This window comes from Henckelia pumila, chromosome 4, assembly GCF_033568475.1.
Source record: "Henckelia pumila isolate YLH828 chromosome 4, ASM3356847v2, whole genome shotgun sequence".
Classification (NCBI taxonomy): Eukaryota; Viridiplantae; Streptophyta; class Magnoliopsida; order Lamiales; family Gesneriaceae; genus Henckelia; species Henckelia pumila.
In genome coordinates, this window is record NC_133123.1 from 174,014,897 (window position 1) to 174,086,985 (window position 72,089).

Sequence of the window (72,089 nt, forward strand, 5' to 3'; positions counted from 1 at the left end):
GTACTGACCGAGATAGCCGGCATGATATATATTCTTATATGTTGCATGAGTATGTGATATGAGTTTTACCATGTTTTACGGCTTTAGCACATGCATGTTTTTACGGTAGACTGCATCTGGTATGATGTGAGTCATGAGAGTTTCCATCGGTGAGGGGTTACTCCTTATGGATCAGTGTCGAGAGAGGGGAGACTCTTCCCCTGGTTTTGCTATCAATAAGAGCGACCATGACGGTGGTTTTTGATGCTATAGTTTATAGAAGAATATACGAGTACCCCGTGGAGTCGCTCTCTTAGCACGATATTGTATATTCATGGCGCCCTGAGTAGACTGTTTTACCCAATATTTTAAATTCATTTGCTTGCGGCATATTAGATTATATATCATTGCTTTCGTATTGAGCTTTGTCGCTCACGCCCCTATGTTTGGTATTTTGGGTACGTTGTGGCGGGGCATGTTTGAGGCTGGACGGTCTAGGTGACTCGCAGCAGGGTTGAGTTCATTTCCTGTTTCAATGAGAGTTTAGCGGTAGGTCTTGTGACCCTAAGACTTTCGATTTGGTTGTACAAGAGTATTTATACACTTTTGTTATCGTCGGTTGTATTCTACCGATTGGATTCGTTGTATTTAAAATATTCCGCTCTTTACGCTTTAAGTATTTATTGCATGTGCTAATTAACTCTGATTCGGTAGTGGATCCGGGTAGGATCGCTACAACGATGCTCTAGAATTTTTTACTACAGTCTGTATATATTTTTGGGAATAAACATTTGGTTTGGTTTTACCGGTTGTATCATGCCGGTTTTCTTGTAATTATGGGATTTTAGTTTCCGCGCAATAAACTATGTTTAAGTTTTGAATTATTCCTGTTATTTTATATATTAAGCTAGTTGCATGCTTAAGACTGCTAGTTAGTAGGTGATCCGTGCGGGTCACTACAATGCATGTTCTATGTTTGCATGTTTTATGTGAAATTATTTAATGTGCATTGATTATGTCACGTATATTATATTGTATTCATTATCACGTTGAGCCTACACTTTGTTCTAACCATTAGAGGGGTCACTCAGACCCATTATATTTTGTAGATGGATGTCATGGTTTTGGATCCGGTTATGTCAATGGTTTATGGTATGGGAGCCTTCTCCTTATACGACGACCCAACGTGCTACATATCATGACACCTTTGACTAAGTAGTATTGTAACACCTAAAATCCAATCTACTAAATCGCATGCATAAAATTAAATAAATATTATGATTATTATTTTTAAGTTTAATTGATTTAAATTTATTTTATTTATGTGTTAATAAAATGTTAATTTTTTATTGATTTTATTGTACAACTTATTTGTTTAATGATTTTAAAGGTTTAAGCTTGCTTATTTTAATTGTCCAGCTTATTTATTTAAAATGACTTAAGTTTATCGGTTAGTTATTTAAATAATTTTAAGTGTTTAACTTAATTATTTAAATGCTTTTGATTGTCAAATTTGTTTTAAATATTTTTAGCTCTGCTTGTGTATTTATTTAAATGACTTTTAAATGTTCAAATATTTTATTTAAATTATTTTAATCACTCCGTTTATTATTTAAATGTTATGTTTACAAACGTGACATAAAAATGTTTAAGTATTGATTTTTAAAGAATTCTTGAGTTGCATTATTTCAAGGCCGACGAGGGCAGCCGAGGATGTTGAGGTATCTCTTATTTAAAAATTTCAAATCCTTAAAAGTTGAAGAAGGTAGATAAAGCTTTATTTTAAGGATTTTCGAGTTGTCCTAATTATTTTAAAAAAATTGTAAAGTTTATTTATTTACCTTCAAAATTAGTATTTTTAAACCCGGATAGAGGACATTTTCCTTTCATCTGTCAATTTTCAAATATAAGGGATTTAATTATTTTAGGGTGAGGAGTGTAGAAGTTGTAATAAACCAAGTAGCAATTCTTTTAATTTGTAATAGCAACTTCTATACTTACACCTATACACATAAATACATATTCACACACTTAATTATCCCTAAAAATAAACCCTACACAAAACAAATCACCTTCCCCTTCCATCCCATGTTGTTAGCGCTGGCCATTTCCATTGACCCACCGCAGCGCCGCCCTCCTCCTCTCCTAGCCGGACGGAACTCTTCAAGGCACTCAAGGACAAGATCCCTCTCCGTATCCTCTTCCTTTCTAGCTCGGTTTTGGGTAAATTTTCGTGACTAAGGCAAGTATACTCCTCTTTTTCTCACCAAGCAAGCCTATTATGTTGTGTATGTGTTTATCTTGTTGTGTTCGAATTTCATGGCCTAAAACATAGGGTTTAAAATTTTTATTATTAAAATCAGTTTGTGTTCTTGAGAAATCAAAAAATATATGTAATTTTGGTGTTGGTTTTGAGATATATTATGAGTCTTGAAATGATGTACACTTGATATGCTTGGTGCCCAAATTGTTAATGAGTTATGGTTGGTGTTTGGCATGTAATTCGAATTTTAAAGCAATCGTGACTAAAGGCTGCCCTAGCTAGGATTTATGTGCTTGTGTTTGTGTGTTTGATGGTGTAAGGAAGAAATTTTGAGGTGGGTTTAAGGGCTGGTCGATTGTTGCGGATCAGGTGCAAGTGGTTTGTGGTTTGGGTGCATACGTGAGGGAGTGGGCCTGAGTTGAGGGTCTGGTCGAACCATGGGCTGGTCTAGGGGCCAGGGTTGTCTTAGGTGATGGTCCATGGTGTGAGTGTAGTGTCTGGTCCAAGGTTGGTTGAGGTTAAGGGGTGCAAAGGGGTGAATTGTCCTAAGTGTGTAGTGCTGGAATTAAGTGCTCATGCGCAAGGTCTGTGGTGATTTGGTTAAGGTGGATAGTTCGGGCTGCATGGGCTGGTTGAGGGCTGGTCCTAGGCCAGTTAGGATGTGGGGATCGCGTCGATTCAAATTGAAAATAATTCGGTTAAGTTTTGATCGCGTTAGGAGAGTTATAAGTCGAGGTAGTTAGTGCATAATTCTGTTGAGCGTAGTTGCTGCCCGGAAATCCATTTTGTTCAGATTGCCTAGTTTGGAATGGGAGGTTAAGAAATGGTCCTTGGGTTAATTAAGGGTGTGTTGGATGTTTCGGGTCTAGTAGGAAGCTTTCTGATTAAGGGAGGATCAATTTATGGGTTTTACGGGTTGGACACTCGTATCGGGTCCCATTTTTGGAAGAGAAGAGTTGAGGAAGTAAATCCTTAGCCGAGGAGCATCACCTTTTTACCATTACTTTTAGTATTTAAAACTCATCCTTTAAAGTGTTCTAGTTTTGTTTTTAAGTTCTTTTGAAGTTCATGATGCATGAATTATTTAAATTGAGCTAATGTATGAATTTCACTCATGTTTCAAGATAAGAGGAAAGAAAGTTATGTTTTGAATGAAGTGGGTTGGTTGTGAATATATTAGGGCAATGTGGGGCCGGGATAAATGTCGGTTTACTTGCCAAAGTCAGGGTAGGGAGGGGCCGAGAGACATCTTGGTTTCCCTAACAATCAGCAGGGTAAGGAGTGGCTGGGAGAAATTTTGGTTTTCTTACCAATTAGCAGGGTAAGGAGGGGCCGGGAGAAATTTTGGTTTCCTTAGCAATCAGCAGTACAAGGAAGGGCCGGGAGGAATCTTGGTTTCCTTGTCATCGAGGGGTAATGTGGGACCGGGAGAAATCTTGGTTTTCTTGCCAGCATAGTATATAGATATAGATTGATCAGTCGAACCAGTAGTCACAATCAATGATCTAAATTCACAGAAAAGTTTAAGTTATATATCAGTTAAAGTTTCAAGCATGAGTTTCAGTTAAAGTTCCAAGCATGAGTTTCAGTTAAAGTTTTAAGAATGAGTTTCAGTTAAAGTTCCAAGCATGAGTTTTAGTTATAGTTTTAAGAATGAGTTTCAGTTAAAGTTTCAAGTTTTAAGTTCAAGTTGAGTGACTTTTAATGCATGTGACCTCTTTAAGTTCAAGCCTTATTTTAGTTAAAAGCATTTTCCGAGTAAAGTTTCAAAGTAGTTGATTACAATTATTTTTAAGGCATGTGCATGTATTATTTAGTATTTGCTATTAAAGATTTTTACTTGTTGAGTCTTTAGGCTCACTACGCTTTTTTGGTCCAGGTTTTCAGGTTGAGATCGAGGGGCGGGACACTTGATGGAATTGCAATGCGGCAGTGCACGACACCCTCCGACCTATGCTAGCTTTCTGCAAATGTTTTATATGCACAATTGGATGTCATATATTTTATTTAAAGTTTATGTGTTAATTTAGGAACTTGTAGAATTTGTTTATTTGATATTTATTTACAGTTTTGTTTATCTTACATGTTTTAGTATGAGGATGGTTATTCCTTATTTCTCCGCTGTTTTGATATTTTGTGTTTTAATTTAATTAGTGTTATTTTAAACTATTGTTATTTTCAAGAATAATTTTTAAGTCGGTGAATAGTAGTATGGGTTACTATTGACATGTCGAGTGCAAGGTAAGAATTTTATTTTCAACGTTTATTTATTATAAAATTTTAGATTATTCAGTAAAAGATTTAGGGGCGTTTCAGTTGGTATCAGAGCATTTCTTGGTTTGGGTTTGTGCCTACTGGCGATTGCAAGAAGCTCGAGAAGTCTCGCCTCAAAGTCTATAAGTTTTAATGAATTTTATATTTTAGTCGTATTCGAATTACTACTTTAAATGTTTTGATGTCACCCATTTAAAAATATTTTCAAAGTTAGATGTTTAAATTATTTAAATGTGTAGTTCAGTGTTTGTTTTTGTTTAAAATTTTTAAGTAGTTTAAAGTTTACTATTTAAATGTCTTTAAAAAGAGTGTTGACTTCAATTTGAGTGGAATTTGTGTATCAATATTCCTTCCTGTTAGACAGAGCGTAGAAATTATTCGAGATGCTATGTTACGTTAGTAATAGTAATGAGGAGATAGGAGGTTGTCGAAGAATATTAACTTGCGCATTATGAGATATTAATTGTGGTGTCATTGTTGTAATTTATTTTCTTACGAATGGATTTTAGTCGGATACACCTAAGTAAATAGTTTTTTTATAGATTGATAGACATGAGTTTTTCCAGCTAAGCAATGAGTCTCACTCGTGCAAAAACTTGAGACAAACTTAAGGTATGTTCGCAATTTTTGGGTGACCTTGGAATTGGGGAATGTTGTGCGTTTGAGTTTAAAGTAAATAGTTTAAAAGAAAGCTATAGCCCTAATTGATAGCTTCAAAACCAATTTAGAAATGCATGTTTCTACTTTTATATACTACATCATAAGGTCTTATTATTGGAAGTGAAGATTTGTGTGCATTGAAGAATGAAATTTTAAATGTTGTTTAATTTTTATTTTCATTTTATTTGAACTGTGTGTCGCCGATGGATTTTGTTTTGCTACTTGATCTTATTTCGATGGTTGTTGCTGATGTGTTGGGAGTATTGTAAGTTATGTTTTGGACTGTGGTGAGCGAGTTCTTTTGTCTAGGAGTTCAGTCGATGGAGGATTCAACCTTGATTGGTTGTAACTTGTGACTGTGTTCTTGCATCGTTAGGGACTGGTGGTCTAGTTGTGAGCAGTCAAGAATTAAGTGTGTTGAATTGAGACATAAGCTAGAATGTCAGAGAATAATTGATGTGAGTAGATAAGAGTCTAAAAGTCGAGTTAAGCAAGCTTTTAGATTAATCAAGCTGTAGTACCATTTTTGTTTCGTTCCCTTATTGTCAATTCATTTCTGGTTTTGGTTCTGTTTTGCTTCGGTAGTGTAGTCCAGGGCTTGTCTTAGTGTTTAAGATGCATGCTAGTGTGATAGGTATGACTTGAGAAGTGCGTTATTGCTATGGACAGTATACAAAATTGTAAATTGGTTCTGCTAGGCTGCTGTCACTAAGAAACTGTTGTTGTCCAATCCTTGGGTTGTCGTGGCTTTTTCTAGTGGCTTTCAAACGTCCAAGATTTTATTTCTTTAAGTTACTACTACATTGTAAGACCCTAAAATATTGAATTATTAATGAGATTTAATTCCGAATTTGGGAAAATATTGATTGGAGAATTTATGGAATTAGAGATTTAATTCTCGAGTCGAGAATATTTAATTTGAGAATTAACGGATATTGAGATTTAATTCCGGGATTCTTAAATTAAAATTTAAAATATTCGAATTAAATATTTATGGGATTTAAGATTTAAATTCTGAGTTCCGGGAATTAAAGAATTTAATTAGAAGCAAAGAATTTATTTTGGACTGATTTGCAGATATGAGAAGATCAAGGTAAAAGGCCCGAGATTATTTAATTTTAATTCGAGAATATTTAATTGGAGAATTTTTAGAGTTTCGAATTAAATTCTAATATTATTAAATTATTTAGGATTTAAATTGAATTAAAAGATTGGATAAGGACTGAATTGCAATTATTTAGGATTTCTCCACCTTATATCTATATATTTATCACTTGAAGAGCAGATAGGAATTCAGCCAAGAACACAAACATCACAACATACCATTTTCATGATTTGCAAATATGGAACAATTTAGGGGCTAAAGTCAATTTCCCTTGCAAGTGGGAAATCACACGTGTGATGTGATATGAATATTTGGGAATTGGATATCCGAATTGTAACAGAAGGAAACGAGAGAAGCAAGAAAGAAGAAGAAAAGCCATGGCCGTTCCGTCCAAGCTCCGATATCTTTTGATCTGGCCATCCGATTTCAATTTCGAATATAGCGTTGCGATCCTTGCAAAAAGGACTACGATTTGTAAGATTTGTTATGATTCAGCCTGTCTCGAGATGTTATATGTTGGGGAAATCAGACCAGAACTATGAATATATGTTCTTGAACTAGTTGCGTTTATATATTTGAAACCGGATCGAAGAACGAACACCGTTTTGATTTGATATAATTTTCCAGCTTGTGTTTGATATTTACACCTTTTGATTTGCTGGTTTAGTGATGATATTTTTCTGATATGTTGAAGATATATATTGGATATGATTTTTTTTTGATTTGATAGAGTTGAGTTTTGGTTACCGAGTTTGTACCGGTACGCCGCCGGTTCAATAATTTGCCAGAGTTTGATGGAGCTGGATATTATAGGAGTTTATAACTGATACTAATAGATTGTTATACTTCATTTTCAGCTTTGATAAGAGGTTATCGAGTTCGATAATTCGGAGTTCAATTCGGTGAAGATTTGATAAAGGTTTGAAGTGATTTTTAATCTCAAAGATGAATGAAGATTGACTTGTGGATTTAGCTAAGCATTTCTTGAGTTGCCAACTGATATTTATAGCTTGTGATCACTTCGATTTCAGATTGGTATTGAAGGTTGAAGACTTGAGAATTCCGCTTTGAACCGGGATTGAATAGCTCAAGATTGGAGCATCTCAAACACGACTGGAAGGTATAAGACGACATCGAATGAAAGAGATATGATATTCAAGATCAATGAATTCTTGAGTATTCCCGAAGAAAATCACATACTTGTTGTTTATATGTTCTTGTTTTCGAATTTGATTTGTTGATCTATCGCATGTAGTGGATCTTTAAATTATAACTGAAGTTATATTGTTGTCGTATCAGAGATGAACTATCGAATATGGATCCATCCAAGGTTCAGATATGAATCTTGAGGCCATGAGCGGCTTTAAACCTCTATCCAAGATTAGGTACCAGTCTTGAGGCCTGGAGAGGCTTTAAATCTCAAAACCAAGGTTGTATACGAATCTTGAGGCCTGGAGCAGCTTTAAATCTCAATAAACGATGTTTGTTTACGAGTTATGCAATTTATTTATTATATTTTGAAGATGATATATGTTTATCTTGCGTGTATATGTGTTTTATACTGGGAATTATATTCTCACCAGATGTTTTCGGCTATTGTCTTGTTTGTATGTGTGCATGACAATAGGAAGGGCTGGAACGGGTCAAAGACAACCCTGAGAGAAGATGATCATGAGAATTAGCACGTGGTGAATCGGGTTATAGCTGAGGAGTATGTTCAATAGCTATCAAATATGTTAGATCTTGAAACATAAAGTTATGTTTGGAAAACATATGTTGTATAGTTGGTTTAGTTAATCCTTTTTCTGTTTTGTTGATGAGATAAATGTAAGAATGATATGGGCTCATGCTAGACAAAGGTTATATGTATTGTGGATGTTTTAGAATTGAATTATCATGTTGGAATTGAAAAATGAGGAGAAAGAATACCTTGAATAGGTCTTGATAGCAACAGAAATCTGTAGTTTTTCGAGCAGAGTATGCTCACTCGATCGATTGTTCTTGACGGATCGAGCAAGGCCTGTTATTTTTCCAAAACAGAGAATTGGAGTTTTTTGCTCGCTCGATCGGTTGAGATTGACCGATCGAGCGAGGTGCATTTTTCAAAAAAAATAATTTGTTTTGATTACTTCTGATCCTTGGGTAATTAATCATGTTTACTTACTAAATGCCCTATGAATGAGATTAGCAGCCCGAGTACCCACAAAAGGTGGTATCAAAGCGTAAGTTTCTTGGACTAAGATAGAAGTTGAGCGGGGTAAATTGAGTCGCATGCATTTATAGTATTGCATGATTAATGCTTTACTGGCTTTGATGAATTGTATGCGAGTATGATCTACTATTGAACAAAATGCATGTCTTACTGATTTATGAATTTTTAAGTTTCTTATTGATTTTGTTATAAGATTCCCCAGGTGACGTAAGCACCCCAGATTGAATAAGAACAATGTTCTTGGGTGAAGTAAGCACCTCAGACTGAGCAGAACTGTGTTTCTTAGAGGAAGTAAGAACCTTCGATTGAACATAACAATATACCATAGAATCAGTAGATGTTATACTTATACCTCCATCTGTGGTATTACTCAAGAGATTTTAAGCATATTATCCGTCACACTTGAAGGGTGCAGAAGATGCCATTGTATGTAGAAGTTGGTTTGAATAATTTGATCAGTTGTTCGAATCCTTAGAATACGCAGATGAATGTAGAATCAAACTGATTGTTATACTTATACCTCCATCTGTGGTATTACTCAAGTGGAGTGTGACGACGAAATTCTTAGAGAGCTTAGGTATATTGATTACTTGGCAGGTGTTAGAACATAATTTCATCAGCGGTTATTTCCACAGCAGATAGAAATGATGAAAAAGTAGAATATGCCAAGAACGAAGAATATACCAAGAGAGCTTAATCTGGTTTTATGAGGCAGAAGGAAATTTTAGACATGCCACAGTATGTGAGACAATCACAACCTCAGCCACAATTTCCACCACAGAGCAAATACGAGGAAAGAGATAGAGGAATAATTCCTTTAGCTCTAGCGGACCTTCGATTGAACATAACAATAAACCATAGAATCAGTAGATGCTATACTTATACCTCCATCTGTGATATTACTCAAGAGATTTTAAGCATATTATCCGTCACACTTGAAGGGTGCAGAAGTTGCCATTGTATGTAGATGCTGGTTTGAAGAATTTGATCAGTTGTTCGAATCCTTAGAATACGCAGATGAATGTAGAATCAAACTGATTGTATACCAACTTCAAGACCTATCAAAACTCTAGTGGAGTGTGACGACGAAATTCTAAGAGAGCTTAGGTATATTGATTACTTGGCAGGTGTTAGAACATAATTTCATCTGCGGTCCTTTCCGCAGCAGATAGAAAAGATGAAAAAGTAGAATATGCCAAGAACGAATAATTTACCAAGAGATCTTAATATGGTTTTATGAGGCAGAAGAAAATTGTATACATGCCACAGTATGTGAGACAATCACAACCTTAGTCACAATTTCCACCACAGAGCAGATACAAGGTAAGAGATAGAGGAATAATTCCTTTAGCTCTAGCGGACCGAGACATATCAGTTTGGGTCAGATTGCAGAGTATACTGGGGGTTATTGCACTCATTGTGGAGGGAGACTCCAGAAGATCAGTTCAGAGGAAATCAGAAGGTGAAATAGTTTCAGAAGTATACAGAGGATCAGAATTAATTACACCTGAGAATGAGAATTTCAGGTACAAGATTTATTGTTTTAGTTAATATGTTACATTATTGGTGCAAGATATATATGGATAGCGAAACACTTTGTTATGTCTTCACCTATGTATCAGAAAAGAGAATCCGTGAATTGACTTAAAGAATTGAGCTACAGTTTTGATGAAATGTAATTGATCGAACATGATTTTGTTCGTACTTGGAATATCTGTTTATGTTTCATGATAGATGATGATGCATTAACCAAGTACAGAATAACAGAAGATTGATTATTAGAAAAGATTAAGCTGGATCAGCAAGAGCAGAACGTGCATAGGAATATGATGATATAGTATGGGATCTAGAACTCAGATTCTTTTTATTTCGGTACGATATGTTATGTTTGATTACAAAAAAAAATTCCGAAATAAGTATATTCTGTGCACTAGAGATATGTTCATGAACTGCATCAAAAATTGGTAGATATGCTTATGATTAGAATTTAAAGATTGATTCCAGGTGAGATTTTCAACTGTAGTTTAAGCTATGAACTGGAATTAAATAGAAAATTGGTAAGATTATGAAGTGAATATTGCTATTGAGAGTTTATAGAACAGATAGCTATAAGAAAATCAGTTACAGTTGAGTCTTTTCTTTGATTATGCTGAAATTATTTCATCAGACTGGAGAAATGATTCTTGAACTGTTTGAGATCGATTTTGGGGTTATTGTTATTCACCTTTCAATCGATATTGAATGGCTCTCATTCTTTATTCATAGAGCCAGAATTGATTCACTCGCTTTGAGTTATATGATTCAAGTGAGTTGTTTTCACTTAGCAGAGTTTGTCATCCAGAAGATTTGATTATGGATGACCTTGATTGAGAGACTTCTCGATCTTGACTCATTTCTTTTGATGTAGATAATTATTGATCCTTTGATGACTATTTCAGCATATTTTGCGATTGTTGGCTCGTAACTGATAGAGAAATTAGAGTATTATCCAGATTTATGGGTTGATTGGGTGCTTCATCATCACTTGGGAAACCGACACTACAAAAAAAAGGTCATTAACAACAGTAGAAAGACAATGCTTTTCACAAAAAGTGTTGTCAAAAAAATAAACACAACGCTTTTACTGGAAATCGTTGTCTTTAGTTAATTTTTTATGTCTTCAACAACCTTTTTACAAAGCATTGTTAATGAGCGTTTTTTTTAATCTTACCACAACGCTTTGTAAAAAAACTTAAATATAATAAGTAAATAAATATAATTGTATTACAATGTTGTGTTTAAAAGCGTAAACAGAAAGAAATACCCAAAAGCTATCCGGCCCATTTCACTTAACTCGTAGAAATCGATCGAAGCCCTACTTAATGGAATTCCCATCTGCTCCACACTTCTTCGCAGATTACTTGGCGACTCCAGCGATTCTCCTTTTCAGGTGACAATGGAGCTCTCTCGGTTTTTATTCCGCCGTTTATGCACGTGATTGGCTTTGATTCTTGTGTGGGAACCCTAAATTTTGCTCCTCGCATTACATTGTTTTGTTAAGGGCTTGATTTTTTTGATTACTTTGTCCAGCTCCGATGTAGTTGGACATTTTTTAGTTTGGGTCTGGTCTTGACTCTGGAGTTAGGGCTTTGGTCTAGACAGCTACTGTGGTTCTGATTTTAGCAGATTGAAATCAGCTGGGGTGAGTCGCGATTTGTGCAGCTTCTCTGGGCTGGTTTCTCTAGCTTGTGCTGGAAAGCGTTGAAATGATTTCCCTGTCCGCTGAACTTGAGTTGCTGAGGTTTGTTGGTTTGCTTTGTTGTCCTCTTTGTTCTTTCCTGGGTTTCTTCAACCATCGTATTGTTGTGACCTTCTCTTTATTGGGAATTACGGGAGTCGGGAGCTATCCGTAGCTTTTGTTTAGTGGATTTTCTTTTTGGGTTCTTGTTTTTCTTTCGAGATTCTGTTAGTTCTAACTTGAATCTTGTGACTTGCTATCGGAAAGTAACCAAGAGAAATATAAGAGTTAGATATCAATACCTGGACTAGAGCTGTTGTAAAAGAATCTTGATTTTGTTGATATAATTTCTTTGCTCAAGAGCATATTGGGTATACGTAGTGTTCACCGTGAGCGTTTGATTTTGATTTTGACTCGGGATTAGTCAGTCAGTGGAAAAAAAATTCAGATTTTTTCAAAGAAATGAGAACTTAATCTATATTATAGATGCAACTCCTATGACTTATTATGCTGTGAAAGTTTGAAATCCTCTATTTGAATTCTGAAACGACGATGGACACTCGCCTGAAGATTTGACCTGCATTATGATTGTTATTAATTAGATTATGGGTTAGAAGCTAAAACAACAATATCTTATTCGTATTTTGAACAGCTTGTTTACAGTTATACTTGGGTAATGGATCCTTCTGAAAAAGATGAAACACCAATGCTAGCGACCACATTCATACAATCAGATTATGACAGTGACGCAACAGTTCGACATTTTTCAACCAGGACGAGGAGTGCATCAATGTCTCTTCCTTCTAACTATATGGACTCTTCAGAAGATGCGAACAGGCTCGTGGGTTTCACAGGTCCTTTGAGAAATGAAAGACGAAATATTGCGGAACAAATGACTGGCCCTTTATATGCCTCCCGTAACCATGAGGTTGTCTTTCAGCCTCCCCAAAGTGCATTACTTCAGCAAAATACGGAGTTTAAAGTTGAAAGGTATCCTTCTTCTATTGATGGGATGGCTAATATTCATTGGTCATCGGATGACTATGGTGGAGAAAATGAACATCTGTTGAAATCAGGTCAACTGGGGATGTGTAATGACCCTTACTGCACTACATGCCCAACTTATTATAATGCTAAAGGGCGTCAAAAGCACTCAATAACATCAGAGATATTTGATCCCAAGGTATTTGCCTTGTGCCAGCTATTCTCTTTATGAATAAACTTATAAGCACCATAACCTATTGTATTGTCTGGTTAGATAAGGGAAATAGTGGGAGAACATACTAATGATTGAAGAACTAAAAAAGTTACTAAATACTAAGCTTTACTACATGTTTTTTTTCAATGGGACTTGTAGTTGAGGCTTTTGGGAACTATATTAATTCATCTGTTTTAATTGGTTAGTAAAATTATTGGTTTCTGTACGAATTCCTTCCAGAGATCTGTTTTGGCCTTCGTATCCCGATTATCTTATCTTATTAATAATATGCTTTACTGTTTCACGGATTGCCTATCCCTTTAATCTATTTTATTTTCCAGAACCTTTTTTGCAGTTTCATCATATGATCTATGGAGATGCAAAAGGTTGGGCCAAGAGAATGCGTTCGTTTTTGCTTCCTTATATTCCCGGAGTCATGAATCTTCATGCACTATTTGTTTAGCAGTGGAACAAGTTTTTTGTGATATCTTTCTTGTAACTGTATTTTTAGACCCACTGTTCTTTTTTATTCTCTCTGTGAAGCAGGTATGCATGTTTGTTTTAATTTATTTTCAATTTTTGTTATCCAACAAAAAAATAACTTTCCTTATATCGGTTTTTCATTCGAAGAACAAAATAGTTGTTGAAATCAAGCTGCAAATTCTGTCAAAATCAATGTTATAAGTAAATTTTAACAAAGATATATTATGGGTCGAGCATTGGGAAAGATTTTTCTTGATTTTATTTGTGCATACCTTAGCATATTGATTCAAAGTCATATTTTTTTAGACTCCTGTTGAATGTGGTAGCACATGCAATGCTATGATGTCGGTTGTGCTCATTATGAATTGTTCCTGATTAACCATACCTATATTTTAACCCAAGGCATTCTATGAATACCTGTGCTTTTACTTGTCACTTGAAGAGGTTGATATAAATAAACTCGTCTCAAGTTTAATGTAATTACTTTTGACCAGGATAACAAGTGTATTGTGTTAGATTGGCCCCTGACAACAACGATGGTGGTCTTGCGGAGCATGACTGACTTCATTTATTTGCTTCATATCCTTCTTCAGGTAATTATATGTACTTGGTGGAGCAGAGAGGCCTTATGCTTCATTTATTTTCGCTAGTAGTTATATCAGCTGGAAACTAAAGTCAGTCATTTAATTTTACAGTAAGGATGTGTTTAATTTTTTTAATTCTCTTGCTGTAGGATATTAAAAAGACACGTAGAGGATTATAATTATTTCCGATGCTTCCTTTTTGACGAACATGTTTTACGAGTGAAGATATGTGTCAATTTTGAAGTTCCGATTGGCTCATGTTGCTCCTGAATCTAGAGTTGTGGGATCTGGAGATTTAGTTGATGATCCTAAAAGGATTTCCCGGAATTATCTTTATGGATATTTCATCATCGATGTCTTTGTTGTACTTCCCCTTCCACAGGTATCATACTCTGTCTTCCAATGATGATGTTAAAATCCAAGATTCCGTTCGATTTTGTCCCATGACGTTATGATGATTGAGGCATGTCAAGTTTTTAACATATAATGAATTCTTGCCATGATATTATCTAGATGGAGTATATCACATTGCTGCCATTCGCATTTATTTTTGTGTGGTACATCATTCTATGCATGTTATCTGATTTTTTAATGCATTCCAGCACTCATATCATAACTTATTTTTGAGGAACTGATATCGAGCTATTCACTTCTTGTAGATCATCATATTATTGAATCTACCACATTCATTGGGATCATCTAGAGCCAATTATGCAAAAAATCTGCTACGCATAGGCCTACTTGTTCAGTATATTCCCAGGCTTTTCAGATTCTTAACTTTGCTTGCTGTTCAGTCGGCTACTGGCTTGATTTTTGAGTCAGCATGGGCAAATTTTGTCATAAATCTTCTCACCTATGTCTTGGCTAGCCATGTAGTGGGCTCACTATGGTATCTATTAGGCCTACAGGTTGTCCTTAGCAACTTTACAAGTATTCTTCGTTGTTTCCTGAAAAACCTTTGAGCATTTTTATCGTTGACATCTTTAAATCCATTTAAAATTTTTTTTGTGGCATATGATGTACTGATACTGCAAAAAATGGTCAATTACATCGTTGGATACTTGCTAGATTTGGATATGGTGTAGATACAGGGCTTATATGTTCATGTACTGCTTGAGAAGTATAAGAGATAACATTAGAAAAATAATTGGATACGGTATTTAACATGGGAAAAGGATTGTTGTGACCTAGTCCGATGTAGGAGTGCAAAACGAGCCGAGTCGAGCTCGAGTACCATACTACTCGAGCTCAACTCAACTTAAATTTTGTCTACTCGATGAGCTGTCCATTTGAAGCTCGAGTTCAACTGGTGTATGTATTGAGTAACTCGATCTCGAGCTTGAAAAGCTAAAAAATCTTAATTCTAGCATATAGATATTAGGTTGTTGGTACTTGCAAGCTACTCGAGTACAAATACTTGAAAATAGAACTCGACTCGCAAAAATTCTCGAGCTCAGTCAAATCAAGCTCGAGTCGAGTTTTGTTTGACGAGCTACTCACTGGTAGCTTTACTCACTTACACCACTAATTGGATGTTGCAGGGGCTATTCTACAATTTTGAAAGAAAATGGTTGGGACTAGTTTGAAATTTTAAAGAATATTGTATGGCCATTTCGCAATTTATCCCAGAGGTTTTGTTGTGAATAACTAATATTACAACAATAAAAAAATGCAATTTGGAGTTATTGCAAATTTCCGTTTTATGATATGATATGTAAATTTATTTCAAATTACATTTTTAGACATTCTATGTATGATTATACAAAATTTTGCTCTTGTTTAATCATTGATGTTTACGATATTTTTTTCATGATTCATTACACACAGACATCTATTTATTCATTCGTATATTCATTCTTTAATGTTTTATCTGTAGATTCATGCTAGCATATTCTTTCATGTTATTTTTTATGTGCTTATATGTGGCTCTGTTCTATAATTCATTTTCTTCATAAATGCGCATAGTATGTTGTTTGCCACTCATCTTTGATTTTCCTACCTTCTCAATTATTTCAAATTTTGTTTTCCCCTGCTGTGTTATATATTTAACCTGTGTTATCTAATGTCGTATTTCAAAAGTCTGGTTCTTACTGGTGGCGGATATCGTCGCTGACTGTGGTGGGCATTCCCTTGGGCCTCGTTGTTCCTTCTGTAGTCACTTGTTTCGTGGGGAACTCGTATCTTCTCTATACCAAACTAAGTGGGAATAACAGAAATCACATATTTTTTCTTTTCCAGTAGCATACATAGCTAATGCTTATTGATACCTTGCTGGTACATGCTGATCTTAATGCTTAAGGATTGGGACAAATATTACCAAGATTTTTAGTATGAAATGTGTTTGTGTGATTTGGGTACATATCTTGTACTTTTTATGAGAATATTTCGTCCCACAGCTTTGCACTTTCATATATTTTAATGATGTTATTTATATAGACATTTCAATTTGCAAAAAAAAGTCGAAAACAACGTTTTTTATTGGTTATTTTCGCCCAAATTAACAACGAAGCACAATGCTTTTTTAAGCCATCTCTAGAAAGCACAACGCTTTTTTACACTTAAAAACGTTGTCCTAGCTTCAATCTACAACGCTTTTTACGCGTTGTCATTTCTAGAAACAACAACGTTTTTCAGCGTTGTCTTTTACTCAATCTACAATGCTTTTAAGCGTTGTTTTTTTCAAATACCACAATGCTTTTAAAGCGTTGTCCTTGCATTAATCTACAACGCTTTTTAAGTGTTGTGTTTTCCAAATACCACAACTCTTTTAAAGCGTTATTCTTGCATTAATCTACAACGCTTTTTAAAGCGTTGTCTTTTCCAACTACCACAACGATTTTTAAGCGTTGTTTTTTCCAAATACCACAACGCTTTTTCCGCGTTGTCTTTGACTGTGGTCTTTTACAACACTGCCTACGACAACGCTTTTTCTAGGACAACTAAAACGCGAAAAAAGCGTTGTTGTTGGCCTTTCTTCTTGTAGTGAGAAAGAAAGAATGACATATGCATTTAATCAATTGATTACAAATTTCTGTGTATTCTGGCTTGAATTTTCAGACGAATGCATAACCAATCAGAATGATTTTTAATTGCAAGTGAGCCAGATTGGTTAAAGAAGATTTAATAAACACATAAAGTAAATCAAAGAAGTTAGAATTCAGTAGAGAATGCTAGATTAAGATATGAAATGAAACCTTAGATCAAGGTTCTATTATGACTGCTTGTATGGTTGTGTTAGAAGTTTCAGAAAGGAGATATTAGATTTTGAAAAAAAAAACACAACAAGAAGTTCAATATCCATATAAAAAGCTTTTATCAAAAAAGAAAGAAAGCTGATGTGATAGGATTCGTGCGTTTTAGAGCTTAAATGTATAGAGAGTTTCAGTCGAAGTTGAAAAGCATTGACCAGATGGGTTCAGTGATAGATTAAAAACTCTAGAATCGGAATGAGATCACAATTCGAAAGATTATGTTACCAAACTACCAAGATAAGTCCGAATGTGTGATGCAAACTATGATAGTTATAATCAGATTGATTTGATTTACTGGAATAAGATGACAATTATTAATGACCAGATCACTGATATGTGGGTCAGAATTGTAGGGAGATGCAAAGTAAGCCAAGAATTATTGTTTCAGAGTGAAACATTATGTTTACTATTGGATTGTGATACAGATTATCAAAAAGCTCTGAGTATTCTTCAATATCCGAATACAGTATGTCATCCTTAGATTGATGAATAATCAGAACAGACTAATCAGATTTAAAAAATACGCTGTATTAGATGTGATGCAGGTATGAATAGATAATTGTACGAAGTTAACGATATGATGAGAGAACAGGAATTATGGAAATATATTGTCAAGATAGTGACTTTGGATTTATTTGATAGATTGTGGCATTGATAGATTGATGTTCTGAGTGCTTGGTTATATGTGATTACATTATACCATTCTTCGATCGATGAATTATCTGAATTGACTCTTTAGATTTTCGAGGATATACTCAAAACTCTAGTACCTGATTCGATATTAGTTGACTCGATGTGTTGCTATTTGATTGTTGATTCTTGTAACAACTATCTGATTGATATAGAGATAGTATTTTTGAGTATTAGCTAATCAGAGAATCAGAAATTTTCTTGATTTAGGATGTTATGTTGAAGTATCAGCTATCAGATCAGATGTGATTTGAGAAAAAAACCAGATGAATGTGAAGATTGATCTGTACAGAATAAGAACAGAGCAGAATAAACAAAGTTAGAAAGTGGATAATAGATATAACTTTTGAAGCTAAAGCTGAGTGGTCAGCAAGAAAGTTATTCCTGAAACATCATCCGCTTCGGAATAGAAGAAAAACAATATATGATATACAGATTCAGAATGTGAATGTTGAATACAGATCTTGAAGATGTGAGCGGAATGACAGTGTAAACTTGATTTATGTTTTGTGCAGAGCATAGAACGATATAGAGAAAGAAACAAGTCATCACTAAAGCTGAATTTCACTGTATAAGATTTCAGACAGAGTTAGTAATTTCACGGAAAGATTTATTCTTTCTAGCTCGAGAAGCTATATTAAATATGTTCCATGTGTCTAAGTTAAGAAAGTATCTGTTAGATTCTTTCTATGTACTTTCATCCGATGAGACATATTATGAAAATATTTTGGGCTCAATCGAGTATTCAACAGATCCTTGATTGAGAAGAAGAGAAATAGCTCGGAGAAAATTCACCTCGGCTAATCAAAGTACAAGAAAATAGACACATAATGGAAGATATAACTGAACGGAGATTACGAGGTAAGATAAGAGGTTTAGAGTTACATGAATGAAGTGAGAATTACTTCAGATAATCATTCCGTCTATCAGATTTGATAATCAGATTGAATGTGATTTCAAGGACGAAATCATTCCTTAGAGGGGATGAATTGTAAGGCCCTAAAATATTGGATTATTAATGAGATTTAATTCCGAATTTGGGAAAATATTGATTGGAGAATTTATGGAATAAGAGATTTAATTCCCGAGTCGAAAATATTTAATTTGAGAATACGGATATTGAGATTTAATTCCGGGATTCTTAAATTAAAAGTTAAATATTCGAATTGAATATTTATGGGATTTAAGATTTAAATTATGAGTTTTGGGAATTAAAGAATTTAATTATAAGCAAAGAATTTATTTTGGACTGATTTGCAGATATTGAGAAGATCAAGATAAAATGCCCGAGATTATTTAATTTTAATTCGAGAATATTTAATTTGAGAATTTTTAGAGTTTCGAATTAAATTCTAATATTCTTAAATTATTTAGGATTGAAATTGAATTAAAAGATTGGATGATGACTGAAATGAAATTATCAAAACTTTCAGGGACTAACATGCTATATTGCCTATATTTATTTAATTCTCCACCTTATATCTATCTATTTCTCACGTGAATAGCAGCTAGGAATTCAGCCAAGAACAGAAACATCACATCATACCATTTTCATGATTTGCAAATATGGAACAATTTAGGGGCTAAAGTGAAATTTCCCTTGCAAGTGGGAAATAACACGTGTGATGTGATATGCATAATTGGGAATTGGATATCAGAATTGTAACAGAAGGAAACGAGAGAAGCAAGAAAGAAGAAGAAAATCCATGGCCGTTCCGTCCAAGCTCCGATATCTTTTGATCCGGCCATCCGATTTCAATTCCGAATATAGCGTTGCGATCCTTGCAAGAAGGACTACGATTTGTTGTAAGTTTTCTTATGATTCAGCCTGTCTCGAGATGTTATATGTTGGGGAAATCAGACCAGAACTATGAATATATGTTCTTGAACTAGTTGCGTTTATATATTTGAAACCGGATCGAAGAACGAACACCGTTTTGATTTGATATAATTTTCCAGCTTGTGTTTGAGATTTACACCTTCCGATTTTCTGGTTTAGTGATGATATTTTTCTGATATGTTGAAGATATATATTGGATATGATTTTTTTGATTTGATAGAGTTGAGTTTCGGTTACCGAGTTTGTACCGTTACGCCGTCGGTTCAATAATTTGCTAGAGTTTGATGGAGCTGGATATTATTGGAGTTTATAACTGATACTTATAGATTGTTATACTTCATTTTTAGCTTTGATAAGAGGTTATCGAGTTCGAGAATTCGAAGTTCAAATCGGTGAAGATTTAATAGAGGTTTGAAGTGATTTTTAATCTCGAGGATGAATGAAGATTGACTTGTGGATTTAGCTAAGCGTTTCTTGAGTTGCCAACTGATATTTATAGCTTGTGATCACTTTGATTTCATATTGGTATTGAAGGTTGAATACTTGAGAATTCCACTTTGAACCGGGATTGAATAGCTCAAGATTGGAGCATCTCAAACACGACTAGAAGGTATAAGACGACATCGATTGAAAGGGATATGATACTCAAGATCGATGAATTCTTGAGTATTCCCGAAGAAAATCACATACTTGTAGTTTATATGTTCTTGTTTTCGAATTTGAGTTGTTGATCCATCACAGGTAATGGATCTTTAAATTATAACTGAAGTTATATTGTTGTTGTATCAGAGATGAACTATCGAATATGGATCCATCCAAGGTTCAGATATGAATAATGAGGTCATGAGCGGCTTTAAACCTCTATCAAAGATTAGGTATGAGTCTTGAGTCCTGGAGAGGCTTTAAATCTCAGAACCGAGGTTGTATACGAATCTTGAGGCCTGAAACGGCTTTAAATTTCAATGAACGATGTTTGTTTACGAGTTATGCAATTTATTTATTATATTTTAAAGATGATATATGTTTATCTTGTGTGTATATGTGTTTTATACTGGGAATTATATTCTCACCAGATGTTTTCGGCTATTGTCTTGTTTGTATGTGTGCATGACAATAGGAAGGGCTGGAACGGGTCAAAAACAACCCTGAGAGAAGATGATCACGAGACTTAGCACGTGGTGACTCGGGTTATAGCTGAGGAGTATGTTCAATAGCTGTCAAATATGTTAGATCTTGAAACATAAAGTTTATGTTTGGAAAACATATGTTGTATAGTTGGTTTAGTTAATCCTTTTTCTGTTTTGTTGATGAGATAAATGTAATAATGATATGGGCTCATGCTAGACAAAGGTTATATGTATTGTGCATGTTTTAGATTTCAATTATCATGTTGGAATTGAAAAATGAGGTGAAATAATACCTTGAACAGGTCTTGACAGCAACATAAATCTGCAGTTTTTCGAGCAGAGTATGCTCGCTCGATCGGTTGTTCTTGACGGATCGAGCGAGGCCTGTTATTTTTCCAAAACAAAGAATTGGAGTTTTCTGCTCGCTCGATCGGTTGAGTTTGACTGATCGAGCGAGGTGAATTTTAAAAAAAAAATTGTTTTGATTACTTCTGATCCTTGGGTAATTAATCATGTTTACTTACGAATTGCCCTATGAATGAGATTTGCAGCCCGAGTGTGAGACCTCGGTTTTAAACAACTAATTTCGGATTAGACAACAATTAAGTAAACAAGATCCAAGACTAAAAGCAAGAAATTTTTTTTTTTAAAAGAGGGGTGCGCCCGGGCGGCTAAAAACTGCAGCCCGGGCGCCTCCAAAAACAGCAACCTGCTGTTTGGCTCGAAGGGGTGTGCGCCCGGGCGGCTAAAAACTGTAGCCCGGGCGCCCCCTGCTGCAGAACAAGGAAACAACAGAAAAACAAGGAGGCTCGACTCCAACACCTTCAAAACGAAATCATGCATTACAACGCAACTCAAAACGTTAATACCCATGCATAATCCAATACAGAGTAGTTCTAAAGTTATACAATCTCAAACTAATAGAACATGCTTCAATCTAGCTTATTCAATGCAATACAATACAAGTTCGAATACGATCTAAGTTCGATTACATATTCGACTTCTAAAACAACAAGGCCTCACTCTATCAACTCGACCACCTATCCATGCGATCTCTGACTCGGTCCTGCCCCACCTGTTGCCAAGTTCACATACAAACAAAGACAACAGCCAGATAATCCGGTGAGAATAATATTCCCAGTAAAAGAGACAACCATGAAATATCAAATAAGTATTTTAAAATGAAATACATCAACTTCCAGCTATTCACATATCAACCATGCAATTCCAAGAGAATTCAAAATGAAATGCATGTCTTTAAATCTGGGATTATCAAGTCGGATAATCAAAAGAGTTGCTGCTTTTACTTTGGGATCCCAAGGACGAGATCACGTAAACAACTCACCGACTCTCCCGATCGAGGTGGTGCTACGTATCTCCATCCTCTAGACTTTGGTGCAACTATAAGGAGTATGCTATCACTAGGTGAAATGGCTACACCCAGGCCACTCACAATATAATCCCCAAAACGTCTATCATCAAAAGGGCCGTCCTGCTCGCTGCTCAAATCAAGGATTCTGGCTCAAGATGAATGCAATGCAAACATAACTCAATCAACTATATTCAATCAAAATCAAATAACATGCAAGTATATGATTCTTCGGAACACTCGAATCAAGTCGGATTCGAGTCACATGTTCCATTTTAATCTAAGTCATCTTATACCTCTTTCAAAAGTCGATGCTCCAAACCTGGAAACAACAACAATACAAGAATTCCAAATCAAAATTCCATTCCAAACAAAGTTCAAGGATGAATATAATTCAAGTCAACTTCCGAGGATGAGATCAACTCGATACCAAACCTCGATCAACTCTTCAACGATTCGAAAGCTGTTAATTCTGAACTCCGCTATCTTCAATCAATCTGTACGGATACAAACACAGTCCAATAACAATCCATCCAAACCAAAATAATCCCAAAACTCAACAAAACTTCCAAAATTCTTAAAATTCAAACCGGCGGCATAATGGCTAGAAATTCACCTAACCCAAAAATGCAAACATCTAAATATCAATCCCATCAACCCATAACAACAATAATTCATCCAATCCAATCCAATTCCAACAAATCCAAAAATCCCATTTTCGAATTAAAGCCTAAAAATTAATAACAAATCCGAACGACGCTCTATTTCAAAACCGACAGAGAATAAACGATCAGAACTCTGCCAAGATCAACATACTCCAAATTCAATCGATTCTAACAACATCCGAAAAATAGAACGAATCTGATCGGAGAAATACTTACGATATAATGAAGCTCTCTCAGCCGTGATCGCTAATCTTCCTTCAGAAATAATTTCCAACGGACGGATCGAGCTCGGGGAGAAATCTAAAAGCTTGAAGAACTTGGGAATCGCTTCAATGGAGGGAGACGACTTGGAGGGGAAGGGAATGAGTGAAGAAAAGTCAATCTCATGCTTAAATATCTAACAAATCCCAAATTTGCATTTTAGTCCCTGAAAATTCCAAAATTTGCAAAAAAGACCCTGATCAAAATTAAGTCGGCTCTTGAACTCTGGAATCTCCGATTATCTCAAATAAAGTCAATTAAGATAAAATCGGGGCGTTACAATTCTCCCCCTCTAAGAAAAGATTTCGTCCTCGAAATCAACACGATTCCAACACGAACTGTGTCTCTCAACTTACTCCTTCAAGCCCGTCAATCAAAAGTCGACTCATTCTCGTCAGAAAAATCTTCCTTTGCTTAGTCACAATTCGATTCATCTCTGGTTCCAAAACAGGTGACACAGAAAATCACCTCCAAACAACAGGGATCTTCTTCTCTTCTTGTACAACTCTTGAGAAGTGCATTCAAGAATTCGCCAAAAATCTGTCGTTGTACAAAGTCTCCACAAGAATCCGGAGTTCTGCCAACTAGTGCTAAGTCGAGCACTTAAACTCATGGCATAACGCCAAAAGTTTAACTCGTCTGCTCTGGCTGTCCGTCGTTCTGAGGATATCAATTGAACTCAGATGAACTGGAATAACAAAACCTCTTCGGAGACTAATCCAGAAGAAAAGGTATAACAAAAATCTCTGTCTGAAATGACCAATCCGGTAGTCAAAATAATCTGACAAAATTCTGACAGAATATCCATCATCTGATCATGTCTGAGAACCAATCCGTAGGGAATACAACAACAGAACAATAATCTTCAATCATACACGGATAGCAACTCACTCAAACAAATCACAGAAGTCTTGCGACGTATTCCTCGAACGTAATCTTTATCCCATTCTGATTTGGCTCAAAAGCAAAATTTCTGATAGGCCTCCTATCTGATTCAAACTCTAATCAGAAGTGTAACAATCATCCATCAAAGAAAATACCGATAGTAGATAAAATAAGAACAGATCTTTCGGCTCAGAGCATCAGCTGCTGCATCTAATTCCTCGGAAAAGATTCGCAGTCAGAATCTCAAATTATCTAATCCTCTTCTCTGTCTCCAAATCAGTTCCGTCTACGAAAACAAATACTCCAACTCCTAATATTAGAACATATCACGAAAATTTCCTCATAAGACAATAGATAACAGATCTTCTAATCAATAAGATCGATGCGAGCTCAAAGTCCAGATTCAGACATTGAGTCTCGAGCGTCTTCAGCTGTCTCGATGGCTAGAATAGAGCGGAGTTCCACTTAATCAGAATACATCCCCAAAATCTCGATAAGAAAAGATCGCTGATCGGCATAAATTCCATCATCAAATCATACAATCGAAGAAGACCATTCGATCCAAAAGAATTCAGACATCGAAGAAAAACATACAACTGCTCGGCACAAACATCTGCTATACGATTCTCAAAAACTCTGAAAGATCAGTACAATTCTCATTCCAAAAAGATAAGAAATCAACGATAAGAATTCCTAGTCTCAACTAATTCTTCTAAAAGATCCGGTTAACAGAAGTTAACAACACTATTGGAGCATTCATCAATTCGAACGATTCAACAATTAAAAGAGGCACGTTAAACATATACAGATTCTTCAATAAGAAGGCAAGAGATTCGCCAGTATCTAACAGTCCAATAAGAATAGGAAACTCAATATCGAACGTTACCTGATCTGTCATTATCGGGTGCAGCCTGAGTCTGCGGATCCTCAGACAGAGCAAAAACTCGTGCCTGCTATCTGGGAGGCTGGCTTGCATACTGATTACCTTCCTGCACATTCTGTTGCTGAGGTTGGAAAGAGTGGACAGTAGGTGCTTGCTGCTAAGGCTGAGCTGTCTGTCTCGGGAAAATTCCACTCTGAGCTTGCTGAGGAACACGCTGAGGACACGTTCTCGCAAAATGCCCCGCCTGGTTACAAATATGATAGCTTCCAAAAATACCTCTACACTGATCACTGGAGTGACGACCTCCGCAGTTGGCACAAGACATGCCTGACTGTCCCGAACTCTGTCCCGATCCATACTGCCTCGAACCACTAGAGCTTGAAGAACTGGTTCCGTGCTTCTTAAACTGCTTCCCTTTCGGATGATAGTAATCCTTCTTATTACCTCCACTGCTACCACCTTCAGAACTCGGTGGTTGATTCTGAAACTGAGATGGTTGGTTCTGGTATTGGTAAGGTTGTGCCTGAAACTGTCCTTGCTGTTGCTGCGGCACAAACTGACCTCCACTATGTCTCCACAAACCTGCTTCTGCTCCTTTTGCGTGATTCATGGCATCCGCAAAATTATCTGGTCTAGCAGTGTTTATCAGCGTGAAGATGTTAGGGTTCAAGCCATTAATGAAATGGTCGGCTTTAGCTTCCTCATCACCGGTAATTAGCGGTGAAAAATGCAACAGACTATCAAACTTAGCCACGTACTCTTCAATGTTCAGATTCCCTTGCCTCAGGTTGGCAAACTCAGCTCCCTTATCCTTACGGTATGAGATAGGGAAAAACCGCTTATAAAATTCAGATTTGAAAAGAGTCCAAGTAACTTCCGTACCTCTATTCTCCATTGCTTTCTTCGTCATGATCCACCAGCTCTTAGCAACCCCACGAAGCTGATGAATGACTAACCTGATTCTACGGTCATCTGTGTAATCGATGGAATCAAACAACTGATCGATATCATCCAACCAACTCTCACAGTCAACTGAATTTTCTGAACCCATCAGCAACAGCGGATTGAAGGACTGAAACCTCTTCAGCAAGGTTTCCATAGGCGTCGCTGTAGCATCCATCTCAACCGTTTCAGTACTAGCTTGCTCAGTTGTAGGAATAACTGGCGGTGTGTTTCTGTTTATCACTCGACAATGACCCATCTGAATAACAAAGGTTAGGGCACAAGATATCTCAATCGCTACAACCGGTGCCCCTCTACAACCGCTCAGAAAAACCGGATACCAGTGAAATACAATTCATATCTCAAATAATTCATTCATTATAATTTAAATCACAAAATCATGTAACTCAAATAATTCTCAACAATAAAGCATGCTCGCATGGTATTTAAATAAATCAGTTTAAATAACTCAATCACATGCGAGAATCAATTCATGCGGACTCGATCTACCCCGCTCACTTCTAAATTCAGTCCAAGAATGTTAACGGCTCTGATACCACTTAATGTGAGACCTCGGTTCTAAACAACTAATCTCGGATTAGACAACAATTAAGTAAACAAGATCCAAGACTAAAAGCAAGAAATTTTTTTTTTAAAAGGGGGGTGCGCCCGGGTGGCTAAAAACTGCAGCCCGGGCGTGATAAGTGCCTTTTGTGCACGTAATTTGTGTTGATATTATTGGATAATTGCTTGGTTTCGAGCTGTATTATGTGGAAGTTGTTGTTGTTTTTGTTGGATGTCAGGAATTACAGGACATAATGAATGTATGATAGAAGAAATCATAGAAGTCAAGAAAAGAGCGAAGCAAGCGAAGATGGTTCGTACTTTGAAGAAACCTGGACAGACGACTATGCGCGCCCGCGCCTGTCGTGGTGCGCTCGCGCGTCAACTGAAGTGAAACTCAACAATTTTTCCACAGGAAGCTATGCGTGCCCGCGCTTGGTGTGGTGCGCCCGCGCATGAAATTGAGTTACTAAGTGTCTGAGACAGTGTACTATGCGCGCCCGCCTCTACTGTGGTGCGCCCGCGCGTCGTAGTCTGTATGACGAAGTGCTGTGTTTAATTTTGGGAATTTTTGGATACTTTTGGAAGGTGTTTGGACGAATCTTAAGGGCGTATTTAAGGGTTTTTCAGACCTAATGAGAAGGAGGAAGCAACCACTACACAAAAATAATCTTGAGAGAAAAGTCGTTAAAGTTTCGATCGAGATTTGGAGTTGCTTGGAACGAAGACGAAGACTTTTCAACCGGACACGGAAGAAAGACTTCGGATTTGTTATCTTTACTTTATTTATTTCTTTTGAGATTGAATTATGTTTGAATTTCTGAACATGATTTATGTTGCTATGAATTTTATTATGAACTAAACTTTTTAAGTATAGAGGTCGATGTAGCCTGGTCAAGACATATTTATGAATTGTTGATTTTAATGAATTGAGTTCTTCTAAATTAATTGTGATTCTAGGTTTGATAGTCTTTTCAATTTACTGGCCATAAATTGATTTGTCATATTTATTCAGAATCCGGCACTCGGGAGAGGGGTTTAGAATAGGATCAATAGAATTCACACTTTTAATAGTTTATATGACTCGGGAGAGCCTATAACTTTAATAAAATCTAAAAAGAACATTGTTTCACACATATTATTACAAGTAGATTTTTTATAGGGATATTGAAATCGATCTGTAATTGATACATTCTATTTGATACTCGGGAGAGGGAAATAGTATAATCTATGTGTTCTTGGTTATTAATTTAAATGAATTCATGAAAATAGATTGATTGAGATTGAATACTGTTGAGACCAGTTGAAATCAAACCTCTAGACTATTTTTTCTCTGATTGATAATCTCTAAAGGATTGTGTTTGTGCGCGCTTTTCAATTTTCTCTATTTATTTAATTTGTCATTAACCCCTCTAAAGTTTAATTTTCTAAATAAAATTAAGACTATTTTAATTGCAAGTATTGAATATTTTCAAATTATTCCCTGTGGGATCGACACTCTCTCTTTCACTTTACTAAAACTTGACACTCGTACGCTTGCGAGTAATTTTTCACAACAAGTTTTTGGCGCCGTTGCCGGGGAATAATTTTGATTAATTTTTAGTCTTGTTACCAATTAGTAGAAGTTTTAATTTAGAGCTTTTCGTTATTTTAATTTAATTACTAATAATTTGTTATTGTTATTAATTTCAGTTTATGCGAAGATCTCAAAGTGCGAATTCTTTGCTCTTTGATCCAGAGATTGAACGAACTGCACGAGCTTTGAGAAGAGCTAGGAGAGAAGAACAACTTAACATGGCTGAAGAAAATGCTAATGAATTGCCCTTGGTGCCAATTAGAGATCATTTCAGGCCGACGATCCAGGCTCACTATTCTGGAATCGCTCGAGGGACAATAAATGCCAACAACTTTGAGTTGAAGCCGACATTAATTAACATGGTTCAGCAGAACCAATTCAATGGAACTGCCACTGCTGATCCTCATTTACACTTGCGCACTTTTTTAGAGATTACTGATACTGTTAAAATAAATGGTGTTTCTGAGGATACAATACGCTTAATTTGTTTCCTTTTTCTCTCAGGGACAAGGCACGGAGTTGGCTGCAGGCATTGCCGCTAGGACGCATAACAACTTGGGAAGGCATGGCTGTGAAATTCTTAGAGAAATTCTTTCCACCATCCAAAGCAACCCAGCTGAAGATTGAGATCAGTACCTTTCAACAGCATGATTCAGAACAGATATATGAGGCATGGGAAAGGTACAAAGATTTTTTAAGGCGTTGTCCTAATCATAATATTGCAGATTGGGAAGAAATAGAGTTTTTATACAATGGATTAAATACGCATACAAGAATGTCAGTGGACTCTGCTGCTGGAGGTACCATATTTGCCAAGGACCCCGTTCAGGCTTATGATATGCTGGAACAGATGACTATCAATAGTTATCAATGGCCATCTGAACGTACGGGAGTCAAGAAGGGAGTGTACAGTGTGGATCCTCTTACATCCATTACTGCACAGTTATCTGCGTTGAGTACACAAGTTGCTTCTCTGAACAAGGTGAATATCGCAGAACCTGTAGGTGTATCAGTTGCCATAGAAGAATCTCATCCACCTGAGGAAGCTCATTATATCAATCCCAGAGGCTATGGAAATTATCGAGGTAACCCTCCTCCTAATACTTATCATCCTGGTTTACGTAACCATGAAAACTTTTCTTATGCCAACAACAAGAATGTGTTGAAACCCCCTCCGGGATTCAACACAAATCAAGGGGAAGGTAATGCGTCGTTGGAAGATGTGGTGTATACATTTGTTACTGAATCTAACAAGCGAATGTCGAGGACTGAAACTCGAATGGACAGCATGGAGACACACATGTGCAGTTTGAGAGCTATGATGAAATCCATGGAGACACAGATTGGACAGCTTGCACATGCTTTGAAGGATCAAAACAGAGGGCAGTTTCCTAGCAATACTGAAGTGAATCCAAAATAACAATGCAAAGCAGTTGAGTTAAGAAGTGGGAAGAAGTTAGAAGCTGAAGAGAAGCGCAGAGAAAAAGAAGTAGAAGAACCAGTGGCTGAAGAAATTGTGGTTGAAGAGCCCAAGAAGGAATCTGAATCTAAACCGATGTACAAGCCACAACTTCCATACCCACAGCGGTTTAAGAAGAAGGCACTTGATGAGCAATTTTCCAAGTTTTTAGATATCTTTAAGAAGATACACATCAATATTCCATTTGCAGATGCCTTGGAACAAATGCCTAACTATGCAAAGTTCATCAAAGATGTAATGTCCAAGAAGAAAATATTGCAAGACAATGAAGTGGTGAATTTGACAGAAGAGTGTAGTGCAATCCTGCAAAAAAAATTGCCACAAAAGCTTAAGGATCCAGGGAGTTTTACTATCCCTTGTTTTATTGGTGGTTCTAAAGTTAATCGAGCGTTATGTGATTTAGGAGCAAGTATTAATTTGATGCCTTTTTCTGTCTACAGGACTTTAGAGCTTGGAGAAGTCAGGGCAACCACCATCACTTTACAGTTGGCTGATCGGAGTCTCACATATCCTCGAGGTATTATGGAGGATGTTTTGGTTAAGGTCGACAAGTTCATCTTTCCCGCAGATTTTGTAATTTTAGACATGGATGAAGATGAAGAAACTCCTTTGATCTTTGGACGACCCTTTCTAGCTACTGCACGCGCACTGATCGATGTCCATAAAGGAGAGCTCACACTTCGTGTTGGTGGTGAAGCTGTTATTTTCAACATTTATCATACCATGAGGGGGCCAAGCGAGGTGAGTACATGTAAGAGCATTGAAATTGTTAATTCTCATAATTCCTTTTCATGTGCAGGAAGTACTGACCCACTAGAAAGGTGTTTGGTGGCGGATGAGGTGGTTGATAAGGAAGAAGATTGGGAGTTACATGAACAAAAAATATTTCTAGACAGCGCTCCGAAAGAAAAAATGGTGAGTTCTAAGGAATCTGAAGCATTGGAAAATAGTGCACCTGAGGTATCTCCTGAAACTCATGATCTGAAAGCATTGCCTGCGCACCTATGTTATGAATTCCTTGGTGAAAATTCTACTTGTCCTGTTATTATATCTGCTCATTTGTCTGCTGTAGAAAAAGATAAATTGTTGCGAGTTCTGAGAAAATTTAAAACTGCTTTAGGGTGGTCAATTTCTGACATTAAGGGTATTAGTCCAACAATTTGCATGCATAAAATTTTGATGGAAGAGTCTTATACTCCTTATGTTGATCATCAGAGGCGGTTGAATCCTGCCATGAAAGAGGTAGTTAAGAAAGAAGTTTTAAAGTTGTTGAATGCGGGAGTGATTTATGCTATTTCTGATAGTAGTTGGGTATCTCCGGTTCAAGTGGTGCCTAAGAAGGGTGGGATTACTGTAGTTAAAAACAAAAATAATGAGTTAATCTCCACACGTACAGTAACTGGCTGGCGAGTTTGTATAGACTATAGGAAGTTGAACAAAGCTACTCGTAAGGATCATTTTCCACTTCCTTTCATTGATCAAATGCTTGATAGACTTTCTGGTTATTGCTATTACTGCTTCTTAGATGGTTATTCAGGTTATAATCAAATTGCTATAACACCAGAGGATCAGGAGAAGACTACTTTTACGTGTCCCTATGGCACGTTTGCTTTCAGGAGGATGCCTTTTGGATTGTGTAATGCACCTGCAACTTTTCAGCGGTGTATGATGGCGATTTTTGCAGATATGGTGGAGGACGTGATGGAAGTTTTTATGGATGACTTTTCCGTATTTGGTACCTCTTTTGATCATTGCTTGCATAATTTGTCTCTTGTTTTGCAGAGGTGCCAGGAAAAGAATTTAGTGCTAAATTGGGAAAAATGCTACTTTATGGTTCAAGAGGGCATTTTCCTTGGACATAAAGTGTCATCCAATGGATTAGAGGTGGATCGAGCTAAAGTGGTGGCAATTGAGAAGCTTCCACCTCCGAAGAACATAAAGGGCATCAGAAGTTTTTTAGGCCATGCAGGGTTTTATCGGCGTTTCATCAAGGATTTTTCTAAAATCACAAAACCCCTGTGTAATTTACTTGAAAAAGATTCTACATTCATTTTTGATGATGATTGTTTGCAGACCTTTGAAAAGATAAAGACGGCGTTGACCACAACACCCATCATGATTGCACCGGATTGGAAGGAGCCCTTTGAGCTTATGTGTGATGCTAGTGACTATGCAGTGGGCGCTGTATTAGGCCAGAGGAGAGATAAGATTTTCAGAGCCATATATTATGCCAGCCGCACCATGGATGCCGCCCAGCAAAACTACACTACGACAGAAAAAGAGATGCTTGCAGTAGTTTTTGCTTTTGATAAATTCCGTCCATATTTAATTGGTACTAAAGTAGTTGTTTATAGTGACCATGCAGCGATTCGCTACTTGTTTGCCAAAAAGGACGCTAAGCCACGCTTGATAAGGTGGATCCTACTGTTACAAGAGTTTGACTTTGAAATCAAGGATAAGAAGGGAAGTGAAAATCAAGTTGCAGATCACTTATCGAGATTGGAGTTAGAGAACGTGAAGGAGGAGGAAAGCATAAAGGAACTGTTTCCGGATGAACAGATCTTTGAGGTAAGTTCCTATACCCCTTGGTTTGCTGATATAGCGAATTTTTTGTCTTGTGGTGCTATGCCTCCAGAGTTGAATCGACATCAAAAGAAGAAGTTTTTTCATGACGTTAAGTTCTACTTATGGGATGATCCCTATGTTTTCAAACGTTGTGCTGATCAAGTGATTAGACGATGTGTGGCGGGGCAAGAGGCAGCTGAAATTTTGGAACAATGTCATTCCTCTCCCTATGGAGGACATTTTGGAGCCACCCGAACTGCCGCTAAGGTATTACAATCTGGTTTTTATTGGCCTACGTTATTTAAAGATAGTTATACCTTAGTGAAATCATGTGATAAGTGCCAGAGAACGGGAAATATTTCTAGAAAGCATGAATTACCCCTCACAAACATTTTAGAAGTTGAATTATTTGATGTGTGGGGTATTGATTTTATGGGTCCTTTTCCCCCTTCTTTTGGCTACACTTATATCCTATTAGCAGTGGATTATGTGTCGAAATGGGTGGAAGCAATTGCCACCTCTACTAATGATGCTCGTGTTGTAGTAAAATTTTTGCAGAAGAACATTTTTACACGGTTTGGGACACCACGAGCAATAATCAGTGATGAAGGTACGCACTTTTGTAATAAAATTTTTAATACCTTGCTCGCTAAGTATGGTGTCAGGCATAAGGTGGCGTGTGCATATCATCAGCAAACCAATGGTCAAGCGGAAATTTCTAACCGAGAAATCAAGCAAGTATTAGAGAAAACGGTGAAGACGAATAGAAAAGATTGGGCACTCAAGCTGGATGACGCATTATGGGCATACCGCACTGCGTTTAAAACACCGATTGGGATGTCACCATATAGGTTGGTGTTTGGTAAGGCATGTCATTTGCCCTTGGAGTTAGAGCACAAAGCATTTTGGGCAGTCAAGAAGCTGAATATGGATATCGAAGCATCGGGGGAGTTACGTAAATTACAGTTTATCGAATTGGACGAGTTTCGAAATGATGCATATGAGAATGCCAAGATCTACAAGGAGCAAACAAAGAAGTGGCATGATAAGAACATTGTACCTCGCGAATTCGAACCAGGTCAAAAAGTATTGTTATTTAACTCACGTCTAAAATTGTTTCCAGGAAAATTGAAGTCCAGATGGTCTGGACCATTTATGGTGGAGAAGGTATATCTGCACGGTGCGATTGAGCTGCGATTTACAGATGGAAGAATATTCCAAGTGAACGGGCAAAGGGTGAAACATTATTATGGTACTGAAGTACGAAGTACTGAGAGTACTCTCCTCACAGACCCGGCTTAAAACTGGTGCAAGTCCGGATGAGGACTATAAAACAAGTGCTAAATGGGAGGCAACCCATTTGTCCTTTTAGTTTTAATTTTGTCTTTTCGGTTTTTTCTTTGCATTTTGTCATTTCCTTGTTAGTTATTTTTTTCTTCCTTTATTTCATTTTCAGGAACCATTTCCAAAATGTCACGCGCGCCCGCGTGTCCCAAAAATAACAACTGAAGAACTGGTCCAGACGGTTATGCGCGCCCGCCTCTCCTGTGGCGCGCCCGCGCGTGAAGAAATGTCAATCTCAAAGTTATTTACAGTGCACTATGCGCGCCCGCTTCACTTTAGGCGCGCCCGCGCCTGAAAATAATGAACACAAGTGCAGTTCTACAGAGTGCTATGCGCGAGCGCTGGTCACTAGGGCGCGCCCGCGCGTCGATTTATGAATAAAAAGAACATGAGCAGTGCACTATGCGCGCCCGCCTAACCTGACGCGCGCCCGCCTCGACTGAACTTATTGCCAGATTTCTTCCCTTCTTTCTCTCATTCCCTTTTCTATTTTTACCTTATATTTCCTTTTCTTCCAACTCTTTTTCTCTCCAAAATGCCGTTTTTTCTCCATCTCTTCCTCTATTGTAATTTTTTTCCCTTTTATCTCTATATTTGTGTTTTTTTCTCTCAATTCGTTCTCTTTACCTTCTAAATTTTTGTTTCCTCTAATCTCTAACTTCTCGTTCAAGGGTGGGGCATCAAGCTTGGTGCAAGGCTATACTTTTCTGGGTTATTGTGGATTTTTCTCTTGCTCCAGTGGTAAGTTCTTTGTTCACGTGTGTGCCCACTTTTCTGTTTATTGGGTTCTTGAATTAGAAGGAGCTTTTGGCGTGGATTTGTCATTTCGTGGGGTGAATTGATTGTCGTAGTTGTTACATTGAAGTGTAGAGGTGGGGTGACTGGAATTCTTAGTTGTGGGTATCAAGATTTTTGAATTGTTCTTGTGAATTGCAAGTTCATATTGTGCCTGCCAAGTGTTTGATTTATGGCTCCTAAGAAGAAAACAAAGTTGGGGGAATCTTCATCTTCCACCCCTGATTTTGATAATCTTCGTTTTTGGAATCCAACGGCCGAAGCAAATTATCAAGAGTTGCTTTCTAAGAATATTTTGCCTGAGAGAGGATTTGACACTACCATTGGTTTTCAGCCAAATGGAATTATTAGATGCAATGTCGGGGATGAGGCGATACAGCGTCAATGGCTTCAATTTGTTAAACAGCCTCAAGAAGCTGTTATTTCAGTGGTGCGAGAGTTCTATGCCAATCTGAAAGTTAAACACGTTGACTTCAAAGTATTAGTCAGAGGACACATGGTGCCGTTTGATTCGGTTGCAATTAATACTCTCTTTCAGATTCCGCCAATAGATAATGATGAGTATGTGGCATATCGATTTGGGGACATTGATTATGATGCTATTATCCAATCTATCTGTGTCGAGGGAGCTGTGTGGAGATTGGGAAGTGATTTTAAACCTTCCAAGTTGCGAAAGGTTGATTTGAAAAGTGATGACAAGAGATGGTACGCTCTCGTCTGTGCTCGACTGAAGCCCACAGACCATGATCATGAGGTCACACGTGAAAGGGAGATTCTTGTTTATTGCATCGTGGAAGGAATGGCTATGGATTTGGGCCGTATCTGTCAAGAGACGATTCAAAATGTGTTTACTGGTCGATCAAGGGGGGGTCTTGCTTTGCCTTCCATTATTACTGATTTGTGTGAAGCAGTGGGGGTTCATTGGAGCCCGACTGAAGAGCTGTTGAAGCCCATGGCTCTCATACCCGGTGGTTCTTCGTCCTCTCGCCACCAATATGCTAGTGAACAAAGAGAACGTGCGGCTAGAAGATCTTTCAATGCTCGAGCTGCTGCTAGTCGAGCTTCTGCATCACAGTCTGAGACGCCTCCTTCTTTGGAAGCGCGGGTTACATCCATTGAGGAAGGTTTGCGCCAACATCGTCAAGAACTCCATCACTTTCAGCAAAGACATGACGTTTTCATAGATTACATGATGGGATTCACTGGTGCATTAAGCCACCAATTTCCTCAAGCGGCGAGTTCGGCTCATCCTTTTCCCCCTTTTCCTCAGTGGCCACCTGCTTTTGGTATTTCAAACCCGACACCTGCTGTTGATAGTCACGATATGAGTGATGATAGCGACGACCACTGACGGTTGTCTTTTGCGGTACATGTCCTATTTCTTTCTTGTTTAAATCATTGAGGACACTGATTGTACCAAGTTTGGGGGGATTTTTCTTTGTGATTCCAAAGTGCTGAATTTGTTTTTATTCCTTTTTGTGTGTTTTGTTTTATTTTGTTTTTGTTTATTGTGTTCAGTCTTCTGTATTGTGTAGTGGTGGGATGCATTTGCGAGATTGGATTAGTTTGTGAGGTTGTGAAAGGGTGAATTGTTGAGTGAATGTGAGTTACATCCAAGAAACCATGAAAGAAATGAAAATACATTGGCCAATGATGCAAATGATATTTTTTTTTAGCTTTACTCCATGATTGAACTAAAAGAATTTTTATCAGTAAACCACTGAGATGAATGAATCCCTATACATTCTGTGCTTTTGCTTAAGTCTGAATTAAAACATACAAACATAGAAGTGAATGAGGCAATTCTTGAGATCTTTGGGCTTGATTTTTATTGGAAGTATTGTATCCTTAGTTGCCCTTCGAGCTTTCACAAGATATACATGAGTACTTTAGGTACTTGATCTGAGTTGAAAATCATCGTTTTCTGTTGATGATTATTTCTTTTCTGCACTGGTTAAAATTTGTGTGATTTACTTGTGAATTGAGATTGTCTAGAACTAGTTCGGACACCCTTTGAGGCGCAATATGAGCAATAGTGAGATTAGGGATGATTTAGGCATTTTTTTTTTCTGAATTCGTTTGAGCCTTTCAAGCTACCTTATTAATTTTATCCCTAGTACCTTGTTTGAGCTTTATCTGAAAATCGAATGGCATGCGTGTAAACGTGTGATTATACCCCCATTCGTGATTATTTCAAGGTCCTACATTGACTACCCGATAGCTTATACACTAATTCCTACCTTTAAGGGAGTAATTTGAATGCTAAATTGTGATATGCTCCTAGTTTTATTTGTGAAAAAATGGAATGGTGTGATGATGAATTGAAAAGATGCAAAGAGGTAGTAAAAAAAAAAAAAGTTGAAATTGTTGGGAAAAAGAAAAAAAAAGTTGTGAAAAAGAAGAATGAAGAAAGTTGAAGAAAAATAAAGTGAATTGAAGAAGAAAGAATGTGAAATTGTGAATGAAAAAGGAGTTGAAGTTAGATTGAGCATGAATATGAATTACTCCTTATTTTGAATTCTTTTCCTTCATTCGTAGCCATGAGCCAGACCTTACATTTTAAGCTAATTAAGTCATATTGACCGAGTCTCAGTTGCCCAATATAATAGTGAAGAAGGGTTGCGAGAATCTAGCCTATGGATGATTGATTGACACTCTTAATGAATATGAATTTTTGACCAAAACACGCACACAAGTTTCTTTTGTGAAATAACCTGATTTTTGCGTGGGTTTCAAAAGTAATTATCCTGTGTTTGATCCTTTCACCTGTTAAAGTCCTCCTGATCTATGAATATGTGAATTGAGTAAGATAAGAGTATTTTGCACGTGAGTTGCGGGATTTGTAAGTTTTGGAGGTCACTAATTTGTGTTTGAAAAATGATAGTTTGATATGATTGGATGAAATTTTCTGAATATTTTGCTAAGGCCATTGTTTCATAGTATTTCCTGGTTGGTCTTGATTTGTTGAGTGGAATAGTTAGTGTTTTGTGTTTGAGGCTTGAATGATTTTTGCTCGGGACTAGCAAACATTTAAGTTTGGGGGAATTTGATAACTGTCTTTTGTGCACGTAATTTGTGTTGATATTATTGGATAATTGCTTGGTTTCGAGCTGTATTATGTGGAAGTTGTTGTTGTTTTTGTTGGATGTCAGGAATTACAGGACATAATGAATGTATGATAGAAGAAATCATAGAAGTCAAGAAAAGAGCGAAGCAAGCGAAGATGGTTCGTAGTTTGAAGAAACCTGGACAGACGACTATGCGCGCCCGCGCCTATCGTGGTGCGCTCGCGTGTCAACTGAAGTGAAACTCAACAATTTTTTCAGAGGAAGCTATGCGCGCCCGCGCTTGGTATGGTGCGCCCGCGCATGAAGTCGAGTTACTAAGTGTCTGAGACAGTGTACTATGCGCGCCCGCCTCTCCTGTGGTGCGCCCGCACGTCGTAGTCTGTATGACGAAGTGCTGTGTTTAATTTTGGAAATTTTTGGATACTTTTGGAAGGTGTTTGGACGAATCTTAAGGGCGTATTTAAGGGTTTTTCAGACCTAATGAGAAGGAGGAAGCAACCACTACACAAAAATAATCTTGAGAGAAAAGTCGTTAAAGTTTCGATCGAGATTTGGAGTTGCTTGGAACGAAGACGAAGACTTTTCAACCGGACACGGAAGAAAGACTTCGGATTTGTTATCTTTACTTTATTTATTTATTTTGATATTGAATTATGTTTGAATTTCTGAACATGATTTATGTTGCTATGAATTTTATTATGAACTAAACTTTTTAAGTCTAGAGGTCGATGTAGCCTGGTCAAGACATATTTATGAATTGTTGATTTTAATGAATTGAGTTCTTCTAAATTAATTGTGATTCTAGGTTTGATAGTCTTTTAAATTTACTTGCCATAAATTGATTTGTCATATTTATTCAGAATCCGGCACTCGGGAGAGGGGATTTAGAATAGGATCAATAGAATTCACACTTTTAATAGTTTATATGACTCGGGAGAGCTTATAACTTTAATAGAATCTAAAAAGAACATTGTTTCACACATATCATTACAAGTAGATTTTTTATAGGGATATTGAAATCGATCTGTAATTGATACATTCTATTTGATACTCGGGAGAGGTAAATAGTATAATCTATGTGTTCTTGGTTATTAATTTAAATGAATTCATGAAAATAGATTGATTGAGATTGAATATTGTTGAGACCAGGTGAAATCAAACCTCTAGACTATTTTTTCTCTGATTGATAATCTCTAAAGGATTGTGTTTGTGCGCGCTTTTCAATTTTCTCTATTTATTTAATTTGTCAATAACCCTTCTAAAGTTTAATTTTCTAAATAAAATTAAGACTATTTTAATTGCAAGTATTGAATATTTTCAAATTATTCCCTGTGGGTAGCAACCTGCTGTTTGGCTCGAAGGGGTGTGCGCCTAGGCGGCTAAAAACTGCAGCCCGGGCGCCCCCTGCTGCAGAACAAGGAAACAACAGAAAAACAAGGAGGCTCGACTCCAACACTTTCAAAACGAAATCATGCATTACAACGCAACTCAAAATGTTAATACCCATGCATAATTCAATACAGAGTAGTTCTAAAGTTATACAATCTCAAACTAATAGAACATGCTTCAATCTAGCTTATTCAATGCAATACAATACAAGTTCGAATACGATCTAAGTTCGATTACATATTCGACTTCTAAAACAACAAGGCCTCACTCTATCAACTCGACCACCTATCCATGCGATCTCTGACTCGGTCCTTCCCCACCTGTTGCCAAGTACACATACAAACAAAGACAACAGCCGGATAATCCGGTAAGAATAATATTCCCAGTAAAAGAGACAATCATGCAATATCAAATAAGTATCTCAAAACGAAATATATCAACTTCCAGCTATTCACATATCAACCATGCAATTCCAAGAGAATTCAAAATGAAATGCATGTCTTTAAATCTGGGATTATCAAGTCAGATAATCAAAAGAGTTGCTGCTTTTACTTTGGGATCCCGAGGACGAGATCACGTAAACAACTCACCGACTCTCCCGATCGAGGTGGTGATACGTATCTCCATCCTCTAGACTTTGGTGCAACTATAAGGAGTATGCTAGCACTAGGTGAAACGGCTACACCCAGGCCACTCACAATAAAATCCCCAAAACGTCCATCATCAAAAGGGCCGTCCTGCCCGCTGCTCAAATCAAGGATTCTGGCTCAAGATGAATGCAATGCAAACATAACTCAATCAACTATATTCAATCAAAAGCAAATAACATGCAAGTATGTGATTCTTCGGAACACTCGAATCAAGTCGGATTTGAGTCACACGTTCCATTCCAATCTAAGTCATCTTATACCTCTTTCAAACGTCGATGCTCCAAACCTGGAAACAACAACAATACGAGAATTCCAAATCAAAATTCCATTCCAAACAAAGTTCAACGATGAAGATAATTCAAGTCAACTTCCGAGGATGAGATCAACTCGATACCAAACCTCGATCAACTCTTCAACGATTCGAAAGCTTTTAATTCTGAACTCCGCTATCTTCAATCAATCTGTACGGATACAAACACAGTCCAATAAGAATCCATCCAAACCAAAATAATCCCAAAACACAACAAAACTTCCAAAATTCTTAAAATTCAAACCGGCGGCATAACGGCTAGAAATTCACCTAACCCAAAAATGCAAACATCTAAATATCAATCCCAACAACCCATAACAACAATAATTCATCCAATCCAATCCAATTCCAACAAATCCAAAAATCCCATTTTTGAATTAAAGCCTAAAAATTAATAACAAATCCGAACGACGCTCTATTTCAAAACCGACAGAGAATAAACGATCAGAACTCTGCCAAGATCAACATACTCCAAATTCAATCGATTCTAACAACATCCGAAAAATAGAACGAATCTGATTGGAGAAATACTTACGATATAACGAAGCTCTCTCAGCCGTGATCGCTAATCTGCCTTCAGAAATAATTTTCAACGGACGGATCGAGCTCGGGGAGAAATCTAAAAGCTTGAAGAACTTGGGAATCGCTTCAATGGAGGGAGACGACTTGGAGGGGAAGGGAATGAGTGAAAAAAAGTCAATCTCATGCTTAAATATCTAACAAATCCCAAATTTGCATTTTAGTCCCTGAAAATTACGAAATTTGCAAAAAGGACCCTGATCAAAATTAAGTCGGCTCTTGAACTCTGGAATCTCCGATTATCTCAAATAAAGTCAATTAAGATAAAATCGGGGCGTTACACCAAAGCCCCACGTACGTGGTGGATGATTTAACGCCCGAAAATTCGTATACGTAAATCCGCATGCATAACTAGGAAATTTAATTATTTCAAAATAAAGGAAAAAGGGGTTAAATGATTTTTATATGCTATTATGTGAATTATTTGCATGATTTAAATTTTTATTTTAGCATTTAACCCGCTATTTTGAAATTTATGAATTTATTTTAGAAAAGACATTTTTCGATCGCATAGACGAGACCGTGGACGAACGAGGTGGAGATTTTCATCAAAGATTTTTACTAAGGTTTTCAAGGGCCGTAAATTATTATTTTAAGATTATATTTTAAGAAAATAGAGCTTTAATATATATATATATATATATATATATATTCATCACATCCAATAGTTGAGTGCCACCTCATGGTGGTTACATTAGGTGGGCACGGTGAGTGGGCAGGATAACAAAATTGATATATATATATATATATATATGTATTTAGAAACCTATTTTTCACTATAATACGCCATTTTATGGACTTTTAAAATATTTTCAAAATCCCATAAACATATATTTCGAAAATTATAAAATTTTAATCTGAAAAATATTAGGCTTAAATGTTTTAACTTAGTTTAATTTTTTTAAGTGAACCCAACCCATTATAAACGCAAATCTATACAAGTTTGGCCCATTTTCTCTTCTCCTACCCCATGTTTCTTCACCCAGCCGCCATAAACCAGATTTCAAAAGCTTTTCCTCTTCACAGCTCACATCACACAATCCCTTTCAAGATTTAGCAAGGATTTTTAGTGTCCTTCGTCCTGGAGAGCCATCTACACATCGGTATCATATTTTTGATTGAAAAATACGCAAATGCATGTTTGATTCCTTTATTTTCCCACCCATTAGATAATATACTCACTATTATTCATGTTTTAATCGTGTGTTTGAATAGATTTGATTGAAAGATCAGATTTCTCACGTTTTCATGCATCATAGCCGACTTTCCTTGACGTTTTAATGAATTTGGTTTTGTTTCTCACCATGCGATGGTTCAAGGGGTTGACCAATGGGATGAGGGCTGAGTTAGGGTCCTTAGGGTCATGGTTGGTGGGTGTTTCGGACGAGTTAAGCACTGGTTTTGGCTGGTGACAGCAGAAACATGAGAATAAGTGCAACAGGAGCAGTCCGAGTGTGACGGTTCGTTTAGGCCATCGGGTTTGAGTTAGGGGCTGGTTCTAGGTTGTTTAGAACCACAAGACCTTGGGAAAGTTTTTCACAGCAGGGCTTTGGACGGTGGTTATTGGAGCTGGGCGGCCAAAGCCCTTAAAGGGCCGCCAGCTGCTACCACATGCGAGAAGAGGGGAGAGAGAGTTAGGGATTTTGGGCAGCTCTTGGGTCAGTGGTCAGGGGATCGAGCAGGGGTATTTTTGGGTCGGGTTGAAGCGTTTCAAAGTCAATTATTGTAGATATGGGTCCGGGTTATATTATTTCGGGCTCGGGTAATTTAATTAGTTAATTACGTGTAAATTTAATGTTTATGGACATGACTAGTTTAATTAGCTTAATGGGCCTAATTTCTTAATTTAAGTGAGTCGAGTAAATTTTCATGGGCCTAGTGACCCATGGGAATTATCGGGTCAAGCGTTATTGGGCTAGTTAATTTATGGACCAGAATTAGTATTAATGTGTCAGATTAGGTGTTTATGAGCTTGATGAAGTTTATGGGATAAGATAATTAATGGGCTTTGTTTGAGTAATTGGGCCAGTCTAAGTAAATAAAGGGAGAGTCTTTGGCCTTAAGTCTAAAGGGTCAGCAGCTCGAACGAATCCATGAAAATTAAATGGTCTGTAAATATATATATTTAATTCATGCATGTATTTTAATTATAAGTATGATTTTTATGAAAAAATAATTAAATAAATATTTACGGACAATGTTTTATGAAATGATGAGATTATGAAAATTTTTATTTTAAGTTCATGCATCATGAAAAAATTATTTTATGTATGATTAAGGGCATGTAAGAAAATTATGTTTTTATGGAAGTTGAAGTGATGTGGCAGCACAATCATGATTAAGAATAAGAGTAATGGATCCAACCGGCTTAAGGGTTGTTGAAGTGGCGGCACAGAGGTGGTTATACCACCGGAACAAATGTGGTTATACCACCGGCACAGAGGTGGAGATTCCACCGCCACGTACGTTGGTTTTTAGATTGATCAATCTCTCATGTTTAGAGCCACATTCATGGATATAACCAGCACATAAAGTTTCAGTTTATGACATGCCCAATTATGATTATGTTAAGATTAAGTCTATGATTATGATAAAGATTAAGATCATCATTATGATAATGCATGTAGCGACCCGACTCGGATCCACTACTTGATCAGAGTTAGAGCATAATTAAGCATGTATTTAAAATAAATTGCTGCGGAAGACTTAAATAAAAGTTGACCGGCAGAATACAACCGATTAAATAAACCAATATACAACCCAATAGAATTACAAATAATGCTAAGGTTAAAAAACTACAGATAATCTTGCTGTCTCCAAGGTCACTGGCCACTCCAAGCTACTGGGTACACCATATTTACCTGCATCTGCCCCATCGAATGGGGTGTCCAGACATACAAAACACTGGACGTGAGCGACTACGCTCAATACGAAAGTATGAGTAAACATACAAACATGATGCATGCAAATGACAGGGTATCCATATCTGGGATAACTGTATACAACTGCTCAGAATGGCGCCTAGGATATGAGTGGTACAACCCGGGACAAACCACTGCACACACTTCTCATTACTATTGGACAAACCATAGCTATACCTATCATCAGCTCTACAATGCAAATACCCTTGCATCATTATTTAAGCTTTAAAAGCCTTAACTAATATATTGCATACTACTAAATAATTTAACCCATCAGTCGCGGGGCGCTCGACATCAACCGTCCAAACAGGCTGAGCGGCCCTACATGGCTCATCTCAAAGGATGTACAAGCTCAATATGACGTGAACATGACGCATAATAACCCATGCAAAATATTGCACATAAATGCAACACGTAAGCATGCATACCCGCTGACTATCTCAGTCAGTACTTAGTACCTCACTAAAGGCAGTCCTAGCAGTCCCACTCTAGGTTCCAAGCCTATCATCAGCTCTACAATGCAAATACCCTTGCATCATTATTTAAGGTTTAAAAGCCTTAACTAAGATATTGCATACTCCTAAATTAGTTAAGGAGACCATAGCTATACCTACATCCGTCGTCAGCCCGCTGATGGCGACTGTCTCAAAACTCAATCACGGCTCCGCTACGACGTCGGGATCGCTCCGCTACTTCCAGATTCCCAATATGACGCCTAGAAATCTCTAGATATGACTAGAAAGGGCTAAGGAACGAGAGAGAAAAGAGTAGATGGTGCACTGAGAATGAACTCGGCTGCCTCCTTTTATAGACAACGATCGGACCATCCGATTCGGATCGTCCGATCATCCATCGGAGCATCCAATCTCCGCCACGCATCCAACCAATGGCATGCAGCCACACATCTGTCCCGGACATGATCGAAGCCTCTGATTCCTGTTCGGAACGTCCGATGTCCCCTGACATCACTGATGATGTAATATTTCAGGACAGCTGGCGGGAGGGATTCGGAGTCTCCGAACTCCGTTCGGACCGTCCGATCTCCTTCGGAGCATCCGATTGCCACAACGGAGCTTCCATTCTCACTCGAGACTCAGGACCTCCCAGACCCTTTTCGAGTGTTCTGGATCCATTTCTGGACTTCGTTAAGTCATTTGGAATTTCCTTAATCATGTTTTCACTTAATCTAAACATGATCATTGGATTAATTACAATTAATCCTTAATTCCGGATAAGGTTCACTACATTCTCCCCCCCTAAAAAGATTTAGTCTTCAAAATACAAGGTAAAACCTCGAGAACGTACAAGAGATCTTTACTTGCGCGTCTGGTCAAATGGATTCCGACACATCCGAACTCCTGGATAATTCCCTGCAAGATTCAATCGATTGAAAAAGTTTCTGCATTCTTCAACCCCTGGCAAGATTCTGAAAGTCTCTGCGCTAATACATAAAGGTCACACCTTCCTTGGCACTAATGTATCGTAACACTGATACATCTTCCGACCCTAAGGAAACTTTCTTCGAGATTCTCTTGCCGAGCTAACACTAGCAACTACTGGGTATTGATCTTGTACCAACTGACCATGAGCAAATAGAACACAACTCTCGTTTGCTTAAGATCACCACCCCCAAAGAAAATCTTATAGGTCCAACTATCGACAGTTCCCCAACAACCTCTGTGTGGAACACCCCTAGTCAGGAAATTTCGATCCCGACACTGCTCTTGACACAACATATCATGAATCTTTCCTCAAGAGGATCTAGTTGACTCAAGGCTATACTGCAACGTAACTGCTCACAACGATCCCTAGACTGTTTACCCTTCCCCTGCTTTCCTGAAGCATAACAAGCTTCCCAAGCAATACTGGGAACTCAAACCATCATGTCTAGTGCATTTCACAGTCCACGTTTTTCAGCAAAATTCAACATTGTGTCATGATGAAACTCTCATCACATGAATATTATGCCATTAAATATCTTAACCATTGGTCTGCGAAGCCATACGCATACGTCACAATGGTAATCATCGCATTCCTGATGATCTATACCATCTCGACCACAAGTTACTTACCCATGAATTCCAATTGATAGACTATTCAAATCTCTCTACAGGATTCAGTTATCGTTTGGACATCCCCCTGATAGTCATACAAACTTGCAATCACTGTACACTCATCAAGATTAGGGAAAGCTTCTGCCAAAATTCTCGATTGGGTCATTCCTCAGTGCACTGGCATATAGAATGCCTCCCATCCCGTCTCGAAACTCATCAGTCATTTCATCTGGTATACCCAATCTCAGAGTCTCTGTTGAAAACCATCATCGTCAATTATATCCTTACGAGATCTGACCAATTAATCCCAATGAACATGTCATCCCTTGGAATCGTCACAAGCTATTGGTCACCAAATTACACTTGAAAATACTCCATACTTGAAGTAACTTGTCACTTATCACACTCTTGACTATTGTTTATTGCTGAAACACAATATTATTGGCAAACAGTCCATATTGATGTGACTCATTGACTGGAAGAACAAAGTTGTTTTATCGGGATCTTATCAAGTCTTCGAATCCAACGGTAATATTGTTGGATACTAAGTCGATAATTGACTAATTTGATCATCTCAATGGCATCGCGCATCACACGCTAGAAAATTAGTGACAACACCCTGCTGGATCCCGAGAACTAGATCTTAGCTAATGTCACATTTATTCGCTCGACCATCGATGTTTACTCGCTAATGCCAATAAGAACACCCAATACTCGTTGGCTCTCAACCCAACGGTTCATCAAGATGTCATCATAGGAAAACTTCATCAAATGTTCAATTGAACATGCTTGATAGTGTTGTTTAGTGGAAGGATCCCACATGAAGCAGAAACTTGATCCCTTCCACTCATCCTGAGTTCTTCGTTGCTAATACTTAAGAAATTTCTTGGATCAATTTCGGCTACTTCTTAACAAGGAAACACTATCCTTGGAAACTACCTATTTCCTTGGCTTGTTCTCACTGTCAAGTTATCGCCTAACTTGACCATACAAGTCGATTTTCAATCATCCTTGTTTAGCAGCAATCCCAAAAGATCCATCTCTGGCAATCCTAGAGATTCCAAATTACTCACATCGCCGACTGCTCTGAGACTATACCAAGTACTCATCTCTTGAGTGCTATGCGACGAAATACTATCTCAAGTATTTCCCGATTTGCTATATTCTTATTATCGCTGATTGGACTACACTTATCGACCTCGTCGATCTACAGAGGCTCGCACTCATCTAATCAGACAACCACTGATCATCTAAACCTGCGTGGCTCGATCAATAACCTTGAATCAGCTGCCACAAGTGAACTATTTCCAAATACTTGGAAATACATCAATCACGCTTGGTTCAACACATCCATCCATGAGGGCATTAGGAAATAGCTAAGAGTAGTCATGGGCACTCACCTTGCTCCATTTCAAAACTACTAGTCGCTGTCTCGTTCACCAAAGTAAACACTAAGGCGAACTAAACCCAAGAAACTTTTGCGATCTATCATCCCAGATCATTTCCATCCCATGGAAACCCTATGCTTCATTCTTGAAGAAAATGCTCTGCGCAATTGCGGGCAGAAAAATCTGGCTACCTACTAGATCCACTAGCCTAGAAGTATCTCATAGGTCAAAAACCCAACTGCTTAGAACATTCACTCGTCAAGAAAATCCCTCCAAGACTGGTTCTCATAGCAGAACACTCAAACTAATATCTCTGACATATGCCAGACGATATCTAAACCACTGATATCAAACTCGATATCTAATCCAAGGTCATACCCTGTCGTGACTGTTATCAAAACTTTAGACTGAGTAGCCTTCCCACCGCCACCCTCTCTGAAGCGCAAAGGCTTCCAGGTACACTGTCATAGGGTCGCACCTACTCACGTCTAACCATGGTCATAGTCCACAACTCTCGGCATATACTTGACCTGGCATCCTGATGAAAACCCATCATCACGAATTTTCAACCCACGAAGGTTATCAGGCTATTGTTCTAAGGAAACAACCTAGAACAAACTCATGCTGACTGATCAACTCATCACTGGCACTAACTCAGCCCACTGACTAACTAGGTCAATCATAGGAAAATACCTAGACTAACCACATGACAAGCAGTTACAATCGGCTTACTCAAGACCTATGAGAAATAAAAGTTGAATACAAATCAACTAAAACCAAGCCAACCTTAGCAAGATCAATTGCAGTTATTCACAAAGTACAGGATAAATCTCAAATAATTCATGTACCATTGTTTCAAGTTTATGTACAATTTCTTTATTTCAATCCCATGTAATACAATTAAAGTATCCAAAAATACAACGAAAATATACAACCAATAACTTGACATGATACAACTAGATTCTGATGATTCATTACAATTGAAATACTGTTTACAATTACAACAATACAATATTTTAAAATCAGCGTATTCATCTTGATTTCTTGATCATGAAGCTTTTCATCAACACACGCATCAATGCTAGCATACTACTGACCAAGTCTCTCTACCCATCCTCCTGAAATGACATCTGGAGAGATGGTACGTGCTTACTAATCAGCTATGCTCTGCATCATTGCAAGTCAGCCAACCTCTTCTGCTCATGATCTAACGTCAGAGTTCTTCTTGCATCCATCACATGCTTTTGAATATGAAGTTTCCCATGTTCCTACCAAATGCATCAATGCAAGCATACATGTAGGGTCATGTTCTACATGAAATTAATGACCTTACGCTCGAAACCAGTCATGCCTTAGCCACTCGAGGCATTCCCTAATGAAGTTCTATATGACAATATCTCCAACTACAAGTGGAGAATCTCTTCGAACTTGAACCACATGGGTCGTTACACACCATTCGTTCCAAAAAGTCCTCAGATGCATTTGACGCGATATACTCCTCCTTCTCTTCCAGTCTTCCCCGGCTGGAATCCATATGATCTTCAATCAGCTATCCAATGCATCAAATGATGGTCCGCCCAAAGTAGTCAGCCTATCTATCGATATGCTACTACTGGTGTTCTCATCACTATTGCATTTCTTATAGTAAATACTTCTGCCGCAAATCCCGGCAATGAAGAACCATATACTATTTTGTTAGGTCTTACCAATCCTACAGGGATAACCCAAAGTCTCAGTACTATATCCCAAGTATTTTGCATGCAGTTCTGATACCAATAAATGTAGCGACTCGACCCAGATCCACTACCTGATCAGAGTTAGAGCATAATTAAGCATGCATTTAAAATAAATTACTGCGGAAGACATAAATAAATGCTGATCGGTAGAATAAAACTGGTTAAATAAACCAATATACAACCCAATCAAATTACAAATAATCTTAAGGTTAAAAAACTACAGCTAATCCTGATGTCTCCAAAGTCACTGGCCACTCCAAGCTACTGGGTACACCACCTGTACCTGCATCTGCCCTATCGAATGGGGTGTCCAGACATACAAAACATTAGACGTGAGCGACTACGCTCAATACAAAAGTACGGGTAAACATACAAACATGATGCATGCAAATGACAGGGTATCCATATCTGGGATAACTATATACAATTGCTCAGAATGGCGCCTAGGATATGAGTGGTACAACCCGGGACAAACCACTGCGCACACTTCTCATTCCTATCAGACGTCGACCGTGTCCTACCGATGTCAGTGTTGGCTAACCCATCAGTTGCGGGGCACTCGACATCAACAGTCCAAACAGGGCTGAGCGGCCCTACATGGCTCATCTCAAAAGATGTACAGGCTCAATATGATGTGAACATGATGCATAATAACCCATACAAAATATAGCACATAAATGCAACACATAAGCATGCATACCCGCTGGCTATCTCAGTCAGTACTTACGTACCTCACTAAAGGCAGTCCTAGCAGTCCCACTCTGGGTTCCAAGCCTATCATCAGCTCTACAATGCAAATACCCTTGCATCATTATTTAAGCTTTAAAAGCTTTAACTAAGCTATTGCATACTCCTAAATAATTTAAGGATATCATAGCTATAACTACGTCCGTCGTCATCCCGATGATGGTGACTATCTCAAAACTCAGTCATGGCTTCTCTACGACGCCGGGATCGCTCCGCTACTTCCAGATTCCCAATAGGATGCCTAGAAATCCCTAGATCTGACTAGAAAGGGCTAAGGAACAAGAGAGAAAAGAGGAGATGGTTCACTGAGAATGAACTAGGCTGCCTCCTTTAATATACAATGATCGGACCTTCCAATCCGCAGTTCAGATCGTCCGATCGTCCATCGGAGCGTCCGATCTCCGCCACACGTCTAACCAATCGCATGCAACCACACATCTGTCCCGGACACGATCGTAGCCTCCGATTCTTGTTCGGAGCATCCGATTTTCCCTGACGTTCATGATGACGTAATATTTCAGGACAGCTGGCAGGAGGGGTTCGGAGCATCCGAACTCTGTTCTGACCGTCCGATCACCTTTGGAGCATCCGGTTGCCACAACGGAGCTTCCGTTCTCACTCAAGACTCAGGACCTCCCAGACCCTTACGAGTGTTCTAGATCCATTTCTGGACTTCGTTAAGCCATCTGGAATTTTCTTAATCATGTCTTCACTTAATCTAAACATGATCATTATATTAATTATAATTAATCCTTAATTCTGGATACAGGTCACTACAATGCATATGTTTAAGATTATGGTTATGCATTAACGTACAAGTTTTAAGAGCATGCATGCATACATGACTTTTGATATTTTTACGATATATGCTTGCATGTGATTTCATGTTGTTATATATGGAAAGAACATGTTGAGCCTTTAGGCTCACTAGATCTAATGAGTGCAGGTGAGCAAGTATATAATGGGGATGTTGTCCTAACTGGCGGTGAAGACGTACGAGTATCCGAGCAGCTAGTACCCGTGACCATAGCTTTTTTAAAGATATTGATGTTTTGAGTTTTAAACAGTTATTTCCGCACATATTTTAATGTTTATATAGTTTATTAGTTTTGAATTACGTATTTATGTATAAGTTTGCATGGATTGATGAGGAAATACTATGAGAGTATTTCAGACATGAGATTTTTATGCATGAAAATTTTATTATGAGTCAGTATTTAATTTAATTTTATTTAATTACATGATATATATATATATAATGCATGTTATTTTATGTAAATTTATATTAAGTATATATATATATATATATATATATATATATATATATGGGCATATATATAGTATTATTATATTAAAAAAATAAGTAGTAAGTTTGGATCATTTCAGTTGGTATCAGATTCATGGTCCTTGGAGGGTATAGAACTACTCTGCTACGTAGAGCTCAAAAGCTGCACTGCCAGTCTGTGAGTTTTTAATGCTTTAAATTATTTTTTTTTTCCGTATGTGACACATGAATTATGTTTTCTATTATTTACGTTTTGAGAATTTTAAGTTATTAAAATTTAAAGTTAAAATGATTAGTTATGCATGGCGGTTACGTGGGGGATTTATGGAAATTACAGTATGTCTTCGAGATGTGTTACACGCAAGGATGACCAGAACGTTATATTTTTGGAAACTAATTTTGATAATTTATGAGATGTAAGTTTGACATTTGATTTTTGTAATAACCTATTGATTTTAAGGTAGAATTATTTAATGGGTAAATTATTGGTTAAATTGATCGTGGAATTAGCATAACTAGGGAATTTAATGATTTCAAAATAAAGAAAAAAGGGGTTAAATGATTTTTATGTGCTATTATGTGAAATATGTGAATTATTTGCATGATTTAAATTTTTATTTTAGCATTTAACCTGCTATTTTGAAATTTATGAATTTATTTTAGAAAAGTCACTTTTCGATCGCGTAGACGAGACAGAACACGAACGACATGGAGATTTTCATCTAAGATTTTTACTGACGTTTTCAGGGTCCGTAAATTATTATTTTAAGATTTTATTTTCATAAAATAGAATTTTAGTTTATATATATATATATATATATATATATTTAAGAACCTATTTTTCACTAAAATAGGTCATTTTATGGACTTTTAAATATTTTAAAAAGCCCATAAACATACATTTCGAAAATTATAAAATTTTAATTTGAAAAATAGTGGGCTTAAATGTTTTAACTTAGTTTATTTTTTTTAAGTGAACCTAACTGATGAGTGCATTTTGTATACATTAGTTTGTGTTATTTTTATATATATTTTGTGTGCATTCATATTGTTTTTATGTGTGTTTATGTGTTTTAGTGCATGCGTGTGTATTTCACTCTCTCGGTTAATTTTGTAGGAAAATGAATTGTTGAAGAGTGAATTACGGGAGCAGCTTTGGTAAAAAAATCAAATTTAATTTTAGAGAGATCCAAATCCGATCTTCACTGTTAGAATGATTTTCAGTTGTTTTGAAGCTGCTGTCCAAATTTCAGGTCGATCCGACGGCTAAAACTCAAGATATGAATTTTTCAAATTTGTCGCTCGGAGCAGGTTGAAAGTTGCGCTGTTGGTGAGTGTTGTAGCGCGATTGCACTTGAGTTTGGCGCTAGGAAGAGTGCAAACGCGCATGGAAGAGTGAGATTAGCGCTTCTCAAGTTCTATTGGGAGAGTTTTGATGCGCGTTAGCGCAAGGGAAGGAGCAATCGCGCAAGGAAAGATGGGAACCACGCAAGATGATGCGCTATCGCGCATGTAGGAAATAAGAAGGCACGTGCGGGAGAGCTTCTACCTCTCGCGCGCGCGAGAGAAGGCCAAAGACTCTGTTATATTGCATTGCGCGTGCGCGAGTAACTTTCCAGGCGCGCACGCGAGATCGCAAAGAGGAAAATTTTTGAGAAATTATATTTCGAGAAGGAATTTAATTGTAGGGGATCCGGAAACTATAAATAGAAGTTTTTACTTATTTTTGAGGGTTCCGGAGAATTTAGTTCCAGTTCCTGACGCAGAGAGACGCAAGGTGGCTATGGCTACAGGCTTGGGAGAATTATTATTCTTTTCTTTTATTTTTCTTTTGCAAATTCATGATTAAAACTTTGTTTAAATTATGAATTTGATTAGTGAGTAGTTTTTCTTTTTCGATCAATGACAGGTGATTGGGCCAGACAATTTATGTAGAAAACTTGTTTTATTTATTTGAGATTTTCAGACTTGATTTGATTTTATTGATTATCGAATTTATATTTGTCTTGCAAATTTCTTGGCCAGTTTATTGTTTGCTTGTTAATCGATTCCAAGTCGACAGAGGAGGTTTCGAATTCGATCACTTCAATAATCAACATAGTGTAAAACTAACTAGAAATAGAATTCGGTTTCATTATGCGGTTTGGGTGTAAACTGAATTTTCACAGTTATTCATGCATTCAAATTTGATTAGAATTACGAAAGATTAGTTCATCAATATTTGAATAGGTTTGATTGTTCTAGAGATGGTCCTTCGAAAAAATTAGAAAAATTCCCGTGAATTAAGATTAAGTCTGATGTCTTAGATCGACTGCTTGTTACATGAATTTTCTGGTACCTGCGTGTGTCCTTGTCGAACTTTTCCCATATTTGAATCAAACCAAATTTATGCTGCGTTTTAATTAATTTTATTTTATTTGCAATTTTATTTATTAGTTAAAAATCTGAATTCGCTCTTTTGATTAGTCTAGATTAAGTAGAAATAAATATATTCTGGTAATCATAATTATATAGTCCCTGTGGGTTCGACAATTGGACATTTGTCCACTATATTATAATTTGACCTTGTGCGCTTGCCAGTTGATTTTTAATCATACCGATTTAGCCGGTCAAGTTTTTGGCGCCGTTGCCGGGTCTTTTTGATATTAGAATTTTTATTTCTCTTGAGATTAGACATTATTTATCTTCTTAAATTCTGAATATAATTTCTTGGTAATTTTCAGGTACCTTCTGTCGTGCATGCATAGCATTCTGTTGGAAAACGGTGTTCAGATCAATTAGAATAGATACCCGATGCAGCGGAAGTTTAAAATTTATTTTTATTAATATGGAACGATTCCATATCTGGGTATCAAAACTTTTACGATTAAATTCATACAAGTAAAACAAATAATCACAATTAATGTTTTACCTTAAATATCGAAACGAGATTATGGACTCCAACAGAATTTAATCTGCTCTTCTTGTAAATCCCGGGAACTGATGGCGTCACGATCAATCACCGGAATAAGGTCCACGAACAGAAAACAGAAACCCTCTGATTGACTGCACTAGAAATCAATCAGAAGTTTATCGTAGAGAATAAACAGATATGATCTGTTAATTCAGATTGTAATTTTTCATAAAAATCACAAGCCGAATTTTCTCCGAAGGGACAGAGGAATTTTCGAAAATCCTCTTGAAATAATTATGCAGTGTTCGAAAATTTGAAGACTGAATCACATGTAATTTTCGAACCCACTACATGTTTTATAGATAATTTCTAGACTAGGTTAAGTTATAATTGTGTTAGGACTCTAACTCCTTAAAGCCCACAATCCATAACTTAAGCCCAACAAGCCAAGCCCGTTGTTATAGAAATTAATATAAAATTCATCGTGACTCCGATTGATAAACTGATTTCACCAATGTGCACAGAAACCATTTCTGCATCTTTTAGATTCAAGATAATTTTTCTGAATCCGAATTCAGTGATTTCCAAAAATGCCCATCCCTATGTCATTTTAGAAAATCTCACTCCCTTTAGTTAAAAAGTCCAACTTCTCTTTCATTAAATTTAACTCTTTAAATTTAACTATCTCTACGGGGTTTTAGTAATCCATTACTTGTGTAACCCTCAATGGTTCAGGAATACAGCTAGCCGTGGGCTCACAACTCCTTGTGACTCGGAACAACAATTTCCGACTTACCCATCGAATCATGGTAAGAGCGCCTAGCAACATCGCCCCATGATTCCCTAGGTATTTCTGATAGTGCCTGCAAGAACCAGTAGATTTTGGTTAGCGTACAGTACGGTCCCTTCATCCATATATCCCGATCGAATCAACAACCATTGGTATATCGAGAGTCGTTCGAGATTCGATAACTATGCATTACATCTTGGAGATCAAATAGTGACATCGCATGTGTTACTAGGATAACCAATTAACCTAAAACACATCATGTACTCTGGCCAGAGATTCGTCACACTAATATCTCCTCAGATCGCATAGGATATCCACACTCGCAAGTATGTGGTGAATCCTTGACAACAAAGCATCGACTCCTATATGTGTCGTAACTGTACCCAATCCCGACACCTGATGACCCCAATAGAGTTGGTAAACGAGTCAAAGTACAGTACTAGCATATAGAGTCTCAATGATGTTTCAAGTAGTAAGGACTAATGGTGTACAACCAAAAACGCGGACTTTATCCACTCGATAAGTGATAACCACTTGGAAAATCCGAATAGGGTAGTTCGATCATTCATCATATGAATATCCATTTGCATGCTTTGAACATCTCTATGTTCCATACCAATGAAACATGGTACTCGGCATCTCAAATGCTAGTCTCAATCTCGAGCGATCCTTATCCTTATTTGCGGACGGCTCAATTGACTAGGAACAGTTTAGAATATACAGTGACTATAAGATGTGTTTCATGAATGCCATCCCCATGTACTACCACATCTTACATACACTATAGTATATTCAAGGTCTTTATCAAAACAACTGTAGTGACCCTAACCCAGATCACCTACTAAACAGAACTTATGCATGCAATAAACTTAATTAAACAGTTATCAGAATAAAACTGCGGAAACCATAAATAGTTTACAACCTCAAGTAAAGGAATCTGTAATTTATCCAATAATATACAACCAAATCGAATAGCTGTATAAACCCAAAACAACAGTAATAAAACCTAAGCGAAGCTCCAGCTGGCCAACCACTGACTAGCCCCTCCTGGATCCACCCTCCTCGTCCAAACGCAAACCTGCCCCATGGAATAGGGTGTCCAGAAAATACAGAGTACGAGACATGAGCATAAAACGCTCAATGCGAGAGTATGAGTATACATGCATGCAAAGTGAACTCCCTATAGACTCGAGGTCAAGGATCAGATAACAGAGACAGACCGGGCCCTGGTATGTAGCACGCTGTGCCGTCGCTTCAGGAGGTGGCTCCCATACCGAGATAACCGTGGATACGCCGGACCCAAATCGATGGAAGTCCATCCACAACGGGATAGGGTACAACCCTACTAACAGACATCTCGAAAGAGATACAGCAAGATGCAAATGAATGCATCATAATATCATGGCATATAAATCATGCAGTCACATAATACATGCATACTCAGTCAGGATATCTCGAACAGTACTTTCGTACCTCAAAACAGTGCAAGCTCTACCAACTCTAGGTCCACGCCTATAGTCTGCTCTACACTGCCAAATGATACTACTATCATTAAAGTGCTCTAAAAACCTTAACTAAGCTATTGCATACTCCTAAATATTTATAGGAAGCAAAAGCTATACCTTCGTCCGTCGTTAGCCCTTTGATGTCGATGCCTCCAGAACTTGGGCACAACTCTGCTACGACTATCGAACGCCTCGCCGACCTCCGAACCAAGCCTAAGAAGACTAGAACAGCTCCAAAAGGACTAGAATGGAAAGGAGAACTCGGAATTGGCAAATGAAAGTGAAGCCTCGGCCTTATATTTATAGACAACGATCGGAACTTCCGATCCTTGATCGGAACGTCCGAACCTCGATCGGAACGTCCGATCCTGCCATCGGAGCTTCCGAAGATCCTGATCTGCCACGTGTCAAAATATCACTTGTTGACTCCGGATAGGGGTGATCGGAGCTTCCGGTCCTGATCGGAGCTTCCGATCTTGCCACACGTCATGCCTGACGTAATATCGATCGGAGCTTCCGATCCTGTTCGGAGCTTCCGATCCTGATCGGAGCTTCCGAACTCTACCCAAGTAATTATGATTAATCCCTCAATTACTGATTTTTGGTTACGGGTTACTACATTCTCCCCCACTTAAGATATTTCGTCCTCGAAATCAGATCTTAAGTACCGAATGCAAAAACAGAAATCAGAAACATTCTTTATTCAAATCAAACGTTTACAGAGTTTGCAACTGAATACAACTTAAAGAATGAAATCAAAACAACTCAGGATGGTCTTTACGCATCCTGTCCTCAAGCTCCCAAGTAGCTTTCTCAGTGCCTCGGCGCTGCCACTGAACTAAAACCAAAAGAATGACTTTGTTCCGTAAAACCTTATCCTTATAATCCAGGATACGAAGAGGTTTCTCAACATAAGTCAAATCCTTGTCTACCTGAACCTTAGACCACTGCAGAATATGAGATTCATCCGCCACATACCGTCGTAACAGAGATACGTGGAACACGTCGTGAATACTGGATAGATGCGGTGGCAAAGCTAGTCGATAAGCCAAATCGCCAATGCTCTCCAAGATCTCAAGCGGACCGATAAATCTGGGAGACAACTTGCCCTTAAGGCCAAATCTGAGAATCTTGCGGAAACGTGACACTCTCAGAAACACTTTCTCCCCGACCTCGAACTGCAAGGGCCTACGCTTGATATTAGCATAGCTGGCCTGACGATCCTGTGCAGTCTTAATCCGTTTCTTGATTTGATCAACAATGTCTATCGCCTGCTGGATAAACTCCGGTCCCTCAGCCTGTCTCTCCCCCACTTCTTCCCAGAAGAGTGGAGTACGACAACGTCGCCCATACAACGCCTCAAAAGGTGTCATCCCAATACTAGTGTGATAGCTGTTGTTGTAAGCGAACTCGATCAATGGCAAATGATCCTGCCAGGCTGAACCAAAATCCATGACGCACGCTCTAAGCATATCCTCTAACGTACAGATAGTGCGCTCTGACTGACCATCAGTCTCCGGATGATAGGCTGTACTCAAACTGAGAGTAGTACCCATCGCACGCTGAACACTCCCCCAGAATCTAGAAGTAAACCTGGGGTCCCGATCGCTGACAATGCTCACAGGCACTCCATGAAGTCGGACGATCTCCTGAATGTACATCCGTGCCATGCGATCCACAGAGTACTCTTGGCTATAGGCAATGAAATGCGCTGACTTGGTGAGTCGGTCCACCACAACCCAGATAGTATCACAGTTCTTCGGGGATACCGGCAAATGGGTCACAAAGTCCATTGTGATAAACTCCCATTTCCACTCAGGAATAGGCAAACTGTGAAGCAATCCTCCAGGTCGTCGGTGCTCTGCCTTGACCTGTTGACACACCAAATATCTCGAAACAAACAGATAAACACTGCGTTTAATTCCCTTCCACCAGAAACGAGTACGTAGATCCTTGTACATCTTATTGCTCCCAGGGTGAATACTCAACTTAGTGCGATGCGCCTGAGACAAAATCTCCTCTCGCAATTCTTCATCCTGCGGAATCACAAGCCTACCAGACAAACACAGAAAGCCATCTGACTGATAATGAAATCCAGATGAGCTACCCTCGTTAGCTAGACGAGCTAAACGCTGGGTCTTCGAATCAGACATCTGAGCATCTCGGATCCGTGAATACAAGGCTGGCTCAGATAATATCGCAAACATCTGGATACTCTGCATACCTTTCTTATGCTGAAGGTATAACCTAAAGTACAACAGTCACTGATCGTACTAGACATCGAACAAGTTTGAAGTGCGGATAGTCGCACCTTGCGACTCAAAGCATCAGCGGTGAGATTAGCAGCTCCCGGATGGTACTTAATCTCGCAATCATAGTCCTTAAGCAAGTCCATCCAACGTCTCTGCCTCATGTTCAACTCCGCCTGAGTGAACAAATACTTGAGACTCTTATGGTCGGTGAAGATCGCAAATTTCTCGCCATACAGATAATGACGCCAGATCTTCAAAGAGAACACAATGGCTGCTAACTCCAAATCATGGACTGGGTAGTTGTCCTCGTGAAGCTTCAGCTGTCTAGAAGCGTATGCGATCATATGCCCATTCTGAGTCAGGACACAGCCTAACCCCTGAAGAAAAGCATCCGTGTAAACTACATACCCTCCAGATCCTGACGGTAATTCCAACACCGGCGCAGAAGTCAACCGCCGTCGAAGCTCACGGAAATTCTCCTCACACTCGGAGGACCACTCAAAATCCACACCCTTGCGGGTAAGCTGCGTCAACGGTCGAGCTAACTGAGAGAAGTTCAGAATGAAGCGACGATAATACCCTGCTAGACCCAGAAAACTACGGATCTCAGCACTGTCGTCGGACGCGACCAATTTAGTACTGCTTCAATCTTGCTTGGATCAACAGAAATCCCCTCCCTGGATATGATATGGCCAAGAAAGACCACTCTATCCATCCAGAACTCACACTTGCTCAGCTTAGCGTACAACTGCTCATCTCGAAGAGTCTGCAGTACTAACCGCAAGTGAGAAACATGCTCTTTCGTATTACGCGAATACACCAAGATGTCGTCAATGAAGACCACGACAAACTTGTCCAAGTACTCTCTGAAGACACGGTTCATCAAATCCATGAATATAGCCGGCGCATTAGTCAAACCAAATGGCATCACTAGGAACTCGTAATGCCCATAGCGAGTACGGAATGCAGTCTTGGCCACATCCTGATCACGGACTCTCAACTGATGATACCCAGATCTCAAATCAATCTTGGAGTAAACTGACGTGCCCTGCAGCTGATCGAACAAGTCATCAATACGAGGCAACGGATACTTGTTCTTCACAGTGACTCGATTCAGCTGCCGATAGTCAATACACAGCCGCATCGACCCATCCTTCTTCTTTACGAAGAGAACAGGAGCTCCCCAAGGAGACACACTAGGACGAATGTACCCCTTGTCCAAAACATCATGTAGCTGATTCTTTAACTCACGCATCTCTGACGGAGCCAGACGATACGGTGCTCTAGAAATAGGCGAAGTACCCGGCATCAACTCTATGCCAAACTCGACTTCCCTAGCAGGAGGAAAACCCGGAATCTCATCAGGAAACACATCTGGAAATTCATCCACAACAGGAATGCTCTCTATCCCAATACTCTCAGCGGACAAATCAACTGCATAGATAAGGTAGCCTTTCCCGCCAGACTCTAGAGCTCGACAGGCTCTCAAAGCTGATACCAAAGGCATCGGGGGTCGTGCTCCCTCACCATAGAAAAACCAGCTCTCACTCTCCTCCGGATGAAAGCGTACTAATCTCTGATATCAGTCCACTGAAGCTCGATAGGTAGTCAACATATCTATTCCCAGAATGCAATCAAAGTCGTCCATCGCCAGGAGCATGAGATTCGCTAACAGAATGTTCCCTTCGAACTCTAAAGGGCAACCCATCACTAGACGCTTAGCCAAAGCAGATTGGCCCGTCGGAGTAGAAACAGACATCACTACGTCTAGTGCAATGCATGGTAACTTATGCCTCTTAACAAAACGTGCAGAAATGAAGGAATGAGATGCACCAGTGTCAATAAGTACAAGAGCAGGTATACCATAAAGCAGAAATGTACCTGCGATGACTTTCTCATTCTCCTCCACAGCCTGATCATGTCTTAGGGAAAACACCTGACCAGAAGCTCGTGGCCTCAAATGAGAACTCTCAGCAGATTGTCCCTGCGACCTCTGCTGTACGGTGGCCTGAGAACCTGATCTTGAACCAGAACCAGAACTGCCTCCCCCAGACAGTGGACAATCCCTCCGAATATGACCAGTCTCTCCACAACGGAAACAAGCTCCAGAAGCTCTACGGCACTTGTCGGATGGATGGTTCTTCCCACAGTGATCACACTTGTCCTTCTTACCGTAACGAACAACACCTCCAGAACCAAAGGAAGAAGAAGATCCAGACTTCTTGAAAGTTTGGGCACGGGGACCCAAAGAACAAGCAGGCCTCGACTGAGGGAAAGACATTTTCCACCGTATGCTGTCCTCCGCCTGGTGACAACGGCTCACCAAACCCTCGTAGGACATGTCGTCGCCAACCGTCACACGGTCATGGATCTCAGGGTTAAGGCCCTGAAGGAACAGATTATACTTTATCTCTGAGCTATCAGCAATCTCGGGGCAATAGGATAGCAGATCAAAGAACCTCTGCTGATACTCATCGATAGACATGGCTCCCTGTCGCAGACTTAGTAGCTCGCCTGCCTTTGACTGACGGAGTGCAGGAGGAAAATACCGCTTTTGGAAAGCTGTGCAAAACTCGGCCCAGGTGGCCACTCCTCTCGCCGCAACAAAAGGTGCAGAAGTAAACCTCCACCACCTGCGCGCACGCCCATCCAGAAGATAGCCAAGGGTCTCCACCTTCTGCTCCTCGGTGCATTGGAAAGTCTGAAAAGTCGTCTCCATGCGGTCTAACCAGTTCTCCGCATCCTCCGGAGACTCACCTCAAACTAAGGGCTTAGGACCCATAGCTAAGAATCGACGCACAGTGAAACGCTCGTCGTCATGATGACGATGACGCCGTTCTCGACGAGGCTCCCGGTCGGCATCACCCCAACGCTCACCAACACTGCCATGAGAACTCCGGTCGTCACGATTTGACATCTACAAAAATACCTCAAGATGAGACTAAATCCCAAGAATTCTTTTGCATGCTCTGATACCATAAATGTAGTGACCCTAACCCAGATCACCTACTAAACAGAACTTATGCATGCAATAAACTTAATTAAACAGTTATCAGAATAAAACTGCAGAAACTATAAATAGTTTACAACCCCAAGTAAAGGAATCTGTAATTTATCCAATAATATACAACCAAATCGAATAGCTGTATAAACCCAAAACAACAGTAATAAAACCTAAGTGAAGCTCCAGCTGGCCAACCACTGACTAGCCCCTCCTGGATCCACCCTCCTCGTCCAAACGCAAACCTGCCCCATGGAATAGGGTGTCCAGAAAATACAGAGTACGAGACGTGAGCATAAAACGCTCAGTGCGAGAGTATGAGTATACATGCATGCAAAGTGAACTCCCTATAGACTCGTGGTCAAGGATCAGATAACAGAGACAGATCGGGCCCTGGTATGTAGCACGCTGTGCCGTCGCTTCAGGAGGTGGCTCCCATACCGAGATAACCGTGGATACGCCGGACCCAAATCGATGGAAGTCCATCCACAACGGGATAGGGTACAACCCTACTAACAGACATCTCGAAAGAGATACAGCAAGATGCAAATGAATGCAGTATAATATCATGGCATATAAATCATGCAGTCACATAATACATGCATACTCAGTCAGGATATCTCGAACAGTACTTTCGTACCTCAAAACAGTGCAAGCTCTACCAACTCTAGGTCCACGCCTATAGTCTGATCTACACTGCCAAATGATACTACTATCATTAAAGTGCTCTAAAAGCCTTAACTAAGCTATTGCATACTCCTAAATATTTATAGGAAGCAAAAGCTATACCTTCGTCCGTCGTTAGCCCTTTGATGTCGATGCCTCCAGAACTTGGGCACAACTCCGCTACGACTATCGAACGCCTCGCCGACCTCCGAACCAAGCCTAAGAAGACTAGAACAGCTCCAAAAGGACTAGAATGGAAAGGAGAACTCGGAATTGGCAAATGAAAGTGAAGCCTCGGCCTTCTATTTATAGACAACGATCGGAACTTCCGATCCTTGATCGGAACGTCCGAACCTCGATCGGAACGTCCGATCCTGCCATCGGAGCTTCCGAAGATCCTGATCTGCCACGTGTCAAAATATCACTTGTTGACTCCGGATAGGGGTGATCGGAGCTTCCGGTCCTGATCGGAGCTTCCGATCTTGCCACACGTCATGCCTGACGTAATATCGATCGGAGCTTCCGATCCTGTTCGGAGCTTCCGATCCTGATCGGAGCTTCCGAACTCACCTTCGGAGCTTCCGAACTCTACCCAAGTAATTATGATTAATCCCTCAATTACTGATTTTTGGTTACGGGATACTACAACAACAATTGTATATCATAATACAACAATATGAAGAAAGATAAAGTCAATGCCATTATAAAAGTGTAAATTATATTAAACAAAAGATTGTTTTACATAGAGTCATAAAACCCCTTAGCCACAAGTTGGCTAACCGGGCATCCACTCTTTCAATCTCCCACTTGCCCTAAAGCCAACTAGTCATGCTACGTAATCCCATTGCTTCGCGATGTTTGTCAAACAATGGTCCTGGCAAGGGCTTAGTAAGCGGATCAGCGATATTGTCTGTAGAGGCCACTCTCTCGACACTGATGTCTCCTCTTTCCACAATCTCCCGGATGATGTGGTATTTCCTCAGTACGTGTTTGGACTTCTGATGAGACCTTGGCTTCTTTGCCTGAGCAACGACACCCGTGTTGTCACAGTACACCGGGACTGGACCAACAGCTTCAGGAATTACACCCAAATCTTGGATGAATTTCCTTATCCAAACCGCCTCTTTAGCAGCAGCTGATGCTGCAATGTATTCTGCCTCAGTGGTGGAATCCGCTGTGGTGTCTTGCTTGGAACTCTTCCAAGAGACAGCACCGCCATTGAGCAGAATACAAATCCAGAGGTTGATTTCGAGTCATCCACGTCACATTGGAAGCTAGAGTCGGTGTAGCCTTCCAACTTCAATTCTCTTCCTCCATAAACCATGAACACATTCTTAGTCCTTCGCAAGTACTTAAGAATATCCTTCACGGCTTTCCAATGCATTTGACCGGGATTGGCTTGATATCTGCTCGTGACGCTCAGAGCATAGGCCACATCCGGTCTGGTAGATATCATCCCATACATGATACTACCAATGGCTGACGCATATGGTATGTGTGTTATCTTCTCTATCTCTTCGTCAGTCTTGGGACACATAGACTTGGATAAAGAAACTCCATGACACATAGGTAGATGTCCTCTCTTGGACCCATCCATTGAAAACCTTTTCAATATGGTTTCGATGTAGGTTGATTTATTAAGTCCTATCATTATTTTAGATCTATCTCTATAGATTTGAATTCCTATAATATAGGAGGCCTCACCCAAACCCTTCATCGAGAATCTACCTGATAACCATATTTTTGTTGACTGCAACATCCCTACGTCATTCCCCATGAGTAGAATGTCATGAAAATAAAGTACTAAGAATGTTACCGCATCCTTAACTACTTTCTTGTACACGCATGGTTCCTTCGGGTTCTTGATGAAACCAAAATCCTTTATTGTTTCATCAAATTTCTGGTTCCAACTTCTTGATGCTTGTTTGAGACCATAGATTGATCTCTGAAGCTTGCATACCTTATGCTCGCTTCCCATGGATGTGTATCCGTCAGGCTGCATCATATAGATATCTTCCTTAATGTTTCCATTAAGAAATGCAGTCTTTACATCCATTTTCCATATCTCATGGTCATACCATGCTGCTATGGTAATAAGGATTCTTATGGACTTGAACATTGCGACTGGTGAAAAGGTTTCATCATAGTCAACTCCTTGTCTTTGAGTATAACCTTTTGCCACCAATCGTGCCTTGTAGGTCAATACCTTTCCATCAGGCCCAAGCTTTATCTTGTAGATCCATTTGCACCCAATTGGAACAATTCCATCGGGAGGATCTACTAAAGACCAAACTTAGTTAGAATGCATCGAATCTATTTCCGATTGCATAGCTTCAAGCCATAAATTTGAATCCGCATCAGAAATTGCTTCCTTGAAGTTTCTTGGATCACATCCAATGTCGGGTTCACTTTGATCCCCTTCAAGAAGAAGACCATATCTTATAGGAGGCCTAGAAGTCCTCTCGGATCTCCTAGTAGTAGGCGTGTCTTGTGATGATTCTTGAGGTGTAGGATCGCTATTTTGTATCTCGGGTTCTTCTCGAATTTCTTCGAGTTCCATCATCATGCCTTTCTTATCCAATAAGAACTCCTTCTCCAAGAAGGTGGGATTTCTTGAAACAAACACTTTTGTTTCAGCAGGATGATAGAAATAATATCCGATTGAATTCTTCGGATACCCTACAAAATAACATAAAGTGGATCGACTATCCAATTTATCTCCCACTGTCTGCTTCACGTAAGCAGGACATCCCCAAATCCTCAAGTACGAATACTTAGGAGCTTTGCCATTCCATAACTTGTATGGTGTTTTATTTACTGCTTTAGTGTGGACGTTGTTTAACAACAATACCGCCGTTTCAATTGCGTAGCCCCAAAACAAAGGTGGGAGCTCAGTGAAGCTCATCATGGATCGAACCATGTCCAACAAAGTTCGATTGCGACGCTCCGAAACACCATTAAGCTGAGATGTCATAGGAGGAGTCCACTGAGAGAGAATCTCATTCTCTTTTAGATAGTCCAAAAACTCGGTACTTAAGTATTCTCCACCTCGATCCGATCGAAGTGCCTTAATACTTTTACCTAGTTTGTTTTCTACTTCAGCCTTGAATTCTTTGAACCTTTCAAATGCTTCAGACTTATATTTCATTAAATATAAATACCCATACCTAGAATGATCATCAGTAAAGGTAATGAAGTAGGTGTTGCCACATTTAGTACCAATCCTAAATGGACCGCAAACATCTGTATGGATCAAATCCAACAGATTTTGACTACGCTCAAGTTTCCCTTTGAAAGGAGATTTAGTCATTTTTCCCTTTAGGCAGGACTCACAAGTAGGTAGAGAGTTAATATCAGACATATCAAACATGCCCTCTCCCACTAGCTTGTTCATTCTCCTTGAGGAAATATGACCTAGCCTATCATGCCAAAGGTTTGCCGGGTTTTGACTATCGTTTTTCCTTTTAATTGTTGTCACTGGTTTATCAACATAATTAATTGGAACGTCTTTTAATTTTAAGCTATATAGATCGTTTTCAAGTTGTCCATTTCCAATCAAACATTCATTCTTGTAAATATTGCAAATCCCATTTACAAAATTTCAAGAAAAACCATCTCTATCAAGCATAGAAATAGATATAATGTTTTTGACCAAATCCGGAACATATAAAACATCTCTCAAAAATAACTTAAAATTGTTCTGCAAAACTAAATAAATGTCTCCTATAGCTTTGGCTTCGACTCTAGAACCATTCCCGAGCCTTAGCTGGGTCTCACCCATCCTTAGCTTATTACTTCTTGTCATCATTTGCAACTCATTGTAAATGTGAGATCTAAATCTGGTATCCAATACCCAAGAAGTAGTTTAAAGTAAAACATTTATTTCAATGTAAAACATACCCTTTGCAGTTCTCAACTGCTCGAGGTATTCCTTGCAGTTACGTTTCCAATGACCGGGTTTCTTGCAGTAATGGCAAACTTGTTTAGAATTGTCAAATTTTGTATGTAACATTTGGCCTTGAGATCATGGTCCAACCATTTCTCTAGTTCGGCCAACCTTTCGGCAGTTACATCAGCCGAGGCTGTTTTCGGAGAAGCCTTTTCTAACACTTAGAAAATCTTTTCCGAACTCAGGACAATCTTAACTTATGGAACCATCCTGTATAGATTGCGCCAGAAAATTTGTTTTGTTCGAGAATTGAAACATGTGGATTACGAATTCATTGTAATGAAATACTGAGATAAAACAGACAATAATCGATGATTTGTTTAATAATTTACTAAGACATAAAATATGGCGAATTTTATTTTATGAATCACACTCCCACTATTTTGACGATTTCACCACCCTCTAGTGAAAACGAGAAACATTTTCTTTAGTGGGAACATGGAGTCCAATTGACAAACTATAGTCCCGAATAATATCAGCCAACCATAATTTTCAAAAGGTAGAGCCCAATTGCTTCCAAAGCAACCTCCACATTTTTACCTCATGTCCAATAAGGGCCCAATAATATGACGCCGTTTATTGTGACATGTCAAGATGACCCATCAATATTAAGTTGTGATGGACGGTCGCCATGTGGATCCCCAATAATATGAGCCAATCCCATGGGAGTTCCACCTAACTTACAACATGTGTCAATCCAATGTACAGCTTTCCGACGAACGGGCCCCCCCAATAATATGAGCCGGACCATATCCGCGGGTAGCATCACATACATTGATCGTTGATGGAAGGTAGGAATATTTAAACAATATTTAAAATTCCCTTTTGTTTATCTTGATATCAATTTTAAATCATATTTAAAATGAGGGATTTTATTTTGAAAATTTGTCTCATCATGCAATTTATGTATGCTTGCGGGATTCATACAATTTATGTCTAAACATGCATACATCAATAATATCATATATTATTTAAGGATGATCGATCTCATTTACTAATCGACCCGTGGTTGCCAATCACGAGTCTAAGTCCAATCCTAGGTGATATGCAAGTATGCAATGAAATCCTATTACATTGACCTTCCAATTTACATTTCTTCGTCTTCATTGTCTGCTGGGCCCACCATTTCTTCAAAACATTATCTCCCACTAAGTCTAATAAATTTACAATAAATTTCGATGACAAAAATGGGATACATTTTAGGGTGGGAACGGGCCATAAACCAGGCCCACTTTTATTACATATGACAATCATATTGGGCTATAAACCAAGCCCATTAATAAACACCAACAACAATAGGACAAATGTAAATCACCTAACATACACCTAAAATATTGGTCATGGCAATCGATCATCCTTTTATCCAATAATTAATTCAATAATTAAAATAATTGGATAAACATGCAATGACATCATAATTAAAAGATAAAATCATATTTTATCTTATCCATCCATAAGATCATATCTTATCATCAATTGTACCAAAATAATTAATTTTATAAAATTTAATTTAACGGATAAAATTTATAAATTTTCCAAAAATTCAAATTTATCCAAAAATCAATTTTAAAAATTTCGGACTCGAACAATTCGATCCGATGCCTCGTGATCTAATCAAAAACAATTTTCGATCGGATCAAACACTCGAATTTCAAAAATTCAAAATTTTTAAAAAATTAAAATTTTAATTTTCCGTGCTGCCCGGGACAATCCCGGGCAGCCCGTGCCCCGACCGGGGCTCGGGCTGGGCAGCCGTGCGCTGCCCATTGGGCAGCGACGATTGCTGCCCTGGGCAGCGATCCAATCGCTGCCTGTGTTTTGCCCGTCAAAAATTTAATTTTAAAAATTTGTTTTGTTTCAAAAACCGAGGCTTAAAAATTTTGTACAATCGATTAATTTAATCGTTTGATCTGAGCAACCTGGCTCTGATACCACTGTTGGAAAACGGTGTTCAGATCAATTAGAATTGATACCCGGTGTAGCGGAAGTTTAAAATTTATTTTTATTAATATGGAACGATTCCATATCTGGGTATCAAAACTTTTACGATTAAATTCATACAAGTAAAACAAATAATCACAATTAATATTTTACCTTAAATCTCGAAACGAGATTATGGACTCCAACAGAATTTAATCTGCTCTTCTTGTAAATCCCGGGAACTGATGGCGTCACGATCAATCACCGGAATAAGGTCCACGAACAGAAAACAGAAACCCTCTGATTGACTGCACTAGAAATCAATCAGAAGTTTATCGTAGAGAATAAACAGATATGATCTGTTAATTCAGATTGTAATTTTTCATAAAAATCACAAGCCGAATTTTCTCCGAAGGGACAGAGGAATTTTCGAAAATCCTCTTGAAATAATTATGCAGTGTTCGAAAATTTGAAGACTGAATCACATGTAATTTTCGAACCCACTACATGTATTTATAGATAATTTCAAGACTAGGTTAAGTTATAATTGTGTTAGGACTCTAACTCCTTAAAGCCCACAATCCATAACTTAAGCCCAACAAGCCAAGCCCGTTGTTATAGAAATTAATATAAAATTCATCGTGACTCCGATTGATAAACTGATTTCACCAATGTGCACAGAAACCATTTCTGCATCTTTTAGAGTCAAGATAATTTTTCTGAATCCAAATTCAGTGATTTCCAAAAATGCCCATCCCTATGTCATTTTAGGAAATCTCACTCCCTTTAGTTAAGAAGTCCAACTTCTCTTTCATTAAATTTAACTCTTTAAATTTAACTATCTCTACGGGGTTTTAGTAATCCATTACTTGTGTAACCCTCAATGGTTCAGGAATACAGCTAGCCGTGGGCTCACAACTCCTTGTGACTCGGAACAACAATTTCCGACTTACCCATCGAATCATGGTAAGAGCGCCTAGAAACATCGCCCCATGATTCCCTAGGTAATTCTGATAGTGCCTGCAAGAACCAGTAGATTTTGGTTAGCGTACAGTACGGTCCCTTCATCCATATATCCCGATCGAATCAACAACCATTGGTATATCGAGAGTCGTTCGAGATTCGATAACTATGCATTACATCTTGGAGATCAAATAGTGACATCGCATGTGTTACTAGGATAACCAATTAACCTAAAACACATCATGTACTCTGGCCAGAGATTCGTCACACTAATATCTCCTCAGATCGCATAGGATATCCACACTCGCAAGTATGTGGTGAATCCTTAACAACAAAGCATAGACTCCTATATGTGTCGTAACTGTACCCAATCCCGACACCTGATGACCCCAATAGAGTTGGTAAACGAGTCAAAGTACAGTACTAGCATATAGAGTCTCAATGATGTTTCAAGTAGTAAGGACTAATGGTGTACAACCAAAAACGCGGACTTTATCCACTCGATAAGTGATAACCACTTGGAAAATCCGAATAGGGTAGTTCGATCATTCATCATATGAATATCCATTTGCATGCTTTGAACATCTCTATGTTACATACCAATGAAACGTGGTACTCGGCATCGCAAATGCTAGTCTCAATCTCGAGCGATCCTTATCCTTATTTGCGGACGGCTCAATTGACTAGGAACATTTTAGAATATACAGTGACTATAAGATGTGTTTCATGATAGCCATCCCCATGTACTACCACATCTTACATACACTATAGTATATTCAAGGTCTTTATCAAAACAACAATAGTATATCATAATACAACAATATGAAGAAAGATAAAGTCAATGCCATTATAAAAGTGTAAATTATATTAAACAAAATATTGTTTTACAATGAGTCATAAAACCGCTTAGCCACAAGTTGGCTAACCGGGCACCCACTCTTTCACATTCGACCTCGGAAATTATTACCACTTGATTTGGAGATCGAGCGCACGCTTAGCAGGATCCGAAAAGCCAAGAAATCCATTAATCTTGAATTAGAGTCAGAATCTGAATCTAAAGGAGAGATGACAGACAACCGTACTGTTTGGGATATTATCCGTCTGCCAGCTGAAGGCTATGGATCTAGCATAGTTTGCCCCACTGTTGAGGCGAACAATTTTGAGTTGAAACCCTCTACTATTCAGCTGATACAATTGCAAGCTAGATTTGGGGGCACATCTGTTGTAGACCCCTACGCTCATGTGGAGCGTTTTTTGTCGATCTGCGACACGTTCAAAGTTAATGGGGTAACATCTGATGCAGTGCGACTGCGGTTATTCCCATTCTCTCTTCAAGGCGAAGCTGTTGAGTGGCTAGATGATTTGCTTGCGGGTTCCATCACTACATGGAACCAACTTGTTCAGACTTTTCGGAACAAGTATTTCCCTCCTACTAAGATGGCGAAGTTGTTCTCAGATATTATATCTTTCAAGCAAAAGGAGGGTGAATATTTACATGCGGCATGGACCAGATTCAAGAAAATGTTGATGATGTGTCCTCAGCATAATCTCACACAAAGCCAACAAACCCAGACATTCTATAATGGAGAAGATCCTTCAGTGCGTTCTATGCTAGATGCTGCTGCTAATGGATGCTTATTCTGAAAGACGCCAACTGAAGATTGGGAAATCATTGGCAACATGGCAGAGAGCAACATTGGGTGGCCGGATGTGAAGAAAGAGAAGAAAGCCGGTGTTCTATAAGTCGATGCTTTGATGACCCTGAATTCTAATATTGACGCTCTGACACATCAAGTGGCTCTTATGAAAATAGCGCCGGTCAATCAAGCACAAGGGAATATGCAACAAGACCAGCAGTTGTTTGAAGTTGAGGCTGTGAATTTTATGGGCAATCAAGGAAGGCAGACATACAACTCAAACAACAACTACAGTCAAAACTGTCAGTCCAAGCAAGAGGAGAAAAAGCCGAGTTTTGAGAAGATCATGATGAAGTACTTGGCGGGTACTGAGGCTCGCTTGCAGAATCAGGAGAGCATGCTGCAGAAGCTGGAAATTCATATGGGCCAGATTGCAACCCAATTGTCCACACGTCCTGTTGGAGTTTTGCCGAGAAACACTAAATCAAATCCCAAAGGCGTGAATGTAAATATGTAGTGACGAGATCACAATCTAAACAGTCTGAGAAGCAATCGGAAGAAGAGAATGCCATGGAAGGGGCGAAAAATTCAGAGAAGAAGGAGGATGTGCGTGCTGAAAATTCCTCCAAGGCAGGTAAGAAAGGTAAGACTTCAAAATTTAAAGTTAATGATAATGTTGATATATCTACTCTACCTTTTCCCCATAGAGCTAAGCAACTGTTGTTTGAATCTCAATTTCAAAAGTTTCTTGAAATTTTCAAGAAACTGCATATTAACATTCCTTTTGCAGATGCATTAGCTCAGATGCCGAGATATGCAAAGTTTCTGAAAGACTTGCTGAAAAATAAGAAGAAATTGAATGATATAACGCAAGTCACAATGAACGAGGAATGCTCGGCGGTGCTGCAGAAGAAGCTTCCAACCAAATCTCAAGATCTAGGGAATTTTTCTATACCCTGTAAAATTGGAAGTCTATCTTTTGAAAATGTGTTGTGTGATCTTGGGTCGAGCATAAATTTAATGCCTTATTCTATTTCTTGAAAACTAGGTGTATAAAATATTGAACCTGCTGCTATCTCCCTTAAATTTGCTGATGGATCTATTAAATACCCGAGGGGGATTGTGGAGAATGTCCTAGTCAAGATAGAACACTTTATCTTTCATGTAGACTTTGTTATTCTTGACATGGATGAGGATTGTGAGGTTCCACTGATTTTAGGGCGCCCTTTTCTTGCTGCTAGTAGGGCGTTAATTGATGTTGAGTGAGGACAATTAGTTTTGAGACTGAACGATAAGCAAGTTGTATTTAAAATGTTAAAATCGGCTACAGAGAGTCCAATTTTAAAATCTTGCTCTGCTGTTTATTTAGTTGATGTGATGCATGATATTGGTGCATGTCTGCAGGTGCAATTTCCTACAAGAATTAGTCCCTTGCACAATTTCTTTAATGGTGTGGCATGCAAGTGCAGGACGAATCTGAGTTTTTCCAAGACGGTGGATAAACCACCTTGAATGTCGCCACTCAAGAGAGGAGTAGAGTCGGGCTATAGACTATAAATTTAGCGCTGACTGGGAGGCAACCCAGTGTTTTTTTCTTTTTTGATTTTTATTTTGTTTTTAGTTTTTATCTTTATTTTTTATGGAGTTTTGTTTCTTTCCCATGCCAGTTGGTCGTGCTTGCCGATATATCTTGACTGCTGATACCGTCCCAATGGATACTGTCAAGAAGGAAGAGGCTGCATCGAAAACCAGGGGAGTGTTATTTTTGTTTTCATTGTGTTTTTTTTTGTTTTTTCATTCTGTTCATTGTTATGGAGTATTGAGGGCAATGCTTTGGATAAGTATAGGGGTGTAGACTAGTATTGCATTTTCTTTGTGTTTGTGTTGCATCTGTCATGTTTCATGTTTGTTTTCATATTGTTTGTTTTTGTTCATTTGTGTTGTCTTGCATGAGTTGGATGAGTCATAATAGCCAATGATAATGAAGTTTATTTGAAAAAAAAAATTGGATTTTTAAAAAAATTTTGCTCTTGACTTGACATGAGAAACTGTAGGTTGAACCGTAAATATTTTTAAGCACTAATGTTAGACCAGTGAATTGTAGAGAAATATTTGATGAAGTTTCTGTCTATTTGACCATTGCACAGCAATAGGTGGTTTGGTGATCTTAATTG

General features: G+C 38.4%; 1 non-coding gene and 1 pseudogene across 1 annotated transcript; one reads left to right on the top strand and one right to left on the bottom strand.

Annotated features, from left to right (window-relative positions):
- Positions 1–11,320: 11,320 nt before the first annotated feature.
- On the top strand, positions 11,321–16,047 carry LOC140865188 (probable cyclic nucleotide-gated ion channel 20, chloroplastic; annotated as a pseudogene).
- A 12,595-nt stretch (positions 16,048–28,642) lies between these two features.
- Positions 28,643–28,748, bottom strand: LOC140870147 (small nucleolar RNA R71). The gene has a single exon (XR_012147124.1). It is a non-coding gene; the product is annotated as a small nucleolar RNA R71 (small nucleolar RNA).
- Between the last annotated feature and the right edge of the window lie 43,341 nt (positions 28,749–72,089).